The following is a 71,801-nucleotide window of genomic DNA, read 5'->3' as shown; positions in this document are numbered from 1 at the left end:
GCCTAAGCATGTTCAAGAAACAGGCTTAGGGTGGAAGAGTCAGGGCGGAAGATCATTCCTGTGACAATCATCCTCAATGCCTTGCGAAACCAAGGATAAAACATGCCATATATAATGGGATTGAAAGTGGAATTAAAATAACCCAGCCAGAGGAAGATATTATACAAATCTTCAGGAGTTGTAAAATTGATGAAAGGGTCTGTAATCGTCAAGAGAAAAAAGGGCAGCCAGCACAACACAAACACTCCCATGACAATACTTAAAGTCTTGGTGGCCTTGCATTCTTGTTTGGATGATGCTTTCACTTTGCTTTCTGACCCAACCTGTTTCATCATAGAACCCATGCCGATTTGCTTAGCGTGCTTCCTGGCCACCATGAAAATGTGTATGTAAATCCCCACCATTACCGTCCCAGGAAGAAAAAAGGCTATAAAAGAGGCCATGACCCCCCAAAATCTGTTAAATATCAACACACACAAACCTGTGCAGTCAATGGCTGCAACAAAATCTTCTGCACCAATTATGTTTAATTCTGAGAATACCAGGCCAAAGGCAAAAAAGATTGGAATAGACCAACTGATGAGCAGAAAGAGCTCTATGACAGGAATGGTAATTTTGGTAACATAACGCAAAGGGTCACAAACAGCATAGTAACGATCCACTGAGATGAAGCAGAGGTGGAAAATGGAGGTGGTGCAGAGCATGATGTCACAGCAGCTGTGAACTTTGCAAAAGAGATCTCCAAAGTACCAGCAGGATTCGATGGACCGGATCATACTGAAGGGCATGACCACGCAGCTCAGCAGGAAGTCAGTGGTGGCCATGGAGAGGATCAGGAAGTTGGTTGGGGTGTGAAGCTGCTTGAAGTGGGTGATGGCAACGATCACCACCAGGTTGCCCAGGATGGTCATCACTATAGCACCAATCATGACAAAGTACATGGCAGAGGCGCTCAGCACAGACCTCACATTTCTAGGGCATGAGTTGTTAATCAGAGCAAAACAAAACTGCACTTCTTTGGGGTTCCAAAGGTCAGGTGAATTCATTGTCTTGGTCCCTTGGGTACTATGAGTCTTTTGCAAAAGTACTGTGTGCCTCTCCTTTCTGTGAAAGACAGGAAAAACAATAAGAATCATAGGAAACTTTTCAGAGAGGCCCAGCTAGCTGCGTTTCCAATCCCTGGTTGAATTTCCTACTGTTCAGGAGCACTGCTTTGGATCCTGCCACTTAATACACACAATATATTCAATTAAGGAAACATTTCTCTATGCAATGTAAACAAGACAGAATTTAGAATTTAGAACAATATAAGGTAAACTAAAAATTTGCTAATGTCTACAAGAATATACATGAATAACCTCAAAATAAAGGGGAAACTATCTCAAATGATAAATTCTGTAAATCTCATTATTTATCTCCTTTCATTTAGCAGCAATTTCCTGAATTCAAATTCAGGTTGAGGTCATTTTGTCCACAGATTTCAAATTCTCATGTTGGAAACAAATTTGACATATATGCCTGCTCATTGTTGTGTGTGTGTGTGTGTGTGTGTGTGTGTGTGTTTTCTAAAAAATCTTAGTCATTTATTTAATTTTTTAACATCTTTATTTATTGAATTTATTGGGGTGACATTAGTTAATAAAATTAGGTATCAGGGATACAATTTGATAATACATCATTCTGTGCCCATTGTTTAAGCTGTTGCCTTATATAATTTAAGCTGTTGCTCTTAAAATGTGGAATTAATGGGACTGACTCACCCTAGAGTGTGACATAGGTTTGATTTGTTTTTCCAGTGCCGGGACTGGATGTGTAACTGATGACTGGTGACAAGCATTAGTGAGATATAGGGCCAGGTTAGAGAAGTGGACTTTGTCCTGAGAATAGATTAAAACTCCCTGGTCCATTGGGAAAACAAATCCATAAGCACATCCTACCAGATTTACTTGGAAAAAATCTTAATGAGAATAAAAGTACCCTTGAAAATAATATTTACAGTATTTGCTGCTGTAACTCAGCATGCTTTCTAATGTATATTAGTTGAAATCTTGACAGTATAGCACATTTCATTTGCTCTGAATGTAGTAATTTAATTTCTCAGCTAGCATTTTTGTTTAAAGATATTTTAATGGTAGCAATCAAACATTAGGCCAAGTTGAACTTGACAAATCAAAACATAGAGAAGTAAAATGTAAGAAGGACAACGACTTATTAACTTTTTTAATAAACTGTAGCTATCAATTTTGAAATACACAGAACAAATTATTTCATTACTTATCACTTTGGTTTCTAAGCCCTAAGATACTGAATATAATGGAATCTTAAAAACCTAATCACTGTCTTTACTTAATTAATTGATTAACTTTATTCTGCCTCTTATTGTCTTTAGGTTTGGAATTACATTTTTTATTTAATGTTCTTTTAAATGTTCTTTTAATGGTCTTTTAAAAATTATATTTAAAGACAGCTAACAATTACCACAACATTACTTAGGTATTTGTCACAGTATATACATAGATGTAGCATTTCTAATACAAAATAGTACACTCTTTAATATTTCATGGTTTCATTTTTGAGAACATAATTCCTAAAAGATCAACATTATTTAACTCCTATGTTTATAAGGGAAATTTTATTTGTTTTATTTTATTTTTTGGGATATACAATGTGAAACAGCTGCTAAAAATTAATTGTATTATCTCATATTTCTGATGTATGATTATATATTAGGGAATATTTAAACCTCTAGATATTAGATTAAGACAAAAAGAAGACACACATTGATTAAAAAAGTTATCACATGGTTGAATTGTTAAGATAATGTCAAAGGTAATAATAATTTTAAGCCCCTAGCTAAGCTTTTGACCAAAAATTATAAAAAACAAATAAGAAAATACAAATATGATTGCTGGTCTACTGCTCTGTTAAAAAAAAAAAAAAGATTGTCATGATATTAAATGCAGTTGGAGTTTGGTTTGTTATTTAAAAACTGAACAGAATAGAGATTATTTTTCTTTGAAGATTCATTTCCTCAAAAGAAACAGTAGTTTTTTAATAAAATGGAATGAAGTAAAACCCTCTTTGACATCTCACTTTTATCATGGAATGTAATATTATAGCAAAGAACCAAATTAACAGCAACACTGCAAACAATTACCTAATGAAAGCATAGAAAAGTGTTAATTCTCTTTGCTAGGAGGTAAAAATAAACATTTGTTAACAATCCTGGAACGGAGCAAAGATTGCATTGTTTTTCAGTTCAAATTTAGGTCTTTAAGGGAAAAGTTACAGAGTAAGGAACCAGACACAAAGACTCTGAAATAAAGATTTTGAAAATCTGAAAGTTCCTCAGAATTTCAAGGAAAAATGTGAGAAAGGAACTATGTAATAAGTTTCCCTTAAGTATTAAATACCTAACATTTTATTAAGGTCTATGTATTTCCCTTCAATAAGAAGGAATATATTCAGCAAGCTCAATAATATGCTGTAAATAAAGTGGAAAATTAAGAGAGGACACAGCATACCTGCTTTATCAGGCATGATTTTTCTTCCCTTACTGGTTGCATAGCTCAAACACCCCACCTCTGAGTCTTTCTCTGGAAATGCTCTTATCTCACTTATACAACAGTTTGTTTAGGTAAGGGAGGTTACTTATGAATTAGATTTAAGAAAGATCTGTAGTAGGTCTTTCTCTCATTGCCTCTTTAGAATTTCAGTGATTTAAAAGAATGATCCAGACTTACATTCATAGATCAGTATTTTAAATATGATTCTTTCACCATGTTAAAAAAAAAAAGATGAATCTATTTGATCTTTTCCCTCTTTTAATATATTCTGCTTTGGTTTAGCATAATTTGTTTGGCTAATTAGGTATTTTGGAGCTAAAAACCATTGAGAGGTGACTTATCTGTTGTGCCAAAGTTTCTTACCATGCAAATGAGCATTGTGCTCCGCTGCCCTCTTCCCTGCTGATTTCCCCCTAGAAAATGTACTTAGGCCTCAGATCTCATAGGTAGGCTCCTGGCAGGCTGTGCTGCCCTCAGTATTTATACACAGAATATGCCTCCTGCGGCTGTATTACCTGTGTCAACAGGGCACAGGTGTGTCCTTTAACAACCTGAAGTGTGCTGCCAGCAAAGAGATCACAGCAAGTCACTAGAGAATTGGCTCTGGGAGGATGAATCTGCTATGTGCTGTCATCCCTATGACTTCCAAGGCTAACGTGGACTAGCCTCACACAAGGCCAAAGTGGGAAAGAATGAAAATATGAAAGGGAGGGAGAGAGGAAGGAGAGTGGAAGGAAGGGAGGGAGGAAGCAAGGAAGAAATTTTAATTCAAATCCAACAAATGCTCACTTCACTTATTACCAAAGACTAGATGTTTTCAAACAGTGACTTCTTTACACCCTACTGAAAATTTGACTCATCTATATCTTTTCATTTGACTGCATGCAATTAGGGATAGTCATTCACATTGCAGTTCATTGTGTGCAATTTTCCAAATAAAGGTCTTAGTCCAAACAGAAAGCAGTAAGAGCCATGTTTCAAACCAACTGAATGAAAACTTCCATCAGGATGTGTAATGGAAAAATAGCATGCTGGCTCCAGAGGCCGATCCTGAAGCAAAGGAGTGAAGGGGAAAGGGTAAGATGGGGCCTGAGGCGGGGAACACGAGGCTTCAGAAAACAGTTTCTCTTGCATTAAAAGTTTGTTAGCTTCAGTTCATTTTAAAACCTTATTTCAGAAAGAGGCTACTTCAGGTTCCTGATAATGTTTGAAAGGCTCAAAATGCAATGTGAAATAGATGTCCCATTCTGTTTTGCAAATGTCAAAGTTATTATTGTCTAATTTGGTTTTAAGAAAAGTAAGGTTGGATAATTCAAAGGTTCCCCACAATGGCCATTGATGTTTTTAATGACTTTTGGAAAAATCAGTCCATTTAGTTAAAAATGCACATGAGGAGGGACTGATGTTTTAAACATAAATTTGGGTTTTATCCCTCACCCTGTCCTTTGGGTATAAATCCGCACTTGACCTTCTTGGAGTTGTTTGAGTCTAATCTTCCTCTCCTCCTACTACAAAAACCCCATTGTAGGAGCCTCCCTTGAATGAAGTCTGCCTATGGTCTCTAATAAGTGTAACAAATCATTTTTTCTTTCTAACACACACCCCATGAAGTTTTTATAGTAGATAAATTGTTCAAAAGTAAAGAAATAAATGAGACTTCTTAAAGCAGGAACTGAGAGAAAGATAAAAGTACTAAAAGGATCGGTAGCCATGAAATGTAAGTCACTGCTAAAGTAGGGCAAGTCAATTTTGTTTATATAACTTTATTTTTATTATTGACACTATTACAGATGTCTTCATTTCCCCCCTTTGTCCACTTCCATCCAGCCCCCGCCCTCCCCCTCTGGTCATCACCACACTGTTGTCTGTGTCTATGGGTTATATATGTCCTTTGGCTAATCTCTTCACCTTCTTTCATCCAGTCCCTCCCTTCCCCCCAACCTCTGACAGCTCTAAGTCTGTTCCATGTATCTATGCCTCTGTTTCTATTTTGTCGTCAGTTTATTTTGTTCATTAGATTCCATATATAAGTGAGATTATATGGTGCTAGAGGCCCGGTGCACAAAATTTGTGCACAGGTAGGGTCCCTAGGCCTGACTGGCAATCAGGGTCGTTCGGGGTCAGGCCAGGGCCTTCCTTCCCCGGCTGCCGGCTGCTGGCCATATTTGTCTTTCTCTGGCTTATTTCATTTAGCATGTTGTCATCTGTGAAGGAAGAGGCCCGATTGGGTGATGTCCAAGGTCTTTTGAGACTCTGGGGAAGAAAGAGCCTGACAGTGATTCTCATGCCCTCATGTCTCTTCCTGGCACAGCCTAAAGTGTTCCCCTCAAGGCCAGCAGTTAGATTGGATTAGTAAACATTAAAATATTTAAATTGTGCATTTATTATTCACATTTGCTTTTCTTTTTTAAAAAAAGTATATTTTATTGATTTCAGAGAGGGAGAGAGAGATAGAAACATCAATGATAAGAGAGAACCATTGATTGGCTGCCTCCTGCACATCCTCTACTGGGGATTGAGCCCACACCCCGGGCATGTGCCCCTGTCCGGAATTGAACCCAAGACCTTTCAGTCCTCAGGTCGATGTTCTATCCACTGAGCCACACCAGCTAGGCCCCACATTTACTTTACTACAGACAAGTACAGGAAATGAAACTGCCATGGTCCTGAAGAGGAGTAGTCCTTATGGGGTCATATTGTCCTTCAAGTCACAAGCTGAGCCTGGGTAATTTTCCATAGTTGGATCTAGGACAGAGGGTGTCAGGGTATGTGATAAGAAAGGCTTAGAAGAGAAATAGGGAAAAGCCAGATTAAGTTTTTCTATGCAAAGTTTGATCTAAAGCAGAACTTGTTTTTTCTTTATCTTCTCCACCTGGCCACTAAATGTGGAAAATCCTCAAGGCTAGTCTTAGGCCCCCATTTCCTTTCCTACATTCTCTCCCTAAGTGGGTTCAAACATGTCCTCTCTTTCAGATGTCATCTACATGCCAATACCTGCAGATCCATTTCTACCCCAGACTTCTCTGAGCTCTGACCATTAAATCCAATTAGTTATTTATTATTATTACTATGATGTGTCAAGTTCCCAACATGCCCCAGACAGAACTCAGGATCTTCCCTTCTCCCCCAAACTGGTTTCCTCCAGGATTTCCTATCTTCCACACCTCCAATTGCACAAGTCAGGATCTATAAATCATGCTTGGAATTCCTCTCTTTATCACCCTCTAAAGCCTACATATTACTAAGTCCCACTGGTTTTGTCTGGTGGTATTTGATGACTTTGGCAGCCTCCCTCCACTTCATCAGCATCTCCCCAGTCTAAGCTACCTTCCTCTCTCATCTGGGACTTGCAATATATAGTTTTCTACTTGTTCTCAAATTCACTCTTGTTCTTCTCTTATTCATTCTTTACACCAAAGGCATTTCACACCACTCATCCGGTACCACCGTGCCTCCCTGCACCACCCCTCATTCTCTATGGCCTAAAGCTGAACTTAGATTCAGGAACAGTTTGCTCTCCTCCTTTTCTCCCTCCCATAACTTAATTCCAGGTATGAGGAGATGTGGACATGATTGTTACATGTACTCATGTATGTCCTAATCTATCATATAAAGAAAGGTTCTGTTTGTCTCTTGATGTTTCACAGAAAAATTACTGGAAGTACTTTTACCTAGTGTTAGTGATCTGGCATAAATCATAGGCATTGTGGTGTGGATGGAATTTATTTGGTAGAACTCTAGGCAACTTTCAGAGAAAGTGGTTAAAACAAGTCCAAGCAGAGGCTTGTGATTGCTGGCCCATAGTGTAGACATACATGCGGGTTAAGAAGCTAGAGACAGAGGAAACAGAAGCCATTTCAAATATAAGCCACAAAGTAAAAGCTCAGAAGTATAAAAGCTCAAATTGTATATGATGATTTGTAATCAGCTTTCTCCTCTGAGCAGCTCCTTCTAGTGAGCTTCAGGGTGCCAGGATATAACTAAATAATTTATTTAATGATTGTGAATAATTCTCCCAAGCCAATTGATAAGTAGACTTCTAGTTGATAGTAAAGACCAGTCTTATGTTTCACTTCTATGGATTCACAAGTCATAATGATCTTCCCTTTTCTGAATTCCTAGAGTGGAAACAGAGAGGACCCAAAACCATTAGCACTTGTTAAAAATTCTTATATTGGTCTTTAATTGTTTCATGTGTATACTCAAGGCCAACCTATTCTCAACTATGTTTTATATTTCTTTTGTACATTTTCCTTACCAGTCAGAGGCGAGTGTTAACAATTAAATGATTGATTGATTGGCTGACCAGAGATACTGAATGTAGCTCTTATGCAGGTTACAGAACACGTATCTAGATCACTGAAAGTTGATAGAATAATATTTGCAGTGACCTAGGGATGTAAGGTATGTACCTCAGCTAAAAATAATAACAGCCTCATTTTCAACATTCTATTCGCTTTTCTAATGGCTTTTAAGTCAATGTGCTTCAGGAAAAAGATTTGCAGTTTCTGAATGGGAGCTAAATATTTTCCCTGACACTATGTACTTGAGAGCTCTCCGAAACCATGGATAAAAGAAACCGTGAATGAGCGGGTTGCAAGTGGAATTGAAGTACCCAAGCCACACTAAGAGATCAAGTATTATTATGGGAGTAGAATAGTCTAAATATGGGTCGATCAAAACAGCAAGAAAACAAGGCAACCAGCAAGCTAGAAACACCCCCATCACTATACCCAGGGTCTTAGCTGCTTTCCTGTCCTTTTTCTTAGATAGATTTTTTTTCACTTCCTCCTTTATGTTTTCAGGCATGTTACTGATAACTCGGGCATGTCGCTTGGAAACGATAAAAATTTTGCCATAAATACCAACCATGATGGAGCCAGGAGTAAAGAAACATGTAGTGAACAATATTGTCCCCCAAAATTTGTTAAAAGTAAGTGCACAGAAATTGAAGCAAGCAACAAGAATCTCATAGCTCTGCATCCCCGATACGTTGGCCTCGGATAGAACTAAACCAAAAGAAAAAAGGGCGGGGGCCGACCAGCAAAATGCCAGCAGTCGCTTTATCATGGAGGTGGTCATGGTGCTTGTGTAGTGTAAAGGGTAACACACAGCATAAAATCGATCGATAGCAATGGAACAGAGGTGGAAAATGGAGGTCAGGCTTAGCATCATGTCAAAGCTTGCATGGAATTTACAAAAGCCCTCCCCGAAGTACCAGCAGCTCTCCACGGACCGCACCATGCTGTATGGCATGATGACGGAACCCAGCAGGAAGTCCGTGGTTGCCATGGAGAGGATCAGAAAATTCGTGGGGGAGTGAAGCTGTTTGAAATGCGATATGGAAATCATGATGACCAAGTTTCCAAAGATGGTGATAACCATGGCTCCAGTCATAATCGAATACATGATCATCCGGACTTGAAAAGGGCGGTTGGTGGGAGGACAGGATTTATTTCCAAGTTTTGGACAACTGGATAAGTCTTCAGGAATATAAGTTAGATCCATGGTGCTTTACCTTTTCAAATTATTTTCTAGGAAGGTGAATCAGTGTTTCCTTAGGCTAGTGAGAAGAGAACTGAAGATGCCGATACCAGAAAGAGCTACAAAGGTAAAAGAAAAAAAAAAAAGCTGCACTTGGGAGGTGGTGGCTCATGAGCCCCCTTGGTGTTTTAAGAACATGTTAAGATGCATTTATAGGATTTTTTTCAGTTCCTGATTCAATGCTTAGCACCTTACCTACCACATATGGTAGTTGGTGGTTTTCTTCCAGCTGAAACTCAGATACTCTCAAAAGTGAAAGAAAATACTGTGGTGAAGATCACAGACTTACAATTAAATTTATACAGTATTTAGGTCCATGAAAATATATGCAGTTAAAGTATATTATAACCCAGGAAACTGCCACACCTCAATTGCCCATATGATCTTAATGATCACAGCCATGCCATTGAAACAACCTTACATGGCTGTTGCATACGAGTAACTACTCAATTTGTTTTTCAGGATCGGGAGGATCCTATGAGGTGTTTCAACCTGAGATCAAATTTTCCACCATTCACACTTATATTTATAGAAAGGAAACTTCATATATTTTCAGAACTGGAAAAACCTCAAGTAGAACGTTTACAAAGATTTATCATGTGATGTTTCCAGCCCAGTGACTAATATACATTGCACAGTATGGCTTTGAAATCAGGCAGACCTGTGTTTCATAATTGGTTCCACCACTTGGCAACCATATTAGTTTGAAAAAATGTCTCTAAGCCTCAGCTCTTTCCTTTATAAATTAAAGATAATATAGCCTACTTCTTGATTTAGAGATCAGAAAGAACATATGAAAGGCATCTCTCTGGTAAGCACTCAATGAAATCCACATTAACCAGGTTTTAAAACTATATTTTGATTTCCAAATGACTGATTTTCAAATAAACTTTGGCTTTATAACTTGTTTATAAGTTTGGAAGTTGTCTATGAAGATATTTAAAGCCATTCACACTATTTCTATCTTCCTCCCTGCTTTTTCTTGTAAGAATTCTCGCATTTCCTTTGATTTTGCCCTTTGTTGAGACTTCCATGTTATCTAGTACTGGAGGCCCGGTGCACGAAAATTCGTGCCCTTGTGGGGGTCCATCAGCTGGCCTGCGCCCTCCCACAGTACGGGACCTCTTGGGGGATGTCCACTTTCCGGCTTAGGCCCACTCCCCAGGGGATCGGGTCTAAGCTGGCAGTCAGACATCCCTCTGGCAGCCTGGGAGCCCTCGGGGGATGTCCGACTGTGGCTTAAGCCCGAGCTCCCGTGTGAGAGCACACTGACCACCAGAGGGCAGACACTCAGCACAGGAGCTGCCCCCTGGTGGTCAGCGCACATCATAGTGACTGGCCATTCCCGGTTGTTCCTCCATTAGGGTCAATTTGCATATTACTCTTTTATTATATAGGATGTTGAATTGCCATTTTTGTATGTCAAAAATGTTCAAATATTAATAATTACTCATTAGGGTCTTTTCCTTTCCCTCACATTTCAACTTCAAGCACTGACTAATACAAAGGTTGGCATATCTCTACTCATAAAAAATTATGAGTCAGATTTTCAATGCAAGATTTTCTATTATTTCAAAGAGCTGAACACATTTAGTTCCATAGGAGGAAGAGTTGACCCAACAGCAAACTCTAGGTTCAGAATCTAATCTTTATAGCTTTGAAATATGAATGGCATATACGATGTAGTAGATAATAGTAAGTTACAATCCATGGTTCTAACAGAAGGAGGCAAATACATTCACATGTTATCTTTAAGTTACCAACTAACACAAGTGTCACCATTTCTATAAAACATATTCCTCTCTTCTAGAACTGAGCTCTACAGTAAAGTTGTCTTTGCTCACTCTATATGTATGTATGGACAGATATGTAAATTAATCCAAATTATAATTTTTCTTATTTTTATTTTTTGAAAAACCATCAGATAAAATCAGCAAAGGAAAATATGAGCAATTAGCATAATATACTGATTCAAGTGAAATGTAATAAGAAACAAATTTTTAAATTTTTCTATTTAAGCACAAATGTGGATAATTTCCATAAATAATGTGCTTTCTTTTTCTCCTTAAATTCTTATTGCCCCATACTCCTGGAATTTAAGGCTAAAATCTAAAGAAATTTAGCTGATTACATAATTGCTTAAGAGAACCAGCCCCTCTGACCACTTCTGAAGGCCTGCTCAGGATGTGCTGTGTAGGAGGAAGAGTTTCTTACAAAACCAGCACTCATTTAAAGACCTGGAACTACCACTAACAGTGATTATTGCATCATTTCTCTTACCACAGGTCACAAGATAATGTCAAATTTTATTTTTTTTTATTTTTTTTTTAAATATATATATATTTTATTGATTTTTTACAGAGAGGAAGGGAGAGAGATAGAGAGTTAGAAACATCGATCAGCTGCCTCCTGCACATCTCCCACTGGGGATGTGCCCGCAACCAAGGTACATGCCCTTGACCGGAATCGAACCTGGGACCCTTCAGTCCGCAGCCGACGCTCTATCCACTGAGCCAAACCGGTTTCGGCAAATTTTATATAATCTATTTAAAAATTGATCTTAGGCTATAGTAAATTCTTAAATACAAATTCTATTTTTAAAGCTCCAAAATCATTCTTAGCCTAAAAGCAAATTCCACCCAAAGAGAAAATTTTTATTAATTTTTTATTAAACTTGTTAAATTAAAAACAGGGTGGCATTACAATTTCATAAGTAATTTCAAAATTTAGACTAGTATCTTATTACAAATCTGTAAGTGGTATATATAGTATAATAAAAAAGATAAGCAAAGGTTTGAAATTTATGAAAACTCATATTGTATCTTTTCTTGATTCTTCTCTAATATCTAATACAGATGATAATGAATATTTAAAGACTACAATTGCAAAGGCTACTCAAAGCCATTTGAGGGATGACAATAAGTTGACTTACATTCAAGTGTAGCACTAAAAACTAAAATAAACAGAAGAAAATGACTTCTTCTATAAATGTACTTTGTAACTATCTATATTAGTTTACACATCGTGACATCAAATGTAAAAATAGTATCTGGCATGTAAATGACATTTATTCCAAATACTTACAGTTCACAAGTGAGCCCTAAAAACCCACATGGCAGTTGGCAGCAGGCAGAGATGCCATCTTGAAACTGTTGCCTTCGTAAAAGCAGCTGGGAGAAAGGGACAGTGACTCCACTCACAGAGCAGGCAGAGCAACCTCCATTTCAGAGAGCAGAGCCTGAAAGAGAGGGAGACGTAAAACTGAAGCAAAGCATCATTGATGTAATTACCTGTAAACTAGCATCGCTGGAAAACGAGCAGAAGAGAAGATCTTTACTAAAACTAAATATCAGAGAATGTTAGTAGTAGGAAACCAGCAACAACAACAAAAAATTGATCTAAATAAATTTTTTCATTTTTTTCAAGACTTCATATACAGGGTAGGGCAAAAGTAGGCCTACAGTTATTCATATAAAAAATAATACAATCTATACTAATAATAGGGTCATATGCTAATTAGACCAGATGTCTTCCTGGCTACCATCCAGACATCCTTCCTGACAAAGCCAGGTCTGGGCAAAGCTACCTGTGCTGTGGACCTGGGTGTCAGCACCTGCAGCTGCGGCCCGGGAGACAGAGAAGCCACCTATCTCACGGTCCCAGGTGCCTGTGGCTGCGGCCAGCCCAGGCGAAACCAGCCGTGGTCCCGGGTGCCTGAGGCCAGCCAGAGGGATGGAAGCCCGGGTCCCTTGTGCCTTCGGCCAGCTGGAGGAGGGAATCCTGGGTCCTGGGTGTGGGGCCAAGGTAGAGGCAGTTAGGGGTGATCAGGCAGGCAGGCAGAGGTGTTTAGGGGCGATCAGGCAGACAGGCGAGCAGTTAGGAGCCAGCGGTCCTGGATTGCAAGAGGCAGTCGGACATCCCCTGATTGGAGAGGGTGCAGGCTGGGCTGAGGGACAACCCCCCTCCCCCCATGCACAAATTTCGTGCACCGGGCCTCTAGTAATTAATAAGTAACAATACAAAAATAAACTATGTTTCATGTACATACAACTGTAAACCTACTTTGCCCCAACCTGTACTTTTTTTTTAGTGGATACAGTGAAAAGGACATCAGAACACCATCTTGTTTATTATAATTGTGTCTTTGAGCATTTGTTTGCATGGAAACCCTGATTGTAGTCTTTCTTCCCTTCAGTTCACAACACTCCAGCCACTTTTGGCCACAGTGGCCTCTACATTGCCCTACAAATGTCCACTCGGTAATTCCCTTTCCTCCACCTTATTGCCAATCCTTTCATCTGTGACCACTTCAAGGCTCAGTTCACGTATCATTTTTTTTTCCGGAAATTCTTTTTGACTCTCCCAGTTGGAGTTAATCTCATAATATTATTATAGGCTATTGGGGTGGCCAAAGATCTCATAGATCTTTCATTTCCTCATCTTATACCTAGCATTAGTTTCAAATGCCTTTGTTTCTTTCGTCTGACACAACACTTTTTAAAACTGCCTTATCTTAATCAGAAATTTCTCAAGAAACTTATTGTTACTGAGATAATATATCACTAACCATCTAACCTTTGAAACATTTAACATAGAACAGTTGAAGCAAATGGAAAGAAATTAATTCCAACACACCATGTAACCTGGTTAATAGGTATCTAGTGTCATGGTATTAGAGACACCTGGTTAGGAAAGATAAAAATATTAGGAAAAGAGTAAATGCTACTTAGAAAGTAGCTAATAAATTTCCTTTCAAACATACAGCATTTTAAATGACACCTGGTCAATAATAAAAATTCTTTTAAGAAGAGAATAAATTAATATTTTTTTTAAAGAATAGTGCATTTTCAATTTTTTGTATTGACCCCAGTACCTTCCCTCTCCGGAAAAGCGCGTTGTGCATCATTGCGTCTGTTCTGGTGGCTTTGCAGGCACGAGTTCAGGAAATTCCAGAAGTGCAGTGTTGAGCAGTAAGACACCTGGTTCATATAAGTTTGCCTGTGCTCTCAAGAGGCCTGGAGTCAGGAACTCAGACCCAGAGCTCCAGCGAGGAACTAACTGCAGAGCCCCAGTGGAATTGCTCTTTTAACTCTCTTTCCTGGGGGATATTGAAATACTCCTTGTATTGTTAATGTCCCAGATAGTTTTCAGTTTCTTTTTTCCAAATGAAGGACAACAATTTATAGTGATTTCATAGTCTCTTGGGTTTCACTCTAGGATGATAAGGTGCTGAAACTTCTACATATTAAAAATACATAGAAATGTATTGGCTGAATTAAATGTTGGCTGACATCCAAATGAGGAATAAGAGATTTCTGTTTATACTTTGATTCCCAAATATAATGTGAATATTTTGTGATGGGAGGGGAGTATTTCTTTTTGCCTCAGTGATTTGTACCCGTTTGACTAAAATCCTTAGTTTAAAAAAAAAAAAGTGGAAACAAAAAGCCCAAGGGTCACAAATCTTAAAAATACTAGTTCAGTAAATGACACTGATTGAGACAAGAGAGCTGGGCTCTAGTCCTGCTTCCACAGTTAGCTGTATAATGCAGGACAACTCGCTGATTTCCCCAGGTTCATTTTCATCGTCGCTAACTTCCTGTACAATTCTGGGTGTGGAGTGGAGACAGGACTGACGCTGGGAGACAAAAGCAGGAGGAATGATGGAAAGCAGAGAGTCTATAGGCAGCGGGATCACTCTTTCACTAGCAAACAAGGCAGGACCACTACACTCTGAAACCAAAAAGTGGCATGAAAAGGTTCAGAGAAAATGAGCAGAACTTTACTGAGGGGCTGTTTGAATGAAGCTTTAAAGTACAAATAGAATTCTAATACAAGAAGAGGAAAAAAAAATAAGAAACGTTATGGTCTACATAGGACTGCCAATTTTTTATCTCATCTGTAAGCACCAGCTCAAACAATAGCCACCATCACAATCATCATCATTCTGTGAAAAGGACAGTCATAAACTCCTTTCCAATAAATGTCAGCAGGCAACCTTACACCAAGCTATTTAGCTTTATTTTCTAAAGTCATATATTAATGAATTGAGAGATAAATTTAATAAACATTGATTCAAAATAATTCTACTTTACAGTAAGGCTAAAATCTATTTTACTAATTTATTTTTTAAAATATATTTTTATTGACTTCAGACAGGAAGGGAGAGGGTGAGAGCGATAGAAACATCAATGATGATAGAGAATCATTAATCAACTACCTCCTGCATAGCCCCCTATCAGAGACTGAGCCTGAAATCTGGGCATGTGCCCTGACCAGGAATCAAACCATGACCTCCTAGTTCATTGGTCGATGCTCAAGCATTGAGCCACTCCAACAAAGCGATTTTACTCATTTCTTAGTAATTGGTCTCTTAAAATCAAAACAAAAAAGTCTTTATGTGTATGTGCATGTTTAAATTCCAAAGCATAACCATTTCATTAAGAAAATTACTTTAAAAAGTACTCAATAGTATCCAATAAACCATATTAAGTCTCATAAAAGTGTCTGGCTTTAATTTCTCTGTTCTTGAAAATTCTCTTTTTTCCATTTATTTTGCACTTGTAGTCTCTTTCACCATTTCAAAAAAGCTCTACTATTCCACCTCTACCCTACAAGCTGTAGGGAAGGGACTGATGGAAGGCAGTAGACAACATGTGCAGGCCCATGTGGGGGCAGCTAGGCAAGGCTAGCACTTAAACTGACAGCTGAGTGATCACTGTTTAATTGTGATCTGTGCAATGGACTAAGGTCAAAGCAAATTTGGGGGCAATTATGTAAAGTTTTCCACAAAAAGAAAAAATTAATTTGTTCATTGAAATGTTGTAAATGAAGAAATTAAACAAAAAGTATTTTGGTGAAACAGTTTACTTAGATATGCAAAAACACATACACAAAACATATCCTATATAATAAAAGCCTAATATGCTAAGTGTCTGGTTGTCCGTTCAACCAATCAAAGCATAATATGCTAATGATATGCTAAGGCTGCTCAACCGCTCGCTATGATGTGCACTGACCACCAGGAGGCAGACAGTCGGCCAGTTGACCAGTCACTATGACATGCACTGACCACCAGGGGGCAGATGCTCTGACCAGTAGGTTAGCTTGCTTCTGAGGTCTGGCCGATTGGGACTGTGCAAGATGGGCCAGACATGCCCTGGAGCCCGCCCTGGCTGGCCAACCTCCTGCGTCCCTCCCCAGCCCTGATCATGCACTGGTGGGGTCCCTCGGTTTGGCCTACACCCTCTCACAATATGGGTCCCCTTGGAGGATGTCGGAGAGCCGGTTTCAGCCTGAACCTGCATCTATAATAATAAAAGTGTAATATGCTAATTAGACTGGACATCCTTCCAGATGACCTTCCAGATGAAGCCGGGGCTGCAAGGGAAGCCCGGGTCCCAGGTGCTGAAGGGAAGCCGGTGCTGGCAGCTGGAGGATGGAAGGCCTACTCTTGCACGAATTTTGCCCATCAGACCTCTAGTCTATACTAATAAAAGGGTAATATGCTAATTAGACCGGGTCAACCGGCCATCTTCCAGATGTCCGACTTCCTTCTGGACAAAGCCATAGTGGTGGGGGCCGAGGCAGAGGCAGTTAGGGGTGATCAGGCCAGCAGGAGAGGGCAGTTGGGGATGACCAGGCCAGCAGGGGAGGACAGTTGAGGGCATTAGGCAGGCAGTTGGGGATGACCAGGCCAGCAGGGGAGGACAGTTGAGGGCATTGGGCAGGCAGGCAGGTGAGTGGTTAGGAGCCAGTGGTCCTGGATTGTGAGAGGGATGTTCTGGATTGGAGAGGGTGCAGGCCGGGCTGAGAGACAACTGTCCTGTGCACGAATTTCATGCACCAGGCCTCTAGTATATAAATTAAATTAAAAATTTATAAGGCAATATTTACCCTCAGTGCAAGTGATAAATTTAAGATTATCTATTTTCTTCTATTCTAGTTTGCTTTTCATTAAAAATGTTATCTGCAGTCAGTAATATGCTGGAACCACTCATGCCCACTTGTAAGAATAGGTTAACTTTTCAAAAATTTTGAGAGGCAGCTGACATTACATTCATAGCTTGAAATTAGCTAAATGAAGATTATTTTTAATATACACTAAGAAACCCATCAAACAGCACACCACTTGCTGCTGACCACTAAATCAATTTCACAAGTTATTAATGAGTTTCAATTTACAGTTAAAAAGACACTGAATAACAAATGCAATATAACTTGAGGCCTCCCCACCCTACAAATATTAATGTTCTTCTATGTTTTCGTCTCTCACTATTCTATTATTCAAACACATACACACATGTGTGCCCACACACACACAAATAGATAGCTAGATGATAGATAGATAGATAGATAGATAGATAGATAGATGATAGATAGATAGATAGACAGATAGATAATAAGCAAAAGGGAATAAAAGACAACTTTTATATTTACTTTTATATTAGTTATTTTAATTATTTCATGAAACAATTATGTTTTATGAAACAGAAAATGTAACTGCTAACCAATATGACACAATCATTTTAAAGAAAATGATACCATAAATTGCAACAAAAAGTCTTACATTCAGGAACTTGATAATATATTTGGAACAACTATATAATATTTATTAAAAATCAGGATACCAATTAGCAATGCAAAATGTGGATAAGCCTGAGGAAGAAAAGAAGGCCCTGAATAGAAGTCTCCTGCTAATAAAACAGAAATTGCTATAATTAGAATGATACATAAATGAAAACGTTGGTTGAATCTGTGGCCTCAGTTACACAGTTCCTGTTTCTTCTTTCATTTAAAAAGAACATTTAATCTCACAAAAGTAAAATCTAGTCAAGGCTTAACTTTCAGCTAACCAATGACTGATTTCTGACAGAGATGCGTTTTTGAAATTGTTAATTTGGTATTCATTTACCTATAATTTTCAGTTGTTAATATGTCACAATACATCTGCTCAGACACTGCAGAAGAAAAGGTAAATGGAAATACCACACAAAGTGTGTGTGGTGCTGAAAGAAGGCAGCAATCCTCAAGCTTAGCTTGTTTTTTGATCCCTTCCTCTTCATCCCATCCCTGGCTTTTCTGCAGCTTCTTCTCGCCTTTCTGACACTTTTTTTCCTCTACCTGGAAGTGGTGGGCATATAAATCATTCTGAAAAGGGAGGATTTTTAGTTAAGAGAAGATTCCTCTTTTTTTCTCTGCAAGCCTTAGGAGCTAAGAGCTTTCCACGATAGCCAAAATTACACACACACATACACATACACATACACATACACACACTTTAAGAGACATACACATACACATACACACACACACACTTTAAGAGACTTAATTCGTCTTAGTTTTATTTCTTTTTTTTTGAGTAAATAAGTTAGTGTTATAGAAATGTGAGCTGAAAACTTTACCCAGTAAAATGTATTTAAGTGCTCTGCGAAACCAGGGATAGAAGAAACCATATATTAAGGGATTACATGTAGAATTAAAATAGCCAAACCATGTCAAGGCATCAAACAAAACTACAGGAGTAGAGAAGTTCAAAAAGGGATCCAATAAAATTGTGAAGAAACAGGGAAACCAACATAATAAGAAAACACCCATCACTATGCCCAAAGTTTTGGCTGCTTTTTTATCTTTCCTCATTTGATTATTTTGATTTTCTGGTAAGTTATTGATTGCATGAGCATGTTTTCTGGATACTGCAAAGATTTTGCCATAAATCCCCACCATCACAGACCCAGGCGTGAAGAAACCTGCCACAAACATCGTGGTTCCCCATAACTTATTGAACATCACTGGGCAGGAACTGGAACAAGCCACCAAGATATCATAACCCTCTATTCCATCAGCATAGGCTTCTGAGAAGACCACCCCGAATGCAAATGCTCCTGGGACGGACCAGCAGAGAAGTAGCAACCGTTTAATGACGGGAATCGTCATTTTGGTGGAATACCGTAAAGGGTAACAGATGGCATAAAATCGATCAATGGCCACCGAGCAAAGATGGAAAATGGACATTATGCTAAGCATCAGGTCAAAACTATAATGAATCTTGCAAAATGTAAGCCCAAAATACCAGCAGTTCTCCACCGATCTGATCATACTGTAAGGCATGATGGTGAACCCCAGGAGGAAATCAGTGACCGCCATGGAGAGGATGAGGAAGTTGGTTGGAGTGTGAAGCTGCTTGAAGTAGGAAACGGAAATTATCATGGTAAGATTGCCAAACACTGTGATGAATATGGCTCCCACCATCAGCGAGTACATGGCGACTCGGACACCCAGTGGCCTTTTGTCTTCTAGGCAAGATCCATTTCCATATTCAGAGCAATTGAATGTTTCCTTCAGAAAAAGCAAGAACACATGGAGTCTTGTCAGATAATAGATAAAATATTCTAAATTTATATCGTTTTCATAGAAAAACTCAAGAAAGACATAAAAGACTCAAGGAAGATAATTTATGCTGAAATATTAGTTATGATCTTTCTCATTTATTTATCTTAATATTTATTTGCAATGTCATAGAATTCAAATAAGCTTAAATGATCATTGTGTATGCGGTCCTTTATTCAAATTATACTAGCAATCTTTAGTAAGCTCTTCATGCCAGGGCCTGAAATTAAAAAGAAAGAGGAGGAGGAGGAGGTAGAGAAGTAGAAGGAGGAAAAGGAGGAGGTAGAAAAAGAGGAAGAGGAGGAGATGGAACAAGTTTATTATTGAACTTATTATAATTGATCCTCCTTGTAAACTGAGGAAAAAATAGATATCTACTATCTCAGATGAGTTGGCAACATATCAGATTTAATTTGATTGGGGTCTATTGCTTTGCAGGACCAGGAGGTTATTATTTGAAAATAGTTTTATTCCTGTGTGCCATTATTTTCACTCTGCTTGTTAGAAGAGGAAGAATCATTTAAGGATGTCTAATGATCTGGTAGGATCATCCTCTTCAGCCAGTCATGAAGCCTTGCTAAGCATCTCACCAGCCAGAGCAGCTAAATCAGAGGTGGGCAAAGACCAAAGCTGGACTACACTTACTTCTCTGTGAAGAGCCAGTGCATCTCCAGACTGCCTCTCCCTGGAAGCCCGTGGACAGCAGGCAACAATGACAGCCTGACAAGTTCCTGCGTGTGGTCACACAGAGAGGTAGCAGCAGACAGTGGGGGAGCTTTAGGAAAGAAGCCATCGCCACTACAAGGAAACAAGTGGCGTGTGCTCTCCTTGTCTTGGCATTTTGCATATAAAACTCGGCATGTATAAAAACACTTTTATACACAAAGCATAACTATTTTTTAATATTTTTATTGATTTCAGAGGGAAAGGGAGAGGGAGAGATAGAAACATCAATGATGAGAGGGAAGCATTGATCGGCTGCCTCCTGAACGCCCCACACAGGGGATTGAGCCAGCAACCTGGGCATGTGCCCTGACCAGGAATTGAATTGTGAACTCCTGGTTCATAGGTTAACGCTCAATCACTGAGCCACTGGCTGAACCATAACTATTAATATTCCAGGAAGTGTCTGGCCATCAATGACGTCACACATATCAGACCTGACCAATTACTAATAGATAAACCAGTAAGTCCTGCTCAGCCTCTGTGATGTAAGAGCACCATCACACATAACTGTTTATTGAATGCCCACAATGCACAAGACACAGTGAAAGGAACGAGAAAGCATAAACTAGTCCATGGCTGCAAAAAGTCTACAAAACAACTGAAGAGACAAAACACATCAACCCATAAAAACAAAATGATCCTGTACCACAGGTTAAAAAAGAAAAAAAGTAACAGTGATGATTAACTGACCAAAAAGAGGTCTAGGCAAAATGTGAAATCAAACATCAGAAGTGCACAAGAAAATTTTAGGCTGGTGTAGACAAGCATGTTCCCAGTGAGGGTGGAACTTTTGACCTGGCTCTCAGTGGGTGTGGGGGACTTGAGCAGAAGGGGGAAAAGCCTATTCCAAGCTTAAAGAAAGATGAAGAAAAGGCACGAGGAGTTTTGGAGATCTTTGAAAGCCACTCTCAGGGTCTGTGAAACCCAACAGAAAAAAATGGGGGTGGGGGTTAAAGAGAGGACAGAGTGGGAGAAGAGAGGGTTTTTAGTTTTGTTGTTGTCCCCCAAGACTGTGCTTTTAGCCACAAACAGTCCAAGGAACTTTCCCACTTGGTTCTCAAATTTAAGCAGTGATTCTAAAAAGAAAGAAAGAAAGCAATTAAGTTAGCTACAGGAGAATGAATGCAGGTTGAAATTAAAAGCTGTCTCCAACTGATTCTAAGTGTTGAATTCCAGGCAATTTTACCTTTCTTCTCCTTCCTGCTCTAGAGTCACATCCCCACTTGGGCAGAACCAACGACCAAACTGTAAGACGGACCAATTTTAGCGTTGGAACTAAAGATGGAGAAGGAGGGAGAGGGTGATACAACCACATAAGAGGAATGCTACCAAGATGCACTTGGGGTCTGCCAACTAATGCCTTAACTGCTATTTATGGAAACAGCAGACTTATTTCTGAAAAACATAAATGCTTTTGCCAAAACATTTTATCCCAAAATTTCTAAAATGTGTACAACTGATTCTCAAATTATATTTCTTCTCAGCAGCTACCATAGGGATTTTTAATATGTATATAGCATTTCTCTCCTATTCCTCCTAGCATCCTCCCAGGAAAAAAAGGTGGGAGAAAATGAGAGGCAAGGAATCCCTCCCCACTCCCATCCCCCAGTCTTGGTACAATGTTCTTCAGCTGCTTGTCATTTTCTGTTAGTCACCTGCTGACCAGTAAAAAAATCACCACAGAAGAAAATACTGGGAGAAAATGCAGTGTTATGAAAGAGAAGGAAGATTCATATCCCCTTCAGTATGCTCTTTAAAAAGCATAGGAGAACCAAAGAAAATTGTGTTGATTTATTTTTAAATCAACTTCACTTCTTGGAAACAACAGCTAAGAGAAATAACAAGTAATTTTATTTTAATTAAAATGGTGCACACACACACAATAATTTTGTGCTAAAGGCAACTTCACAACGATAATACATTTTAATAGTTAATTACAAACTTCTTTGTGTGTCTGGCTTAGTGGCTGATGTTATTAATCACCCTGCCATTCCACTTCTGGAAAAGTCTTACCAGTCCTTCAAATCATAGAATGTGGAGCTGGATTCCCTTCCCTTTTAGCATTCGGGAACTTTAGTTAGCCAATCCACTCTAAGACCTATAATAAAATTCTTTGAAACATATGATACGATGCATACATTTGTATTCCTCATACTCTTGCTATGAAGCAGGTAGAAACACATTGATGACTATTTGGTGAGCTCATCAAACAGTGCTTTTAAGTAAATTCCATTCATCATTCTCCATAGTGCATTTGGCATGTTTCTTGCATGTGACATCCATCATCAGTTTAAACCTTTCAACAACCATCTCTTTCACACCTTTCAGATTGATTGTCTCTGAAAGCTAAATGCATAAAACAATAATTTCAGACTATATTCTTCAAGTATCATTTTCCTATTTTTTTAAACCTATGAATATAAATACATAGATACGTGTATTGCAACAAAATTAAATGGAATAATCTGGTCTTTTCTCCATTACTGTTATGTTTCTACAAAAAACACAAAAATTAAAGATTTGAGACATAACAAATTGCTTGTCCATTATGAATAAATACCATATCTAAACTTTATTCTACTAAATTATTAAAATAAAAGTGTCACCTTAGCTGGTTTGTCTCAGTCGATAGAATGTCAGCCTACAGACTGAAGGGTCCCTGGTTTGATTCCGGTCAAGGGCACATGCCTGGGTTGCGGGCTCAATCCCCAGTAGGGGGTGTGCAGGAGGCAGCTGATCAATGATTCTCATCATTGGTGTTTCTATCTCTGTCTCTCTTTCCCTCTCTCTTCCTCTCTGAAATCAATAAAAATATATTTAATAAATAAATAAAAGTGTCTTCTGCAATCCCTAAGAAAGTAATTAATTTTTAGGACCATGATCATGGTAATAAAGCATCTTCTAATTTTTCTAATATAATCTCATTTCTTTTTACCTTGTCATTAAATTTGGTAAGTGCTTCCATATTAAATAGTCCTCTGCTTTAGCAACCACTTTTTAAACTTCTAAGGGACTTTTAAAAGTCTTTTTTCTCCCTGCTAGTCATTCTTTCTATTTTCCTTGAGTTTTTTTTCTTACCCAAGCTGCTGATTTCTTTCAGTTGTTCAGTGTCTATTAAATATTGAAGGTTAATGAATCTTAATATATTAAATAATACATATGAACAGGCTTAGCACAATGCCTGATACATAATGAGCTCCTTCAAAGGTGATTTTCCTCTCATCCTTCCTCCCTTCCTTGTTAGGGTGGACACCACATTCAATAATACATTTGACGAGGAAAAGATTTCTCCTAAGAAAGTAAAGGCATGGGATTGTATGCAAAAAAGGCCCAGATAGCTAACTTACCCTCCTGCTTCACTTACATAAACACCAGCGATAAATACTTCGCTCAGCCCCTTGGGAAGAGGTAACCCGTTTCAGGAGCCTAACTCTTCTTCCCAGGAAACATGGTGCAGTGCCCAAAAGCAGCACATGGTCCCATTCACATATTTAGAAGACTCTGCCTTTTACTACAAATTCATATTAAATCCTGCACTCATAAACTTCCACACTCCTACACACTCTCTCTGCACATGAACCAAATGCAAAAAAAAAGGAAGAGAAATCAATGGACCAGTAATGCAACTGCATTATCAGGGTGACAATTTACTTAAGAAAACCTCAAGGAAGAGAAGACACAGATCTGTCTTGTTAATCCCTTCTCCACATACCTGTTGCATTGTGGGCGATGCCATTGTTAAACTCCTTCCTGATGGAACTTTCGAACTGCTCTGACTGCTTATATAGAACTAGAAAAGCTGAACTATGTGACGGGTACTATTCAATAACTTAACAATTAGCCTCAAGGGAATTGGGTCTGAAAGTGTCTGTTGTTGTTTATTTTAAAGCAAAAATAAACCCTGCCTTTCTAAATTTGAACAGCTTAATGAGCCTAAACCACTCCATCCTCTCAGGGGTCTCTGCTTACCTGAGATTACATCATCTGCAACACGGAAGGCTCTAAGTCTATTATATACCAACTGCAAAGCAACCCGGAACTGAAAGGACAGAACGGGACTGATAGCTGTGTCCCTAACCCCTCTTCCAAGAAACAAACCACAGAATGTGTCAGTTACCCAGCCCCCTTTTAAATCAGCCAATGGGAATGCAAGGGGAACTAACCCAAGGCCAAAAGTATGCTGACCACCCCCTGTCTTTGTGTAACCAGACCCTAGCCACACCCTGCCTTTGCGTCACTAGCCCCTAGCCCTCACCCAACCAAGTAGAAGTATGCCCCCACCTCCCGACCCCAAGCCCTATAAAACCTTTGTTCTCTTGAGACTAGGGGCTCTCTCGCATCCTGCCGCTGCGTCGGTAGAGGCAGAGGGACTGAGCTCGGGCTTGAATAAAGGCTCTTTGCTTTTGCATCGGACACGGCTCCCTGGTGTGGTCTTTGGGATCTTGAAATCTGGGCATAACAGAACCACTGAGCTACGGGTGGCCCCAAGGAGATGATCCCAACCACACTGAGTGGGATCAGAGGCTCAGGTAGAAAACTGGATATGTGCCTTCCACCTCTTAGGAAAATCGGAGACTGTCACAGCCCATGTTTTGTTTTGAATTCTAGTCACTGAAAAGAGGCCTTACCACAATTGGTTTTCTTTTTTCCTTTGTAAAATCTGACTAAAAGAATAAGTCGAACCATTCCTCTTAGACCAGGAAGAAGGGGGCATGATTATTATCTCTTTAAGGAGCTCACATGATGATGCCAAAATCTTCTCAGATGCTACTGGCTTAAATCCACTCGTGTGTTAAAGGCTCTACTTCTTGTTTGTTTTCTTTTAAAATATGAAGGTTTATTCTGCACTGATGAGACAGCCTTGGAAAGCAACATACCCCAGATGTAGATAAAATATAATCCTGGTCACTAGAAGACATCGGGGTCATGCTTGAATTATAATTATACCAACTCTGTGTGACCTCAATTGGCTTGGCTCAGGGCTGCACCTTGGGTGTGCAATGTTTGCAGTCACACGGGACCTGAACGCCAATGGGCCAGCGCTTGGTGTAATGCTTTGCAGCAACCTTCTTGAAATTCTTAATAATTTTTTAACAAACGACTCTGAATTTTCGTTTTGCAATGGGCCTCACAAATTATGTAGCTGGTCCTGGCTCAATCTTTCTTGGGAGCTCTTTTTGAAGTTCTGACAAAGAGTAACTAAAAAAAAAAGAAAAAAGAAGAAGCTCTTTTCATTTCAGGACATATTCATATTTGTGTTATGTTATGATGAGAAAATGAATGTGAACATATTTTCAAAGAAAGCTTTACAGCTCTAGCCGGTTTGGCTCAGTGGATAGAGCATCGGCCTTCGGGTCCCAGATTTGATTCAGGTCAAGGGCAAATGCCCGGGTTGTGAGCTCAATCCCCAGTAGGGGGCATGCCAATGAATGATTCTCTCTCATCATTGATATTTTAATCTCTCTCTCCCTCTCCCTTCCTCTCTAAAATCAATACAAATACATTTTTAAAAGTAAAATAAATAAAATACAGCTTTACAAATATTAGCGCAATTGTTTGCCAAGAGGTAGAACTTAATTTCTTTAAAAGCAGAAGATGTTACTACTCCAAAGTTGCCAGTAACTTCTATCTCTGCTAGAGGAGACAGTAAGTCATTTTGAATAAACCCTCTGAGTTCTAAGAACTACTTAACATTTCTCTTTTAATTATGTAGATGACAGATAAGTGTCAGGGGGAGGTTAGAACTTCAATTGTTTTTTTTAAAGAGTTAAGGAGCCAGCCTGGAGCAAAGCAATCAGTCTTGTCCTCTTCCTTTTGCGCTGCTATGTGAGTACATCTGGCAAACTAATACCATTTTAGGCCAGCTGGCCAGAAAAAGCATGAGGGCTTTCTTGACTGGGACTGACCCTGAGGGAAGGCAGAGGACTGGTGGTGCAGAGTCAAACCCAGATCCTGGAAACAATATGTGGCTGAGCCTTGAAAACCGGCTGAGCTGGTTCTTCTGAACGGGCCTCTCTAACCTGAGGGCAAGATCTGGAAGTGAGAGCTCTCAGGTGAGTGCAATGAGTGCGGCTCATCCTCTTCTTCCTAAGACCTTAGGATTGTAGCTTCCTCTCCCAGGCCACTACCCCCGCATATTGTGGATGGAATGACATCATCTTCTAGCTTGAACAGTGACACCTTATGGCAGTTTAAGATAAATGAATCTTTGGATTCAGTCCCCAGAGAATAAAAGACCCAAAGGCAAATGGGAAAGCTGGCTAACTAATTTAAATAATACAAAGAGATGTGATCTTATTTTGTATCTCAAGCTGGAGCAAAGGGATACATCACTACACAAGTTTTCACATTTTCTAACGGGACCCAGGTGTGTAGAACTTGAATTAATCACAATCATGCCCCACATGACTTGCTTGCTTTGCTTGTTTTAACATAATCAACACCCATGGCTGTGAACTAAGTTGACGACAGTTTATGCTAATAGTTGACAATAGTTAAATCTGGAAGTGGTAATGGAGGGGAGAAGGCCTCTTCTCCCCCAGTTAGTGGGGGTGGATTTCTTGTGTTATCCCAAGAAAAAGAATTTTCTGAGATTCACACGAGAGGATGAGATATGGTAGGAAGCTTTATTTCTGTGGAATTACACCCCTGGTTTCCAAAGTCTCATTTCCCTCCATCCAGTCATAGAAGATGTGTAGCTGGGGCTTCAGTAGGGCTCAAATCAGAGTCCGTGTTGAGAGTTTCCTTCCCATATTGGAGCCGCGCCCAATCCAGCATCCATCCAGCTTAACTTGTGTCCGCACTGCAGTCCATTAGCCCATTGCAAGTAGGGTCCACAGGGCCTCATGGCTATGAAGGAAACAAGGGTCCTTAGCCAAGAGTCATAAGCCAAGAGCAACAAAAGAGCAAACTCCTCTGCAAACTCCTCTGTTTAGAAGATGATGTATTCCCAAATTTTCACATGCTTGCAATGGCCATGCCCATTCTGGCCAATCAATGATCTCTCTCCCCAGGTTTGACTGACGGACAATTACCTTCCTTATGTCACCCCAACTTTACTGGGCATGTGGCTATCTTCCTTTTGTTGGATCCCTTCCCCCAGTGTTTTGCAGGGAACAGGCCAGTGGTTCCCTGGGGAGTGCAAGGTTGCAGCTTCCTGCTGACCCTGCCCTTGACATGCCTACAATATCTGGCCTTCCCTTTGCTCCTTTCCTATTATTAATAGCTAGCTAATCACATTGCTATCAATAGAACCATGTCTGGATTGCTTTTGGGGGTCAGAGAAGGAAGCACTACATGGCCCTGAGGAGGACAAGCTTCAGAAAAGAGTGATGCTGAGGGTAAGGCTCCAAGAACAACTACGTAAACAAATTGATGAAGGGCATTTTGAACAGCAGCCATCAGGTGTTCAAAGGCTGGGAGTTTTGAAAAGATGCAGAGTTTTCAGGAAATTTAGGTAACTTCATGTGGCTGAAAGAAAATCTATACTAAAAAGGGTAATATGCTAATTAGACCAGGTCGACCAGACATTTTCCAGTCGTCCTTCCAGACAAAGCCACAGTGGTGGGGGCAGAGGCAGAGACGGTTAGGGGCGATCAGGCCGGCAGGGGAGAGCAGTTAGGAGCAATCAGGCAGACAGGCAGAGTGGTTAGGGGTGATCAGTCAGGCAGGCAGGTGAGCGGTTAGGAGCCAGTTAGGCCTAAACCAGCAGTCGGACATCACCCAAGGGGTCCCAGATTGGAGAGGGTGCAGGCTGGGCTGAGGGGACCCCCACTCTCCCCATGCATGAATTTTGTGCACCAGGCCTCTAGTAAACTAATAAGAAAAAAGTAGGAGATATAGATAGAAAAGTAGGCAGGACAGATCACAGAATGTCTTTAATGCTAACTAATACAAAAGGTACTACGAAACCATGTAAGGCTATTCAACAGCAGAAAGACCTTTATTTACTTATATACAATTTACTTTCAATATTGTTTTGCATTGGTTTCAGGTATACAGCTTAGTGGTTAGACAATCATATACTTCTCATGGTTTTCCCAGTACCCAACTGGCACCATACATAGTTATCACAATATTATTGACTATATTCTCTGTGCTGTACTATCACTGTGGCTATTTTGTAACTACCAATTTGTGCTTCTTAAGTCCTCCAGCCAGTATATCTTTTTAATTCTATCTCTGCAATTGTGAGCAAGATTGACAATGACCAAGTGAATTGTAAAAAATAACAATAATAATAACTCTAACTTATTGACCATGTGCTATGAACTATCTACTGTACATTATGCAAACCCTTGACAAATATTATCTCATTTCACTTCCAAAAACTTCATTTCAGCCTTAGCCAGTTTTGCTCAGTGGCTAGAGCATTGGCCTTTGGACTGAAGGGTCCCGGGTTCAATTCTGGTCAAGGGCATATATAAGCCAAACCAATGGACATGGACAACAGGGGGATGAGAGCATGAGCGGGGGGAGGGGGGAGGTTGGGGGTTAATGGGAAATGAGGACACATTTGTAATACCTTAACCAATAAAGAAATTAAAATAATAATAATAATAAAAATAAAAAGAAACAAACCTCATTTCATTTCCATGAAAATTCCATGAAGGATGTAGAACATGTGGATCTTGTTCACATCTGTATCTTTAGCATCTAGTTAACACAATGATGATATATAATAGACATTCAATAAATATTTTATGTGAATAAATTACTTAATGAATAAATTTTCACCACAACCCTGAAAGTTACTCATTACCCATTGTACAAATAAGGAAACTGAACTTTAAAGAGGTTTAATAAACTGCTTTCAGCTTTTGAACATTGCTAAAGAGTTAATAATCACCAGCATTTGAATATGAACTTAGGCCAATATGTTTGCCAGTACATTGCAAGCAATGATTCTCTTTTCCTTTGTTTGTGGTCTTATTTGATCAAGGTAACAGTAGTGATGAAAAAGGGAATTTAAATGACTTAATTACCCAGGTAATGACCATTATTTTTCACTCTGCTTTTTTTACATAGAACTAGCCCAGCTATCTAGCTGTACTTATTCAAATTTAGTATTGTGGTAGTCTAGTCTACCATGTAGTAGAAAAATGTACTACGATGTTTTCTTTTTGTGTGCTTTATTTATTATTCCTTGTCCTATGAACCGCGGAAGGCAAACCAATGGATGATCTGTGTTTTAGTTTGTTCTCCAAACTTTTGTCATTTGCCTTTCTCAGGAGAATCTATCAATGAGCTAAAAACCCTTAGACATTTGAAAATAAAGTTATCAACACATTTGAAGTATATGATATCACTGTTTGCAAGCTCTTGTGTTTGTTAAAAGTAAAGTCTAGTGAGAATTGCTAATAACAGTAATTAAATGTGTTGATTGGATATTTACCAACACCCACCACACTTCATTTATAGTTTGACACTTTGAAGCTGCAATTTGAGCCACAGTCCAAAGAGACAAGTATAATCACCATTTCTCTCACTTTGCTTTCATTTGCCCAACTTCTGAGTAAATAGAGACCAGAGGGCATCATTAACACATCTGCTGTTCCTTTCCGTGCTGGTCATGATGGGAAATCATGTCACACTATAAGTCACTGGGGAAGCAGTTTTACTTAGTGGAGATAGGAAAACATTTATCACAAAACTTTATTTGAGGAACCAAATGTTTGGGGAATTCTTGGGCTATTAAGCAAAGGCAAAGTGTAAATCTAAGAAAGAAAACTTTAGCTGATGCAAGAGAAGCAAAACATCCTACATATGTACGTATTCATAAAAAATGCATGTTTATTGCCAAAATTCAGCCCATATAGGCACATCTGCTTCAACGTGGCTGGAGATGAAACTATAATCCCATAGTTGGCCCCACTTCCAGAAATAGGAAGGAGGGTAGAGTTTGTAGCCAGACAGACTTGGTCTCAAGTCTCGCTTCCCCTGGACACCTTATTATTCCTTATTGATTTATTTCCTTACAAAACATCCATCCAGTGGCTTCTCTGTGCCAGGGGTGTGCAAGCACGGGGTACGAGGAATAAAACACAGTGCCTAACCTCTGCCGTTTGCAGCCCAGGGGGACAGTGGGCACGTTAACATAACCAGAAGTGCAGTGACAAGAAGTGCAGGGATATTTTGGGAAGTCAGAGGAAGACACCTACCTGGTCTAAGGGGATTATAGAGAAATTCCTGGAGAGGTCATAACTGTCAAGATGAATCTAAAGTGAGTAAATGGCAGCCAGTTAAGGGAGGTAGAGTGGGAGAGGAGGCATTGCAGGGACTGGGGGCTGCGGAACAAAGGACAAAGGAGGGAAAACACAGGAACTACAGAATGCTGGGATGTGAACGGGGCTGTGTGTGAGGCTTGTGTGGCCGAAGCCTGAGGCCGTCCCTGGTGCCTCAGGTCTCTATGCTAACGTGCTTTAGGCCTTCCACAGAGTGTTCATCAAATTCATTAGACAGGCAGAGAAGTCACTTTGCAGATAAATAGCAATATTATATATGTGTATGTAAATATATAGTGATTTTATATAAATTATTTTTAAAGAAATAAAAATTCCCAGTCTCTTAAACACACTATATGCCAAACGCTGACACATGGCAGACTAACAGTGCAAAAATGTGTCATCAGGTTAACTCCCTTCTGCTTACTTATTTACTTTTTTAAATGTGTTTTTATAGATTTCAGAGAAAGGGAGAGAGGGAGAGAGGGGGGAGAGAGAGAGAGAAAGAGAGAGAGAGAGAGAGAGAGAGAGAGAGAGAGAGAGAGAGAAACAACAATAAGAGAATCATCGACCTGCTGCCTCCTGCACACCCCCTGCTGGGGATCAAGCCCCTGACAGGGAATGGAGCCTTGACCTCCTGGTTCATAAGTTGATGCTCAACCACTGAGCCAGACGGGCTAGACAGGTTAACTCTCTTCTGTGTAGACCTTGAGTAAATCTTCTGCTGTTCTTTTGCAAAATTGTAACTGTGAAACTTACTAGGAAAGAGGATGATGTAATTCTACCCTAACTTTTAAAAGAAAATGTAATGTTTGCCTATTTCAATTTCTTTGTGTATGCTACCTTAGCATATGCTGAGTGAGCATCAACATAGCACTTATCAATAAAATGACAGAAAACAGCGCTAATACTGTATGTGTGCTGAGTGCTTTATGTGCAAGGCCCCATACTAATAATCAACAGTCCAGTGAAGTAGGTGATATTATTGTCCTCATCTTGGAGGTAAGTAAATTAAGGTTTAGATTTTTTAAGTAACTGTGTTCAAATAAGAACTAATAAATATTGGAGTCAGAATTTAAACCCATTGGCATCTGGCTCCCAAGTTTGCTCTTTTCACCACAGATCATCTTCTTGACATAGGGCCTGAGTATCCACATTCTTTTTTTAATTTTTTTAAATATTGATTTCAGAGAGGAAGGGAGAGAGAGAGAGAGAGAAACATCAATGATGAGAGAGAATCATTGATTGGCTGCCTCCTGCATGCCCTCCACTGGGGATCGAGCCTGCAATCTGGGCATGTGCCTTTGACTGGAATTGAACTCAGGACCCTTTAGTCCACAGGCCAACGCTCTTTCCACTGAGCCAAACTGGCTAGGACCACATTATTTATACTAATACCATAGCTCCTCAGCAGTAGCCCAGAGTTGGGAAATGCTACTTTAACACATCACAGTGTGAAAATGTTGACCAATAAACAAATTTTACAACTTATCATCTCAGTGATTATTTATCTGACTTATAGGTTAACGAAAAGGAAAGTTTGCCATTGAGAACATTGTGAATGGCATAACTTTAAGCTTCCAAGTCACTTTAATTAATACATAGGCTAATAAATTTAATTTGTATGAGCCAATGATTTCTTTTTCCTGAAGAAAATCAAAGACAGAAACCAATTAGATGCTGAAGTTGATAAGACTTCACAGTAGAACCACCCCAATGAAACACTGTAACCAAATTAGAATGTTGGACCAGCATAAAGTCACTGGGAGCTTAGAAACTGGGCAAGGGGTTTTAGGAGGACGAGCTTTAGGACATGAGAAAAAAAGACCAGGGCCCATCAAAAACAAATTTGCTTCCTTTGAATACTTTTTTACAGTCGGCCATGTACTAATGTACTCAAGCACCTACATTGAAAGACTGTGGAAAATGCATACATGCTTTAGCTTAACCTGATTATTTTATTATGTAGATTATTTTAATGCAGCATTCAAAATATCTCTCAATAATAATTTTGTTGGTACACTTCATAGTCTACTAAATTTAAAAATACTAACCGTTCTCCGGGTATCTTTATACATTTAAGTTAAAGTTCAAGCTCTTGTTGATGATGTACAACTAAACAAACTGTGACTCACCAGAATCCACAATGAACTGGAGTTCATACGGTTTGCCCCACTTCCTTGACAAATATGACTACAAAGACTAGATTATTGCCTTCGAGAACCCAGTTTAAAATTAGGATGGAACTTCCAGGGTATTATTTTTATGAACAATAAGTCAGTTCTAACTTCCTTGCTAGGACTTTTATTTGTATCTCTTCCTGGAAAGTTTACATGAAGTTTATATGAATACTCCTCTTTGAGAGAAGAGTGGGAAATAATGAGGCTGTTTAGATGGGAAGTTGTCTGAACTTGGGGAAGGAATGTTACATTGTCGAATTTACTGTCTTTAACAGAATAAAGTATATCAAGCTAAGGTTCTTTCTGTGGATGCAATCAAAAGCTATTCTCAAAGGGTACTTCTGAGAAGACTATCTGGGCTTCATTAGAAACTGAAGAACTAAGTTTCGAAATGGACAGACAGGCAGCTCTGGAGTCTGAGAAGCAAGAACCATGACAACACCAAGAGCAGTCTGGTCATAGTCTTACACATGGATGGAATGGAAACCCACATATCTTCATTGTTTTCTGCTAACTATTCTGCTAAAGATCACTGTCTTTTCCCCTCTGCTAAATGTTTAAATTCTAAAGAAATTTTTAGCTTGTGTTATTCACCCATCTGTTTAGCTAAGGGGAAGAGCAGGGAGCCAGTCTTCTCATTACAGTTCCAACAGACTATATCTAGTTGAAATGAGAAATTTCTCAATAGACTATGTCTAGCTGAAAAGGATTACAGATAGGAAATGGACTCTAGACAATCAAAGGACAAAAATACCTCTGCATGAGCGAATGGAAGCTAGAGTAAAGCTGGGAATATGGTAACAAGGTAAGTCTTTCTTTTTGTTTTGCTGAAAGGGTGGGTTATGGGTTATCTCTTACTATAAGCATTAAAGAAAAACAGGCTACAAAAACAGGCTATAAGGGCTTTAGTGCTAAATAAAATAGGTAGAATTATCTGAGTCATGAATTTATCCAAAGAAAAATGAGGATTCAATATTAAAGCCTAGAGAGTAATTTAAAATAAATGTAACTCAGGATGACTGCTATCACTATTGCTCTAGAAATTTCTGGCTAATAAAGTACATCAAGAAATATAAATAAGAATCATAATTATTAGAAAGGAGATAAAGCTAAAGTTGCTTGAGGATAATATGACTAAGTCTCATGAAAACCCAAACAAGTCAACTGAAAAAGCAAAAATAAATTTTTACTGTATGCCAACGCTAATGGTTACATAGAAAATATAATGGCTTAAAAAGATTCATTCACCATAGACAGAACACACAACCCAAAGGTACAAAACACCTAGGAATAATCTTAAATGTGTGGATACAAATGAAGAACACCACAGAAACTTGCTGTAAGGTACAGAAAAAGTCTAAATGCTTTTATTCTCTTTTTTAAATTTGGCAAAATGGTCTCACAGGTAAACAAAAGTCAAGGGAGTTTTTGAAGCTGGGAATGATTAGAGGCAACTTGCCTTACTCTACACTAAATGAAAAGATGCCTCATAATGTTTTTTAAATGGACTAGAACAAAAATCTAGTCAGATCAACGGGAAAAAAAAATAGTCCTGAAACAGACTGTAATAGATGAAAGGATTTGACAGGTTCTCAGGTCATCAGGTTTGTGAACAGAAATTTACATGCAGGAACTTTCGTTTCATTCAAAATTAGCTGCCTTATTCGAACTTACTCAGCAGCATAAGTCACTATTAGTAAATAGCTAAATCCAAGCCGCTGGTGCTACCAGCAAGAAAGAGACCGTGAGACGTCTGAGTGAGAAACAGCTCAGTGGGGTCATTTAGAATGTTTGCTCACTTCCTTTCCGGGGATCTTATTTGAAACCACCACTGGTCCCTCTCTTTGTATAGCCCTCCTGATGGGCGTGGCCTGTCTGCTCTGATGATGCCTTTCGTTATCCCTCCGGCTTCACTGCTCTGATGGATGACAGCCTCTCTTTTGGTGCAGCCTCGAGCCCAGCAAGTGAATGTGTTTTACTTCATCTAGCGTACATTTTGAGTCCTACGTACCAAGAATAATCTTGAAATATGGTTAAAATCCTTCCAGATACTTTCATGAACTTCAATAGCAGGTAACAGGCAGAAACTAATTTAGTTTCTATTTTTTAATAAAAGGAATTTTAAAAAAACCTATGTGGTCAATAAAAGGGAAATAGTTAAAAGATATCATTGTACATTCATACAATGAAATATATAATCACTCAAAAATGATGTTTTTAAGAATTTTAAATGATATAGTTATTTCAGGAAGTGAGCTATAAGTGATATTTTTCTTCCTATGTTGCTTTATGATATTTTTTCTTCATTTTGCAAATTTCCTACAAGTATGAGAATTAGGAATACCTATATTCAAAAGATGAAAATGGAGATATTTAAAAATTATAATACAAACAGTAAAAAAATAAACGTAAAAAATAATTAGAATATATATAAATAAGGATTTGTGGTAAAAAGCAAAGTATATATAAATAATTATTTAATAAATAACATTTATGTGTAATTTTAGCTGATTACAAATCAGCTAAAATTAATTAATTTTACCAAAAAACAACAACAAAGTACATATAACAAGCAAAGCTATATAAATAATTATTTAAAGATAACATTTATGTGTAATTTTACCAAAAAACAACAATAACACCAACACAACCATACATATTCAAGCAAATATATGACAAAGTACTCTAATTTGCATTTCCAATGCAGCCTATGGTTTCTACCACTGAATAACTGAGTAGAGGACCACTTTCAAATCCATGGTGGTACCTGAAAAAAACAGGAAAAGTTTTTTTAAATGTAGTACCTTACATTCTGGACTTGCAAAGCTTCATATGTATGGTAAGAATGGCAAAGATCATATGTACTACATCCCAAGTAGGAAGCAAGATATAATCATCCTGTCTCATTATACATTCTTTAAATCAAGTAACTGACTTAAAGACCACGCAGTTGATGCATGTAGTTGATTACGCTGTGTTCATAAATATCACCACCAGCTGTTTTGCAAAACAGTAAGGTATTGTAATTCTATGGATTTGATTCTAAAAATAATTGACACCTAGATGAATCTTTTTGGAAAATTTTACCAAATAGAATCATCTTCAACGCTCTTCTGAACCAGGGATAGAAAAATGCATAAATCATTGGATTAAAAGTAGAGTTCAAGTAGCCAAACCAAATCAATGCATCATTCAAGGGGGGTGGGATAGTATAGTCCAGGAAAGGGTCCATGACTGTGCAGACAAAGAAAGGACACCAGCATATGAGGAAAACCCCCATCACAATCCCTAAAGTCTTTGCAGCTTTTCGTTCTTTGTTCCGTGAAATTCCGTTTTTCTCTTCCAATCCAATTTGAAGCTGCTGATTTGCATTGTTAATCGACCTTGCCTGCCCTCTAGCTATGAGATATATTCTATAATAGACATACAACATAATAGATGCAGGTATATAGAAAGAAGTCATAAAGGCCAGGACCCCGGGTGTCTTGCTAAAGAAGACAGAACAGGCCCCTGAACCATGAGCGTGTTTGTAATACATCTGCTCAGCGCCTTTGAAGTTCAGCCCCAGAAAGATCATTCCAAATGCGAAAAGAGCAGGGATGCCCCAGCTGATGGTGATCATCACAAAAATAACCAAGATACTGATCTTGGCTTTGTATCTCAACGGGTCACACACAGCATAGTATCGGTCAATGGAAATGAAGGACAAGTGGAAAATGGATGCTGAGCTGAGCATGATATCAGTGCTGGTGTGAATCTTACAGAAGACTTCTCCAAAAGGCCAGCAGTGCTCAACAGACCTCACCATGCTGTAAGGCATGACCAAGCACCCCAGCAGGAAGTCCACCGTGGCCATGGAATGAATGAGCCAATTAGTTGGGGTATGAAGTTGCTTGAAGTGTGAGATGGAAATAATAACTATCAGATTGCCAGCCACTGTGGTCAGAATGATGGGCACCATTAAACTATATAGGGAAGCACGGACATCATTTGACCAGCTGCTGTTCACACAGGAAATATTAACTACATTATGGCAAAAGGACATCGTTCCTGAAGGCTATCCACTAGTTTATTTTTTCCTCTGTGTGTTGAATCTTCCTTAGAAATCCACAGTCAGGTTACAGTTCCATCTTTTATTCCCATATATCTATCCCAAAAACCTGGAGGGGGAAAAAAAAGAGAGTGAATCATTGGTAATTTGATTTTTCTTACTTCTAACACGTTTACCTATTACTTCTTGCTGAAAAATAATTATTTGGAAAGAGCCTTTATTTCTAAATTTTGTTCAATAGTTGAGTTTAATAATTTTTAACATCTACTGGATGTCAGATACTGTGCTAGAAATGAAAAGGTGAATTATTAGGTTGAAATATATAAAACTGCCACTTTTATAAGTCAGAGACCAAATGATGAATTTTTCATATGCTTTAATCTATGGGAGTTTTGTAAGGGAAGCTCATATTCTAAAAGGTAGATACAAATTGCCCAAACGCTTACAATTGAAATGCCTTAGTAAAAAAAAGAAAAGTGAAATATTTTAAATGTGTCTCTTATACAGAAGTAATATCCACTAATGCCTGTTTTTGCATTTGATCACATTTAAAATTTTTATTTTATTTTATAATTGATTATAGTGGAAAGAAATATATATACCTTTACTTCCACTTTGCAAAGCACTTTCACATATATTCCATGCATTATTTCGTTTAACATTTTGACATCGATAATAGCAACATGATTCTTTATAAAGAAGACATGACAATTTTATTAGCAAGAAATTGAGGCTTAGTTCATAAAACCATTAAAGCTGGAACATAACCCGATGTCTCAATTACTAGTACAGTTTCTTTTTTACTAACCCAGGTTTTTTGTGTGTGTTTTTTTAACTGCAGAAAAGATCAACTCAGATAAATTATTTTCAAGAGCATTAAGCTTTGAACTTTCATATAAGAATACAGAATGTGTTGAGTAATGGCACCAACTGAAGTGTCGCTGTGGCCCAAATTATTAGGATTTTCAATGTGCGCCCCAAAGTGTGTGGTAAGCAGGCAGTGCACAGAGAGAAGAGCTGAGATAGAACCCAGGGAACAGAGCTCAGTGTGGGCTGTGGGCCTGGTGCTGGAGCTCGTTTGTCTTTTTTAAGCTCTAAAATCCATTACAATTTTTTCTCATACAATTTCAATTCATAAAACAGATAAAAGTAAACTCTTTTAAAAACAGAGATGCATCTTTCTACTAGCCTCCTCCTCATGCCTCACCGAAGAACCTCAAGCTTCATGGAACCCAGTTTAAAAATGTCCCTTTTGTTACTATATGATTCTGTAATTATCAGCTAAATTATGAAATTTGCAGTATATTTTACAATATATAGGTAGTATAATAGATATATTATATAATAGAGATAGATAGATGATAGATAGATAGATAGATAGATAGATAGATAGATAGATAGATAGATAGCAGTTTGGAGAAAGAATCTAAATTTATGGCAATCAATGAACAACCTGACACTATATTGTGAAACTGCTAAAAAATAAAACAAGCCTTAGAATTCCAGGAGTTTGCCTTCCTTTTCATCTCTTCCCGTTCACTCTGGGCCGACAGTACAGACCAAGGCCACATAGAAATCTAAATTTATCCAAAACTAAAACTGGATGAATAGAATATTTAGGAAGTAAAATGCATATTTTAATAAATTTAAAACACCTATTCCCAACCCCTTTTCTACCTTCTGTTCCCAGGAGGAAACATATTCATACGAAATGAATCATAAGATTTATTTCAATAGCTACCCAGGCCCAGCTGGCATGGCTCAGTGGTTGAGCATCAACCTATGAACCAGGAGGTCCCGGTTCGATTCCCTGTCACGGCACATGCCCAGGTTGTGGGCTTGATCCCCCATACGAGTTGTGCAGGAGGCAGCCAGTCAATGACTCTTATCACTGATATTTCTACTTCTCTCCCCCCTCCCTTCCTCTCTGACGTCAATAAAAATATATTAAAAAAAGAATAGACACCCAGACCCATTTCATGAAAGAACAAACAGTAGACTAAAACTAGGTTATTGAACTAAGCAACATTTTAATATAATTAAAATTTACCAAAAGAGTGCTTTTTTCACTATGAAGTTTAAGTATGCACTCAACTAAACTCTATTGGTTAAGTTACTAATCTTCTACTTAGACTTTTTTTTCTATTTCCTCCTTTTCCTTCTTTCTTTTACTTATATTATTGACATATTAAAGGAACAAAGCAGCACACCCTAATAACTATTTACAAGTGTTGCTAATTAATAACTGTCAGTTAAATAATCATTCCTACCTGATGTCATCTTGAGTAGGTTCACTCAATCAGGAGAAACTAGGGTCTAAAAAACAGTAAGAGAAAGTGGGGAGCCGGGGGAAGCATGTTCAATTTTGGAAGAATAAATTCATAGAAGATGAAAAAGTCATTTGCCAATTTTGTATGCCTTGTTCTTTGTGCATCTCAGATGTTAGGTTTCCAGATAAAAACTAAACAACTCAGAGGCTTCCTCACTCATATTTTTACAACCTGATTTCAGAGAAATAAAGCCTTAGGCATAGTATCTTGGAAATTGTTAATATTAATGACATTTCAATAGAATATTTTTTTCGGCCCAATTTAAGAATATTACACATCATTTTTGTGTGAGTTTTTAAAAGTGTTATAATTTGTTTTTAGATGTACTTGTTTAAATAAATGTTCTATGATGATATCATGACTTGAATGGTTACCTAAGAACATGACATAACAGTGGTTTTGTTTATTTTCTTTCAACTTTAAAAATTTAGATAGCTAGAAATGATTGTTATCTGTATATACAAATTATCCAAGTTGAACATACAATAGTAAGATGGAAAGTTAATAAATCTCTCGTTAATTATCTAGCTAAGCAAACACTTCTGTGCAAATGATCTAATCACCTGATGTTTGAAAATGACGTGTGAATTAAAAATATATTGGCAGGAGTTATCGTTTTCAATAGATCTGTCTAGCAGGACAGGAACTCGCTGGTAGAGTGCTCACAACGTCCCAATGAAGGGCCATCCACACTAATCCCACCATGCCCTTTGTGCCTGACTTCGTCAAACATCCATGTCTAATTGCTCAGTCTCTCATTTCCATACCGTTGTATACAACGACTGAGCCCATCTCTTAATGTACCATTACTCACAAAGCCCTTCCAAGTGTGCCCTTTGGAGCTCATGGTCATCACTCTACTTCCTCATCTCTTTTCTCTATTCTTTCCTCACTTGGTTCTAACGACAATTGTGTCTCCTCTGATAATACTTCAGTCCTTGTGCTCTGCCAAATACTTTATCCCCTGTGCTCTGCCAAAGGTAACAGATTTATCTCCTGCATCGCTAGAACCCCTTTACACTCCAGGGCCTGGAGGAAGAGTAAGTGTCCTCTGGTTCTCATTGTCATTGCAGATCATTGTTCTTCCTGCCTTTCTAAACTCCACCATCTGCAAGCTTTGAAGTTCTGTATTCAAACTATATCTCCTCCTGCTACAGACATCTATGGATTCCCACATCATTTCTCTTTATTTCTTGGAGATGTTAGCTTCTGAACACCTGTCACTTTCTCCAAGGCTACCCTTGACAAATTCTTAATGATTTTTTTTTGTCCACATAAATGATCCAATAATAAGGTAGCCAAGGAAGACTAAAAGAAGATGACTTTGAATTTGACCTAAAGAAAGTGAGGAGCTAACCACGTGGGTATCTGGAGGAAGTGCCATCCAGCTAGAGCAGTGGTTCCCAACGTGGGGCACATGCCCCACAGGGGGACAATTTAATTTTTAAGGGGGTCAATTCCAGAATGAGTTATTAACAGTGAATTTTTTGCATTTCTTATGTTTCTAGGGGCATCATATACAGTATATAAATATATATTGTGACATATTTATGCATTTCATTTCTCTATTATATGTTTTGAAACTTTATTTGCTTTTTTCATATTATTGTTATTATTTCAAACAATTTCTTAGTGATTTCTTCCTCAGTACTTCAACTGTTCTTTCATTCTTTTATTTTCTCTTTCATGGATGCCATGTTTTTGGAAGCTTGTTTAGACCAAGTTAATGGCCTTTTAGGCTTCCTTCACGTGAATAGTTCACTTTTTGAATAATAAGAATCATATGTCACAGGGAGCAGGCATCAGGATTTGAGAGATGTTTAGGTGGGGCATGGCCAAAAAAAAGGTTGGGAACCACTGAGCTAGAGGGTACAGAGAGCACCGGTTCTGAAGTGGGAGCATGCCTAGTGTGTTTGCAAAATAGCACAGTTAGTGTGGTTGGAGCAAAGCGAGCAACACAGAGAAAAATAGATGGGGACGCCAGAGACGCTGCACAAGGCTGCACTGAATAAGGCCTTAGAAGCCACAGTAAGAATTTTAGTTTTGCCTTTGTGTGAAAAGGGAAGGTACCAAAGCTCTTTGAATCCAGCCACATGATCTGACCCATTTTAACGGATTCATTGTGTCTGCTGTGTTGAGAACAGAGGCTGAAGGCAAGGACAAAAGTGAAGCGAAGATGAGGAAGCCAAGGCCTAGGGGTGAAGATGGTGGTTTGGGCCAGGGCAGCAGCTGTGACCGTGGAGCGTGGCGGTCAAGGTGGGATATGTTCTGATATACAGCAGGCTGGATTTTGACGATAGATTGAACGTGGGTTGGCAGAAAGTTGTCGAGGGAAATAGCAAGGCTTTTGGTTTGAACAGCTTGTACAGTGGCGGTCCCACTTACTGAGATGGGAAAGATGGTGGTTGGAGAAGGACAAGAAGCAGGAGGAAGTCAGGAGCTCAGTTTTGAACTTGGGAGGTTGGAGCTGTGTGCTGAGCAGTATGGCCTGTTGTGCCCAGCTGCCTCTGTTCAAGTCTGGGCTTGGTCATTCACTAATTCTGCAGCCTTGGACATGCTGCCCAACCTCTTGAGGCTGTAGTTTTCTCATGTGGAAAAATAATCTATTTCCTGGGCTTTTCTGAGGCTGGAATAAGTTAATATTTGTAAAATAGCACCTTATATGTGTGTTAATCAAATAAGTAAACATCCATTGGGAATGTTAAGGGCATATTAAAGGAATGTATAAGAAACATCACAAAGCTTTTTCAAGAATACACACATGTTTAAATTAATATAAAAAGATGCGTTCTTGAGTGTCACTATAGGCAGAGGGAAAGGAGAGGAGAAAGGGGAACAAGAAAAAAAACAATACGATAAAAATTAAACAGAGGTAGTAAGTTATAAGAAAATGAACTGTCTTTTATTCACTGCTATAGCCCCAGGGCCTGGAAAATGTCTAGAACATTCAAAACTGAATAAAAGATGGATTGAATGAACAAATGAACTGAGGAATTCATTAGCTCATTTCTGTTCTCCTTGGGGTCAATAAAAATGTGGGTACATACACTTTGCCTGGCTCTAAATTCCAAAGATAAAGGATAAATCCTCATAGGCATCTGGATATAAATTCCTTGATTGTGGTGGTGGTGGTGTTTGCATAGGTCCAACTCCTCACATTGTACACATTAAATAAGGGCAGTTCTTTGCATATCAATTATGCCTCAATATGGCAGTTTAAAAAGTAAAAAGGAAAGATGGTCAGGTTAGCATAGGACTTTGCATCTGTAATTATGGAAGCCAGGGGCTCTAAGGAGCTTAGAAACAATTAAGGAAATTGTATGGCAATTCAACAATCCTACATTTAGCCAAACAGTAACCAAATGAAGGTAAAAGAAAGGCAACAAATATATATTGATGACCATCTTCTGAGAAACGCTAGGAAATACTCTAACAATAAAAAAAATCAAACCAAAGTTTTTTAGATAGTAAGAGGTGAATAAAAGGAACATTAGTGAATTAAAATTTTAGTTTAAATTAAAAAATGATTATAATAATATGACACGATGCAATGCTTGCTAAATAAGGATTTTTGAAATAAAAATAATACATTTTTGACAAAACACTAAATTTTAACCTGGAATTTAAATTCTCGACTATCTCACTAAATCCCAGTTGTTATCAGGGTTGGTGAGGGGCTTGTGAGTTCAACTTCCCAACTAGATCGCATGATGCCTAGCAAAAATTTAATTTTGTAAAGTTCTCTAGCAACACACAAACACACATACACACATAGAAAATAGGTATGGAATGGCATGCTCCAAATTCCCAATATTGTTTACTCAGAGATGCTGAGATTAAAACAAAAAATTACAACAAAGATAATATCAAATTTTTGCAATAATTTTTCCTGGGTGGTGAAATAATGTGTGAGTTTTGCTTTCTTCTCTATCATTTCTACATTTTCCACATTTTCTACTATGAGAATGTTTCACTTTCATAATCAGAAAAAATATATTTAATAAAATCAATTGTATTGTATATGAATTAAGTTTCAAGTGAAACTTTTAAAAAGTATTGTTAAATAATTATTAATATACTTATATTATTTGTGCTTCTTTTGCTTATATAATTCTTTCTATGAGTTACTTTTACCTTCATATTAAAATCATACTTTTGCTAAATTTCTGAGCTAAACCCACACAAATTTGTTCTACCCTATAAATTTGGAAACAAATTAGGACTTGATAATAATTTTATTCCTAAAATATGTTTGTAGCTCTGAAATTTATCCAATAATTTTTATTAAAATACTAAGCATATTTTTAAAAAATACTTGTTTTAAGAGAAAGAAAGAGACAAGAAGCAGGGAAAACAGAATTTCCAAATGTTTAGGTCATGATTCTCGAGGTAAGACATCACTGGAAGCAAACTGCTTCCATCCTGAAGAAACAGGAAGCGTGGTAAAATCCACCTGTTTGCTTATTCATCACCATAGTCCCATAGATAAGAGGGAAACAATCTACAGCAATATTGAGGTCAATAGACTCTACCTGAACGTGTTTCTGCTATGTGTACATGTATAAGATAATACGTATCAGATTTCAATAATCGTAACTGAAAGATTCTTAAGTTAATTCATCTAATATGTGGCATGTATAGACACACGCACACTAACATGTGAAGTCATTCAGAAATGTGCCAAGATTATTACCAAATAATAGTTGTGCAAACCAGATTTTAGTTTTGTAATTTAGTATATAGGAACAACACGATACATTTTAATTTCAAAACCTACAAAAATCTCTAGGAAGACTCCTTTTATTATGTTAAAACTAGCCAAGTACACAACATGGAATTTCCTTTTTAATGTACAAGAAAAGGAGGTTTTAAAAATCATATTTCAAAAGGGGACATCTGCAATACTTTCAACAATAAAGATAATTTTTTTTTAAAAAATCATATTTCAGCTTACCAAATTTCCCAACTTTCCATAGGTAAAGTTTTCATAAAAGTCTGACATCTTAAAAAGCATGTGTAAAGCAAGCTATTTAAAATATTTAACTATTTTTTAGCTTCTCTTACTAAAGCAGGTATTAACTAACTAAACTTAAAGAACCTTTGTTAGTCTTCGCATTAAATAATCCTAAAATTAATATATGAATAAGTACCAAACCGGTGATAAGTCTTATTCTCCCTGTCTTTGCAGTTTGCGTGGCTGTCGGGTGAGTGCATTCAGACCTACCTGCTCAGGTGAGTGAACAGAGCAAGCGGATGAGCCGACAGCAGAAACGCTGCCTTTGGGAGGAGGCCGCACAGCTGCTGCTGGCCGGAGCCACTGCTGCTCTAAGATAGGCCACAGCGAACAGACAGCATGACGCAAACATTGAAATCTGAAAAAGATAAGCTGATAATAAATCTTTCTGACACAAGGTAACAGTATTATTGAGAAATATACCTGGGAGGTGCTTTTATTCTAAACCAGCATCAGGAAGCTAGCAGTGAGCAAGCTAAATGGAGAAGGTAAATACTTTAAAAATAATCTCAAGCATGAGCCACCGGTCACCACAGTCATGGGTGTTAACAGCATATAAATGGAAGCACCTGTCCATTAAAACTGCCTTAATTGCTGATGGATTTGAAAAGAAACTGCTCCTGTATTAGACACTGGTACAAAGGAAGCAACTAGCACTAGAAAAATTGTTCATTTTTCAAATCAGATGACTTGTACCATTTCTAAAAAGAAATATTTCTAAAAAGGAGCATGCCCTAGACTCAATGACATCTTATAGTTAGAAACTAATTTAAAACAGTGGCTTTCAAACTTTTTTAACCACCAGGAAGAAATGCCTTTTATAATATGACTCAATACACATGTAGGTGTGCATCCGTGACAGGAGCAAATGTTTTCATTTAAAAATACCCTTACCTCGTTCAATTAATTCACTCTGATATTTCCTATTTTTCATTAGTGGGATTCACACCCCATAATGTTGCTAAACACAATTAGGAAAGTACTGCCTTAGAGGTTATATGCTCACACATGTTTAGTCCATCCTCTTTTTAATTCCTATATATAAACTTCCCAAATGACCATCTTACACATGGAGCCAGGGCCTTCAATATAGCAAAATGGATAGCTGAACAAGTGCAGTTTCTGCTCTATTTCTATCTGTTTCTCATACTGACACAGGAAATCATAAGGTCATTATGATAGATTGATTATTGGTTTCAATTCTTCACGCTCCTAGCATCTTTACCTTTGTCTTTGCTTCATTGGGAGTGGGAGGTATTTCCCTGTTCTTTGAACTTGAGCTTTGCCATTTGACTTGTTTTGGCCAAAAGAATGTAGACAGAAAAAAGGGGTGTCAGTTCCAAGCCTAGGCATTAGGAGAACTCACATGTTTATGAGTGTCCTCTGTGCCATCCTTGTCCACGGAGGTTGAGAGGCATGTGAAACAGTCCAGGGCATACAGATACACAGTACATGCGAAGCTATGTTAGCTGCCTCTACAGATTCATGAGCAGAAGTTGCTGTTATTCTAAGCTACCGAGTTTTGGCAATAACTACCTGGATTAACTGTATTTCTGAAAGAAACCCTTGATATCTATTACCCTGTTCTCCTGCTTTGTTGTAACACTGCCACAAGGAAAACACAACAGGTCACCTATGGTCTAAATAGCCATTAACAGCCCAGCCAGTGTGGCTCAGTGGATGACTCTCTCTCATCATTGATGTTTCTATCCCTCTCTCCCTCTTCCTTCCTCTCTCTGAAAAAAAATATTTAAAAAAGAAAAATAAATGGCCATTAACAAAAGTTGCAATAGCAAAAACAAAACAAAAAAGGCATAAAATAAAAAGTACACTTTATTAAATGAAGCTGACCTTTTACTGGGTGAATATAACTCCTGCTTCAGAAATTGCTGGATGTTAAGGTTGGTTCTAAAAATAACTCCCAAGTTCACTTCTTAACAGTACATAGAAAATATCATTCATTTTTCTAAAAATGAGTTTCCTGTGTGCCTGAATCATATAAGTACTTTTTTATTAAAAATGTTTAATGTTGACACTACTGTAGGTATTCTCCCATTTTCTCCCCCCCCCCCCCCTTGGGCATCACCACACAACTGCCTGGGTCCGTGGGGTATGTATATATATTCTTTTTTTAAAAATATATATTTTATCGATTTTTTACAGAGAGGAAGGGAGAGGGATAGAGAGTTAGAAACATCGATCAGCTGCCTCCTGCACACTCCCCACTGGGGATGTGCCCACAACCAAGGTACATGCCCTTGACCGGAATCGAACCTGGGACCCTTGAGTCTGCAGGCTGACGCTCTATCCACTGAGCCAAACCAGTTAGGGCTGTATATATATATTCTTTAGCGAATCCCTTCACTTTCTTTATCTAGTCACCCTCTTCTTCCTCTCCTCGGGTACCTGCCAATCTGGTCTATGTTTCTGTGCTTCTGATTCCATTTTGTTGGCCACTTTATTTTGTTCATTAGATTCTACAAATACTTTTCATTTTGTGAATGAGTTTTCTTTGCAAGCAAGCATAATGCCTCATGTATTAGAGTTCTAGGAAATCAGAGTCCTTATCTAAAATAGTATCTGAAAACCATAAATGCTCAATATATATTTGTTGATTGAATAATGTTGAATTACCTTGTTGATTGAATAATGTTGAATTACTGATTAAATTAATTGCTCATTTTTTAAAGCTATATATATGTGTGTATATTGATTTATTTCAGAGAGGAAGGGAGAGGGAAAAGGAGATAGAAACATCAATGATGAGAGAGAATCATTGATTGGCTGCCTCCTGCATACCCCTTACTGGGGATCAAGCCTGCAACCCAGGTATGTGCCCTTGACTGGAATCGAACCCATGACCTTTCAGTCCTTAGGCCAGCGCTCTATCCACTAAGCCAAACCTAAAAACCTAAGGTTAAAGCTTTTTAAATCAAAGTATTACATTGATATGGAATTTTCATAGTTCCATTTGTGTAATTACAAAACTACAGTGCAAGTCAATTTTCCTTTCTCTTTATGATGTCATTTTTTTTTAACCTGAAAATTTATTTAACTAAGTGAATTTAGGATGAACTGTGTGTGACAAATGGTGTTGTCAGTCCTCTTACTTTAGGACTATTGTTTATCTTGAGAACACATACATGTATGAGTCAGTGTTCCACAGGAAAAACAGAACCCACAGGTTGTATATAGACACAGGAAGAGATTTACTATAGCAAAAATGACTCATGTGGTTATGGAGGCTGACAAGTCTCAGACGTGCAGGGCGAGCTAGGTCTCCAGGAAGCCAATGGCATAGTTCCAGTCCAAAGGACAGCAGATTCGGGACCCAAGAAGAGCCAATGTGTCAGATTGAATCCAAAGGCAGAACAAAGTCAATGTTCCAGTCCAAGAGCAGTCAGGCAGAAAGAATTCTCTCTTACTCGGGGATGGCTGGGGTTTTTTTCTGTTCAGTCCCTCAACAGATTGGATGAGGCCCACCCATATTAGTGAGGGCAATCTGCTTTATTCAGTCTATGAGTTTCAGTGTTAATCTCAACCAAAAATATTCTCACAGAAACCCCCAAAATAATGTTTGTCCAAAAATTTGACTACCACATGGCTCAGTCAAGTTGACACCTAAAACTAGTCATCACAATGTATGGAATGGGTTGCATCTGCTTGGTTATAGAAAAGAGTGAGGTTTCTTCTTGTCTTTGCAATATCTTAGATTACCCGTGATGCATCACTTTCTGGTTCAATGCTTATTCAATAATAAAATTGTCTTCTTCTTTCTCTACCTTCTTTCTCTTTCTCCACTAGCCATCCCTGAGTGGAGTGGTTTTCTGGGTTGGGAGGAGATTTTGTTTTTATTTATATTCCCCAACCAGAAGCATCTGTTAGTATGATTAGAATAATTGTGAAAGAACTTGTCAGCCACTGGGACAGACCAGTGGGAAAGTAAGAGTTAACACTATGGAGAGGTATTCATGGGGACACAGGCTCAGGGAGATTGAGGGTGATGGGATTAGACATTTTCTCTGACATCTTTTCACCTCTCCTTTTTCTCAGATTCTCTCCCACTTCATTCCATTGTCGGAATACTGAGTAAATGGTTGTCAATGGCTCCAAGATTTCAATTACAAAATAAATATGACCACATCCAGAAATATTTGCCATTAAAAGAACTTTAGTAAATCAGGTGTTCAATACATTAAAAAATGTCTCGGCTTGTGAAATTTAAGGTAGGTGGGAAAAAGGTCTTGGCAAAAAGGATATTGGTTTAAGTCCCTGAAATCATGGCTTAGCCCCTGGCATTGTGTGCAACTGAGTCTTTCCTGACATGGCACTTGCATATGGTCAGTTGGGCAGCACCATTCCTAGTGTGGAAAATGCTGATACAACTGTCATGGCCTCCTGAAAGGCACCCCTAAGGGGATAAATTATTTTATTCTCCTCCTTAAATGATTTTTAGCAAATAGAACTATATGTATTATTTTGATTTCCCAAACAAGCTTATGTCATGAAGCTATAGCTGTTCTGAAATGAATATCCAACTAGCTGAGTAATAAGCAATCAGTCACTTATGGAGCACCTCCAGTATCCCAGACACTATACTGTGCTGTCACATTTAATCTTCATGCCAACCCTGAGACTGTGGAAACACAGATTGATGCTCAAGGCAAGTAGCAAAGCCAGGAATCAAAGTCAGGCCTAACACTGAAGTTCCATCTCTCTGTTCTGCCATTTTATTTCTCCTGTTGTGTAAACTAGACTCACTCTGGTCTATAAACTGTCTCTGGCGAGTTTAGTTAAAGTGGCTCAATTTCCCAGAGCCTGGTGACTTCTGGTGAAATTGAGATGATTAAGTTTCTGAATTTGTGATATGCAGGGATTAGATCCCTTCAAAAAAGGTCAACTTTATATAACTATCCATTTCTTGACTAGAAAGAGTAGTGAATAATATTTTCCTTAAAAGCTTAATCTACAATACAGTTCATCACACATAACTATTATGATTAGCAGAGTATATTAGTACAGAACATGACAATGATGCCTTTTATTGTCAGCTTTGCAAAAGACAAGAAGCTGTGCATGGGCCTGGAATATTTATTTCTTATTGAACTTGAATCTCTGACCTAGGTACTATATTTACATGGACATAGAGAGGGCAGCATTCTGCAAACTTTTGTAGGATGTGAGTTTCTTTCTGGATTCCTTCTTCCTCCTCCCAAGTGCCCTAGAATGGAAAGACCCAGTAAGAAGTAACTTCCCTCTCACTATTCCCCACCATGGGAGGGAGTAGCAGGGATTTGTAATAGTGGATCTTCCACAGTGTGCTACTCAGAGCTTGTCTTGCATCTTAGGAACTCTTGAAGATAGAACCTGAATTTACTGCTCAAGTAAGCCAGGTTACTGTCAATAATAATAATAAAGGAGAATAATAAGGAAGAAAAGGAGGTGAAAGAGGAAAGATGGAGGAAAATAAGGAAGAGGGTCAAACATGAAAGGAAGAGGAGTAAGAGGAGAACAAGGAAGGTAAGAGAGAACAGGGAAGAGGAACAACTTTTAATAAATCTGTAACCAGTCACTGGGCTGAAGGCAATACATAAAATCTCTAGTTTATTCACATAAGGACTCTAAATAACAGATGCGATTTTCATCATTGCTTTACAAAGGAGAAAACTGAGAATTGGGCGTTAAGTTACTACTGAGGGCCAGCAGTAGAATTTGATTCTAGATTTGTCTGACCCTAGAGTTCCAAGCTTCTAATGACTAAAAAGAATTTTGGTGAAAAAAGTTAAATTGAAGTGTGTTCCTTCGTTATAGCTTATTTCTGCCATAGACCCTCCAAACAGCTGGTTAGGAAAAAATGAGGTAACTACATTATTGAGAACTTGACTTAATATCTATCTATGCATAGTTGACCAAGGGAACATTATTAATTACAAGCTAAGCAAATGAGATACATATTAACAGTAATTTAAAAACATTTAAAAATTAGTATTTGTATTGTCTTAATCACTAAAGATATTATAGTATATTTTATCAATAATCTCCAAAGATAAATTTTATTTATTTATTTTTAAAATATATTTTTATTGATTTCAGAAAGGGAGAGGGAGATAGAAACATCAATGATGAGAGAGAACCATTGATCGGCTGCCTCCTGCACACTCCACACTGGGGATCGAGCCTGCAACCTGAGTGTGTGCCCTGGCTGGGAATCAAACCATGACCTCCTGGTTCATAGGTCAATGCTCAACCACTGAGCCACACCGGCTGGGCTGAAGATAACTTTTACATTCAGTTAAAAATAAATTATATATGTACTTAGGGAAATTTTCAGGCCATCAGATTTTATTTTCTCACTACAATCCTTTTATAATCCATCTCTACAGCTAAAACTGAATACACACAATGACAGGCTTTTCAATTAATTTTCACTCATATTGTGATAGCAAATAAACCCTCAGTAAATCGTCTTTGATGGAGCAATATGAGATTTTGTCATAAAAGGAAAGAAAAAAATGAGCTGGTTCACAATCAATTTCAGTTAAATCAACATTGTAATCTGTAAAAACAGTATTTTGTGATACTCATATTTCCATAACTCAATTCAAAGTTTATCCATTCAACATGTCTACAAAGCACATTACCCAAACATTAACTATTTTTCAGATAATCTACCACCATATGGACAGGTGGGCCTTCCTTGCTTTGGCAGGAGTTCAAAGTTTCTAGGTTTGGTGGTGAAATAACTATTTACCCTGATAAGAGCTCTTGCTGTATTTCAGTGGCTGGACCACCATATGGAACTGATTTCAAAATAGAAAGATTAAAAGAGCTTACTCTTCTGTTGACACATTTTCATTGATTCATCTAAATTTACCTCCTAAGTCTGAAATTTTCCCATTTTTTATGGTGACAGTCTTCTCCCAACGTCTCAAGGGAAACTTTTATTCTCTATGCCACATCAACAGATATGACCAACTAACTTCAATCTTTGTTCCAGAATGATATATATTTTAATATTGATCATTTACTTACACCTTAGCCCTCACCCTGCATTCTATCAAAGACTGTGACTATTAAAGCTACAATCTATATTAATAAAAGGCCTGTGGTCGTCATGCTGTAATGCCGTCACCATCAGACGAGCAATGGCTCTAGCTGTGGGCGGAGCAGAGCGCAAGCTACTAGCAGCAGAGAGCTACTAGCGGAGGAGAGCTACCAGTGGCAGAGGGCAGGGCGGCCAGCTGAGGCAAGCTGAAGGAGCTTCTCACGCATGATTTCGTGTGCACTGGGCCTCTAGTATTGACTATAAGGAATGTGGCATATTGCTCTTACAAAGGCAAGGATGCAAATAAAATCTGGCTTTAATCATCACTGAGGGACTCAATTGCTCTGAGCTCCACACTGGGGCAGCAGCTTGAAAGGTACATACAGGGAAGAACTGAACTGTCTGATACCAGGCGGAGAGCTGGGGTGAAGCGTTCACCCATACAGAAGTGCTACCAGAGGCCACTGTTCCTTTTCTGAGCCCTTTCCCCATAGAGCAGGCAGGCGGGTGCCATGTCTGAGTCGTCCCCATCAACCTGGCTATCACTGTTTGCCCTCCCCTGGTGATTCCCTGAGACCCTGCCTCTCCCAACTTGCAGGCCCACCCAAGATGCTTCCAGTGGCTTTTCTATATGAGTGGCCTGTCTTGGCTCATGCTTCAGACTTTACTAAAATCTCTCAAACAGCATCTGGCCTTGGCGAGCCCATACCTCTCACTAAGTGACCCCAGGCCCGACACAAGCGCCAGCTGGCATTTGTTTGCAGCTTGGCCTCTGCTAGGCACCTACACTGGTAAGCCCAGCACAAGTAGCAGCCATCTGCAGATCACTTTGTAACTCATGCTGGGTAGCCCGAGGCAAGGCACAGGTGCTGACCTTGGTCTGCACCTACTAGGAAGCTCCAGATCCAGCTCACCAAGTGGACCATGTTTCAGACCGTGTCGAAGCACCACCCAAACACCTCCACAAGTGACACACTCAAAAGGCAAACTCAGCAGATACCAGAGCCCCTCTGAAGTAAGTCCTGCTCCCTGTGGTTGGTCCCTGCACAGCTGATCCTCCATGGTGGTCTCAGTCAGTTTTTGCAGCTGAGTGGCCTGGGGATAAATCCCTCCATTAACATGCCAACAGTAATCAAGTCTCAACCACAATAGGAGTATACACAGCCCATGCAGGGAGGGGGCACCTGAGGGCCCAGCTCAGGTGAATAGATGTCTTGGACTCTGACATCTACTACATTCGGCCACTTTACCAAGCTTGGGAGAGGCAGCAGGCCTGCATAATACATAAAACAAACACAGGGAGGCTGCCAAAATGAGGAGAAAGAGAAACATGTCCCAAATGAAAGAACAGAGCAAGACATTAAAAACCTATTTGAAAAAATAATGACAGAAGACTTTCCTAAACTGGTGAAGAAAATAAACATACAAGCCCAGAAAGTGCAGAGTCCCAAACAAGACAAATCATGATTAAAATGCAAAAGATTAAAGACAAAGAGAGAATCTTTTTTCATAAAGTGATGCATTTATTTTATTCAGCAAATCCCAGGGATTATAGGCAAACTATTTTATGTAAATTCATCAACCTAAATAAAATTCTAGACAAATTTAAAAATAAAATCTTGAAAGAAGAAAAAAAAATACACACGCCAAAAATTACAATATTAGCCCTGACCGGTTTGGCTCAGTGGATAGAGCGTCGGCCTGTGGACTGAGAGGTCCCAGGTTCGATTCTGGTCAAGGGCATGTACCTTGGTTGCGGGAGGTGTGCAGGAGGCAGCTGATCGATGTTTCTCTCTCAACAATGTTTCTAACTCTCTATCCCTCTCCCTTCCTCTCTGTAAAAAATCAATAAAATATATTAAAAAATTACAATATTAGGTAAAGAGCCAAGTGATTTGCAGATCTGGTGTTGCTCTATACAATTACTAGTCACCTAGGGGAGGTGGGCGGGCGCCATTTTCCATTTCCACCACTATACACAGTTCTCCACTTGCTGAATGCTCAGTTTTTCATACAGGGTCTCTTCCTTCAGTCTTTTGTATTTTGATTGTTATGTAAAACTTGCTTTTATTTTAATATTGAGATCAGGATTTCAACTGCTGTAAAATTATAAACTTTTATACTTCTATCAGTCCCTGAGGAGCTAGTTCCCTTTGCTCACGGGTGCAGGCATGCTTCCCACTGGCAGAGCTACACGTACCCTCCAGCTGGCTGTCTGAAAAAGAAACCAGCCTGTCCCCTTCCCTCACACCTCTGTCCTCTCCACAGAATCTGGGTTGTGTTGCTGTGATCCTCAGATCCAAAGTCAACCAGCCTCTTGTTTCCGCATCACTTCCTTTGTGTTTATATGGCATTTTGTCAGTGTTGCTGTTTAGAATAAATAAACTATTTACATAAAGGAAAAAAAAGAGCCAAGTGATTGTCTTACTAGAGGCCTGGTGCATGAATTCGTGTACAGGTGGGGTCTGGCCGGACCTCCCCGATCGGGGCCAATCAGGCCGGCCGGGGGGAAGGGCTGTGGGCAGTTGGCTGGCCAGCCCCGTCCCCTGGTCAAACTCCCTGTTGAACTCCCTGTAGAGGGGACAATTTGCATATTAGCCTTTTATTATATAGGATAACAGAGCAAACAAAATCACTGAAAACTTTTAAGCAGAACTGAGTTAGAGATATGTGTTGTAATAAAAGTGGTAATGAATTCAGACTTATTGTAAGTTACAAGGCTAATAGCAGAATATTTAAACATATTCTCGCCATGGAGCCTGGAGGTGGGGATAATTAGGGGTCACCTTGGAAGCTGGTTACCAATGCATATGCCTGTGTGTGTGTGTGTGTTGTGTGTGTGTGTGTGTGTGTGTGTGTGTGTGTGTGTGTTACATCAAGTGTTAAAATTGCTCTCTGGATGATTTGATTCATCAAAGTATAAAAAGATAGATTTAACAATTGTATTTGAGCATTGGTCTTTCTTCGAATTGTGTTCTTTGTATCAAATGAGCATCACAAATGATTTAAGCAGAAGAAATTAAAATTACAGTTAAAAAGCACATCAAAATTATCATAAAATACACATATATGCATTAAAAAATCCAGACTGAGAAAGTAATCAAGCTGGGTTTGAGTGTAGTAAGTGCCACTTTTTTTTAAATTTTTATTGATATGAGAGAGGAAGGGAGAGGGAGAGAGAGATAGAAACATCAATGATGAAAGAGAATCATTGATTGGCTGCTTCCTGCACACCCCCTACTGGGGATTGAGCCTGCAACCCAGGCATGTGCCCTTGACTGGAATGGAACCTGGGACCCTTCAGTCTGCAGGCCGACACTCTATCCACTGAGCCAAACCGACTAGAGCAGTGCCACTTTTAATAGTAAATTCACTGCTGCAATATTTAAGAAAATTCATTTGAAGAAGTGAATTTTAAGTAAATTCATTCTAAGGCAAGCTAATAAGTTTGTCACTGAAAAAATATCAGGTAGTATATTCAGATGAGCAGTTCTTAGTTGATCTCTAGGAAAAAATTGAAAATGAAAATAGTATGATTTCTCTCAAGAATTTTAGAACTCACCAAATGCAACAAAAGGCTTTATGAGATGACATCATGTAGGAAATAAATACAAATTATGCTTATAAAAATTATGTTCACTTGTTTGGGGTATTAGTTTATTTAGCATATTTGTTCATATGTTGATCAAGGTAATTTTTGTGATGGTAGTTTAATACAAAGCAAATAAAAATATTTTATTTCTCCTTGTATGAAAGAATTATAAGAAAGACACTCAAGGGCAATTTCCCACTGACTTGTATTACAGGTTTTTAATACTAAAATCCATTGTTATTTAATGCTTTAGAGCAGGAGGCAGCAAACTTTTTCTGTAAAGAACCAGGCAACAAATATTTTTAGCTTTTCTGGCTCTATGGCCTTTGTCACAACTATTCAATTCCACCATTGTAACATGAAAACAACCATCAACAACACCTAAACAAATGAACGAGACTCTCTATAATAATAAAATCGTAATATGCTAATTAGACCGGACAGCTGAATGACCTTCCGGATGACCTTCCAGACAAAGCCCGGGGCTGTGGCTGTGAGGGCCGAGCCCCTTGCACGAATTTCGTGTATGGGGCCTCTAGTATTCAATAAAAGTTTAGCTATGGAGAATAAAATTGGAATTTCACATAATAATCATGTGTCACAAAATAGTCTTCTTCTTTTGATTTTATTTTTCAACCATTTAGAAACATAAAAACCTTTCATAGCTCACAGGCCACACAAAAACAGGTAGCAGGTCAGATTTGGTAAATGTCTGCACTAGCACCACCCTATTAATATGCTTATGGGCTGACAAGATAAGCAGTAAATAAGCAGTAAGTCACCAATGAAAAACAAAAACATGAAGGCCCACTAGATGTAAGCTCAGCTGCCTTCTGGGATACTTCAGTGCTAGACACCAGGTCAAAGACAATTAGCTGATGTTGAATTCATTAATTTTCTCATTGAAATATGCAGGGTGGCTGAACCATTGAAAACTATATGCACTCAAAACAATCTCACCAAAAAAAACTAAAAGGTCGGTATAACTGTTATCCTCATTTTATAGAATTTACCTTTCTAAAATGCTGTCATTATATATCTGATCTATATGGTCTGGAATGGATTGGGGGGGGGGGCAGGTATCTAAATATATATATTTGGTATACCAGACCCATCTTTTTTCATCCATCCATGCATCCATCCATCATTTTTTAAATTATTCAAGATAAAATAAAGAAAATGTAAAAATTCTACCAACTTAATGAGTATAGTATAGGTGTTATAACTATGAGCATTATTGTTAGTGTGTATGCCATGAAGTCTGATGAAGCATTGGATTTGTGGTCCTTCTCATACACCCTCCCAAACAGAGTTACTGTTAAGACAGGTCCAGATGGTGGCTTCAGGCTCAGCAAGCGTCCATCACTCAACACCTAATTAAAACACAAAGAAGTTGACTGGGTCTAACTTTAAGTTATACAACCCACAACACACTTTTAAAATTCAGTACAACTGGACAAGGGAACAATAAATATAATGGCCAGATTCTGTTCTATCAGAAATATTTGAAATGATACAGAAGAAAAGTTGGAGCCATGGAACTGGCACTGATTCATTTATTATTGAAATGCCTGTAATTTATTTACCTCAGAAAACATCCCATAAGGTAGTAGACATAAAACAGTGGATTTGGGAATATATAAGAGAAATCTAGTTCTCTCAGACAAGATAAAGACTCTGTGAAGGATTAGAAGGGATTGACTGACTGAGGGATTTCAGCTGAATCTCTATCAAGCCTGTCAATCACTCACCACAACTCCCTAACCTGCCCATTTTCCCCAACTCCCCACAGTAGCTGTTTCTACCAGGAGAAAGGAGTGAGAACAGAACTTGCAGGAAAAGCCAGTAGAAAAATGGGGCTGGGCAGAGTGCTTGGGCAATATGGATTATTTCTAGCCTCTAAAAACACATTTAAAAAAAACGACTCTTTACTTTCTTACCAACATCAGCCACTGAAATTCTCTCTCCTTGGCTTTTCATTCTTTCCTTTTCTCCTATGATCACATGGAACCTTCACCCACATCATGAGAGGGATTCCTTTTAACGACCCTAGGCCATCGCTGCTCAGTGATGCCAAGGGGCTTTTTTCTGGTGGGATTAGTCCTGAAACTCTTCATATCTTCCTTCTACCTTACACAGCCCAGCCTTGTCCCTACAGTTCCCACAACAGTATGTTTCTTTAATCTTAAGAACACACTAATTATTATATTAAGGCTTTCCAGATGAAAAATGCAACCTGGCCGCTGTGGCTCAGTGGTTGAGCATCGACCTATGAACCATGAGGTCATGGATTGATTCCCAGTCAGGGCACATGCCCTGGTTGCGGGCTCAATCCCCAGTGTGAGGTGAGCCTATCAATGAATCTCTCTCACCATTGATGTTTTTATCTCTCTCTCCCTCTCCCTTCCTCTTTGAAATCAATAAAAAAAATTTTTTTTTAAATACAGCCTGCTCAGTGTCTTTCCTTAGCCCTAAGGACAATTTTACCCTTTTCAAATAGAGATTTTTATGATTGTAAGCACTTGGATAGATTTTGTACTCAAAAAGTGCTTCCTCTTACATGAAATGAGTTGTCAATATTAAGCAAAGATTCTTACCTGAAATTCTCCAGGTGCAAGCTGAATTTCACTCAGCAGCACCTCAGGAAAGACATACTGGGTTCCAAACGTGCCACTGAGGGAGAACATTTCAAACCTGGTGGAAGCAGTTTCAACTGCGTGACCACAAGTGTGTAAGCTCGTTGTTTTACACTTCAGCAGAGTGCAAATCTAGAAAGTAAAGGCAAACCATGAATTCCTAGGCAAGCCAATAGAAACACTCTCCTGACCCTGAAAAAAATGCCCGGGTTCCTTTGTTTGCAAAAATAATATTATTTCCTCAATTGATTAATCCAGTTCATTGCTGAATAGCTAATACAACTAGCAATGGAAAAAAAAAAGGGGGATGTCTTCTTTTGAAGTTAAACAGAAAGCATTTAGGGCAAGTGTGTTAAGATGGGATACAAATAACTTTCTGATAAAGGTAGAATACATGCTTCTTTTTGTTCCCTTGAAATCCTATTAAAACTAACATTAATGTTTTTAAGATATAAGTCTAGAAGGATAGGGGTCCAGGAGGATAGACCATGGCACAATTTTAGAAGCAGGGATGTTAATGCCAAAGTCATAACTGAGTTAGCTGATCTAAGAATGCCAAGTCCTAAATTGGTAGTGAGGAAAGCCAAGAATCAACCCTGACTACATGCAGAATACTGCGGAGATTCCACTCCTGCTGCCTCGGTACCTCAGGAGCTGTTAAAGATGTGGTGGCTGAAGTAAGGAAAATTGGTGGGAAGTTGTTAAAGGTACCACGGATGGGCCTGCCCCTCCCCTATTCCAGTGAAAGACGGGCATTTATTTTCAGAGCGGGTAACGCAGATGACCTTTAGATGGAGGTTTTAAATGACGTGGTTGAAAGGGATTGCATGAATTAACCATGCGAAATGTTGGGATCATCGGACTTTACCACAATCCCACCCTGTGAGGTCATTTCTCCCACTTGACTAAGTACTGCCAGCAAGGCATTTACCCTTCAGGAATACAGGCGCTAGACAGGAGTTCCAGTTAAATTAATTGCAGATAAGTTAAAAATAGTAAAAATAGTTTTTAACATGAGAATGTCCCAAATATCACAAGGGACATACTTACATTTTAAAAAACAGATTCCTGCCCTAACCGGTTTGGCTCAGTGGATAGAGCATTGGCCTGCGGGCTGAAGAGTCCCAGGTTCAATTCCAGTCAAGGGCACGTACCTTGGTTGCGGGCACATCCCCAGTAGGGAGTGTGCAGGAGGCAGCTGATCGATGTTTCTCTCTCATCGATGTTTCTGACTCTCTATCCCTCTCCCTTCCTCTCTGTAAAAAATCAATAAAATATCTTTAAAAAAACAACAACAGATTCCTTGCTTACCTGAACTTTACATTTACTTGGTCATCCTGCGTTAGAAGGGTTTTAAAGCTTGAAAAACCTGACCAACCCAGGAGGAAGTCTCTACAGATACTCAGCTGAGGGATTCCCCTCACCAAAGGCTGAGTTAAATCACCCTACTGTGCAGCTTGGAAAGGCAAGGATTACCCACGTGCTCAGAACTTTCAGTCAGTTTTCGGTAATCCTAACGTGTCACCCTATATCTGAAAAAACTACTAAATTGAGAATTTTAAATTCCAAAACCTGTCAGGCACCAGTGGTTTTGTCAAGGGCACACGGCCCAGCAAAATAACAGAGGCCTTTGTTTACTTGACAGTCCTCACACCGAGAAGGGACTTACCACTGCTCTCTCCAGTGGAGCCAAGACTCTGGGGGAGAGAGAAAGGCAGGACAAGATTGAGGGGGAAAGGAAGAGAGAGAGAGAGAGAGAGAGAGAGAGAAAGAAAGAGAGAGAGAAAGCCAATAGATGGCTATCTTGTTTTATAACCAACTTAAAAAATCTATCACAAAAAAGAAACAATTATATCTCATAAGTTTTGAACTTGAAAAATATGGCAATGTAATATCATATATGTCCCATATGCATAGTGCAATTAATGTCAAAATGTCACAGAATATATGGTAATATTTATATGTCAATAAATTTTCTACAAAATAACTTGTTTAATTTTTAATTGTTGGGCATTTTCTCAATACCATTTTCCCTCCTTTCTCCAGTACCTTGGAACACTGATGTCCTACATTTTCAAACTTTTTTGTTGCTCTTTCCTTTAGACCTAATAATAATCAAGGTTCTCTCATCTTATGGAGAAACAAAGACCAAAAACAGAATTTGTGGCCAGTGTCTGTCTAGTTCTTGTCTCATTTCTCTTCCTCCTGTCTCAGACAAGGGTTTTGAAAAGGGCCCCACCAGCGTGGCTCAGTGGTTGAGCGTCAACCTATGAACCAGGAGGTCATGGCACATGCCTGGATTGCAGGCTTGATCCCCAGTAGGGGGCATGTAGGAGGGAGCCAATCAATGTTTCTATCTCTTTCTCCCTTCCTCTCTGAAATCAATTAAAATATATGTATTTTAAAAAAGAGTTTTGAAGAGGAAACCAGTCACTCATTCTTGCAAAATTTTTACTTCCCTTCAACTATTCAACCTACTGTAATCTGTCTTTCACTGTGTCATTATAAGCCTAGGAAATTCTACCAAAATTGCACTTATTTATGTCAGTAATGTTAAACATATTGCATTAACACACTTCACAATTTTCTCCTCCTAGGTCTCTACTTCCTTCCTGTCCATGATTGTTCTCTTTTTAAGTTTCCTTTATTTTTAAATCCTATTTGCAGGTCCTAATTCTCTATCCATTTTCTGCTCAAACACTGGAGCTCTGAAGGTTCCACCCCTAGACCAGGGTTCTTTACAGTCTATGTAGTCACCTTTTCACACCATTCACCCTTGTGGGTTTAACCAAGACCTTCATCCTGCTGATTCTCAAAACAATAGTTCTAAATACAGTGTCTCCCATAAGGATCAAACCCATATATTCAACAACCTCTGGATGGCCCCAGCTGAATGTACCTTAAGGACTCCAAAACCAGCACGGCCCAAGCAAAACTGAGCAGCGCCCACTGCTACCCAATCTGCTCCTCCTCATGCATTCTGTTCTGTCAGAGCATCACACTCAACCAGCCACTCTTGCCAGAACCTGGCACATTCTAGACCAGTGGTTCTCAACCTTCCTAATGTTTTCTGATGGTCTTAGGCGACTCCTGTGAAAGGGTCGTTCGACCCACAGGTTGAGAACCACTGCTCTAGGTTCTTCTTCCATCGGTCCTGACTTGTTAGGTTATGCCTTAGTAACACCAAACTGCTTGCTCTTCCTTGCATACCTTGTTCTCTCACAAATTCACACCCTTGATCATGCTCTCCACTCCACCTAGAGTTCCCTCCCACACTTTTTTACCTAGACATGAACAGATAACTTCAGTACAGACTGGCATCTGATAGAACAGAGAATGCACATTTTGCTGTAGAAATACTAAGGAGCTGTACTTAGCCTGATTTGGGGGTCCGGGGAAGATTCCTCATGAGGAGGGTCTAGACCAGCGGTTCTCAACCTGTGGGTCGCAACCCCTTTGGGGGTCGAACGACCCTTTCACAGGGGTCGCCTAAGACCATCGGAAAACACATATATAATTACATATTGTTTTTGTGATTAATCACTATGCTTTAATTATGTTCAATTTGTAACAATGGAAATACATCCTGCATATCAGATAATTACATTACAATTCATAACAGTAGCAAAATTACAGTTATGAAGTAGCAATGAAAATAATTTTATGGTTGGGGGTCACCACAACATGAGGAACTGTATTAAAGGGTCACGGCATTAGGAAGGTTGAGAACCACTGGTCTAGACTTATTCATCCTATATAATAAAAGGCTAATATGCAAATTGTCCCCTCGGGAGTTCAACTGCTCACTATAATGTGCACTGACCACCAGAAGGCATCATGGAATGAAGGAAGGCCCAGGCTGGCAGCCGGGGTAAGAAAGGTCCCAATCGGCCCTGATCGCCGGCCAGGCCTAGGGACCCTACCTGTGCATGAATTTCATGCACGGGGCCTCTAGTTTTCATATAATAAACACAGAATATATACCTGGTATGTAGTAGGCACTTGATAATTTTTTGTCAAAATGAACAAACACTGTAGAGTGCCTATCACACAGCAAACAAAATGTTAGACCATGGGGGCAGTTCCATCACTCAAAGGGCTTTCAGTCTCAGGATATTGCAATAATCTGGGCGAAAAAGGATTGGAGACCAGATCACGAATGATAAGACCCGAATGGGAAGAACAAGAAGTCTGATTTTTTTAGGAGTCCCATCACGTAAGACTATTATAGTTCCTGCTTCATAGCTGAATCTTTTCAGCAATAAACTATTTCACTGTACATCTCAGAGATCAACTTCATATGTCTCCAGGACATACTTACTGTTAAGCTGTATTCAACAAAATAGGCATTAGTGAACATATTGGGAAAATGGCTAACTTTGTTTAGGTAAGAAATATCTGACATTAATTACCCATTAAAATTGTCTCTAATGTGCCAAACCTGGTTTGGCTCAGTGGATAGAGTGTCAGCCTGCGGACTGAAAGGTCCCAGGTTCGATTCCGGTCAAGGGCATGTACCTGGGTTGTGGGCACATCCCCAGTAGGAGATGTGCAGGAGGCAGCTGATCGATGTTTCTCTCTCATCGATGTTTCTAACTCTCTATCTCTCTCCCTTCCTCTCTGTAAAAAAATCAATAAAATATATTTTTTTAAAAATTGTCTCTAATGTGACTATTATATCATTTCAAACAATGGTACTGCAAAATAAATGTTCTGCCTTTTTCCAACCAGTTTAATATTAGACTGACACTGACAATTGCAAGTTGGCAATGCTTAACTAAATTTGAATTTCAGACAAACAACAAAATTTTTAGTATACATATCCCCCAAAGTTGGACACACTTATACCAAAACCAATTCATTGTTTACCTGAAATTCAAATTGAACTGGGTATCTTATATTTTATCTGGTAACTCCACTGCCACCCAAATAAACATTACCTGTAAATGGTAGCTCCCTTCAACAGTATGTAGTCCATCAAATGCCCCTAGGGCATACACTTCATCTGCTCTCTTCTCAGACATCTTGTAGCTTAGATGACAGCAGAGATCTTTCTGACAAACTGTATAATTTCCTGTGACTCCTCTGAGCTCCAAGAAGGTGTATTCATCAAAAAAGACAGTGCCCTTAAACTCCTTGTTTCTCGTTGAGAATGCTTCTATTCCACTAGCATAAGAAGTCCAATTCACCACGACTGGGTGCTTTGGGTGGGAATCCAATCGTGAGAGAAGGAGTTTTCCCTTCTCTGTCTTCATATCATAATGAAATGCTCTTGGAGAATCAGGTGCATAGATGCCACTTCCTGGAAGCGATAAGTTGGAAATGACATTTGAAACAGAAAAGTGAAAATAATAACAGTTGTTATTATTTTAAACTCACATTAACATTTTACTTCCTCTAAGGTATATACTAGTATTTTTATTAACTTCAATGAAATATGCCAAGGACAACAGATGATAAAAATCCAATAGAGTCTGACACCAAGAAGCCAAGAAGAGTTGTCACATAAGAAGTGGTGAATTTGGGGGAAAAATGAAAAAGGGTGTTATTCAAGTTGAATAAAACTAAATAAATCTGAAAACAATTTATATGAAGATTAATTCTACAGCATGTCACCAGCTAGATACACAAAAATTAAGAGTTGAAAAACATTGTGTTAAGGAGTACATATTAGTTAGAAAAGAATTTTTTTTTTTTGCTTTTTGGATTCCATCAAGCTTGTAAATCTTAATAATTATACATTACCTGTCATTTTCTTTGAGGGGTGATGTATATTTGATGCAAGGAAATTGACCTTCATGCCCATAGCCCAAGCTGAGTGGAATTCAATAGCTGACAGATGTGGCAAAACATTCATCCACGCTGTGGGAAACAGAATGGTGTCCACATGGAAGTCTTTCACCAGGGCCACAGCAGGGTCGTGGAAGAGTATATCGAAGCATGTGAAAATGCCAAACCTTCCAAAGGTGGTGTCGAAAGTCACAACCTCAGGCTCCTTGGGTACATTGAATTGATCTTCACCCAAGAAAAGGTTTTGCTGCAATGAACAGAAGACGAAGACAGGGTAAATCTCTTTTTAGAAGTTGCTTGGATGTCACTGTGTCTGAAAAAGTACAAGTGCACATTGATTTGGCAGTGCTAATTTCATCTATGACCATCGGCTTCATAGGGAAAGAGTGCAGAACTTGAGATTACTATGGCTAATGGGAGCCTCTGGTTCAATCTCCACATTTTTAGATATGTACAAGGGAATCCTTATCTCTTAAGACCTTGAATCTTAAAATAGGTAGGAGTGAAATAGATAACGCATATTTGCCAAGAATGCATCTATTTTCTGAGGATAAAGGACTTTCTTTGCTTCCTTCTTGTTAAAACCAAGTCTATGTAAGTGGTTTTTCATTCTAGCCTTGAGCCATTGCCAAAGTATGTCTTTAAAAGGAGAAAGTCCAAAAGATGACATATATTTCAATGCAGGTAGGTCCTACTGATTCTCACACACTCCCAACAACACACTCCTGTGTTCCTAAATGCACACACACCTAATCTTTACTTTATCTGCTTTGTCTCTACTCAGCTTCTAAAGTATGCTTCTTATCAATAATAAGGATTTCCCCCTATTGTCCACTTTAATTTGTTATGCATTTAGTAACTATTTGCATTAAATTCTACCTTATGGTAGCGTGCCACCAGTTTTCCTTGAGAGTCAAACACCACATCAGTGTTGTACTGGTAACGGCCATCAGAAGGACACTGGGGGTCGCTGGCATTGCACGGCTTCTTGTCCCCGATATTTGCCACAACATAGATAGAGTTTTCCTTGGCCAGGCAGCTGAGTCTTTCTTGCACTGGGGTGTGGCCAAATCTGGTATGTGTTATTGGAAGAGGAAAACAAAAATCAAGCTTAGCTTTTAATAAAACTCAGGATGATAGCGGCCTGAACCTACTATGCAATATATATACACACACAAAAAATAAATTCTAAATGACATAGGTAGAAGGGAAAGATTAAAACAAAAAGAGACTTCATGCCAGCACCGGTTTGGCTCAGTGGATAGAGCGTCAGCCTGCGGACTGAAGGGTCCCGGGTTCGATTCCGGTCAAGGGCATGTACCTTGGTTGCGGGCACATCCCCTGTGGGACATGTGCAGGAGGCAGCTGATCAGTGTTTCTCTCTCATCGATGTTTCTAACTCTCTATCCCTCTCCCTTCCTCTCTGTAAAAAATCAATAAAATATATTTAAAAAAAAAAACAACAAAAAAACAAAAAGAGACTTCAGAGGAAGTAGATGCTTGTGGGAATTCATTTGTAGAAAACGATGCTAGAGTAACACTCCAGGCCATGTATTTTTTTCTTCATAGCATTTATCATCATTCATAATCATATATTCATTCATGTGTTAATCATATATTGTATGTTACATCTTATAGCTATTATGGGGCAAATGCACACTGAACCCATGCCTGACAGAAAACAGGCATTAAAAAAATATTTTGAATGAAAGAAGGTCAACTTAGAGCGAGGATTCTAGGAAGATGGCAAAGTTGGAAGCACCAAGAATCTATTCCTCTACTTAGATAACAATTGCAGAATCGGTCTGACATAATACTTCAGAACTCTGCAGTTTATTTGAAGGCTTGAAACTTCCAGGGGAAGGCTTTTAGGATAAATTGCAGTTAATTTCAGTCTATTTTAACACTGGTTCAGCAGTGACTACCCATGACCCATCTTTCCCCCAGCCCCCAGGGCAGGCAGCCATGAGGGTGTTCCCAGAGCACCTTGCAGGCAGCTTGTGGGAGCAAGGTGAGCAATAAGGCCCCTTTCCTCCAAATATTGGGAATCTGTGTTCTGAGCATCGATAACTGCTTCTGATCTCAGAGATGCAGACTCGGGGGCAGGCAGCCTTTGTTGCACCCCTCACGCATTGTTGCAAGTGACTTCTAGGGTATTTATATGGTCTTCCCCCCCCCCCCCTTTTGGGCACAGGACATTTAAGGACTAGGACATAAAAAAGCAATCGCATGTATAGGAGAATTTAGAAAGTCACCGTACATGCCCAGGGAAAGGCACAGGCTAACAAAAGACCTCAGAAGACCTTAAGTTACACCTCAAGCTTAGGCCCAGCACAGAAACAGCTTGTAACAATAAAAACAAACAAACAAGAGATACAAAACCCCGGGGAAGGAAGAAGTTTTGATTTCCAGTTATCACATTGTAAGATTCAAATGTCCACTTATCAAAAAAAAATCATAAGGCATACAAATAACCAGGAAAAATAAAGCACCAGATACCACCTTGGAGAAAGACCAAATGCCATACTTACTGGACACAAATTCTTCAATATGAGGTGTAGCAACAAAACTAACACATATTTCTTTTTCCCTATTCACAATTTCAGGGCTAGAAGGTTGGTTTTTGCCGTAGATCTCAGCAACCTTAGCATATGATTTATCTTTTCTTATGAAGATGAGACCTTTCACTTTTTAACTTAAAGGATGTACTTGATAGCTTCTTTTTATCATGTCCAAATTGCCAGCATCACTACTCTTGTGCTTTGGGGCCGTTAAGTAAAATAAGGGCTACCGGCACACAAGCACTGTGATACCGCATCAGTTGATCTGATAACAGATGGCTACTAAATGACTAATGGGTGGGTGTCCTGTACAGTGTGGATACACTGGACTCAGGGATGAATCACGTCCCAGATGGGAGAGTGGGACAGTGATAGATTTTACCACATTACTCAGAATAGCGCACAATTTAAAGCTTATGAATTGTTTATTTCTGCGATTTTCCACTTTCTATTTTTGGGCCACAGTTGACCACAGGTAGGTAACTGAAAACAGGAAATCAAAACCACAGATAAGGGAGGACTACTCTGTATACCACATTTTCTTAATCCATTTATTCGTTGATAGACACTTAAATTGCTTCCATGTCCCAGCTGTTGTGAATAATACTGCAATGAACATGGGAGTGCAGATATCTTTTCCAGATATCTTGGAAACTTCCTTTGGAAACACCCAGAAGTGATATTGCTGGATCACATGGTAGTCTTATTTTTTAAGTTTTTGAGGAACTGTTATGCTGCTTTCCATAGTGGCTGCACCAATTTACATTCCCACAAGGGTTTTTTCCCCCCATATTCTCTTAAGCGTTTGTTATCTTGTCCTTTTTTACAATAGCCATTTTACTAGATGTGAAGTGATATCTCAGTGTGGTATTGATTTACATTTCCCTGATGATCAGTGATGTTGAGCATCTTTTCACATATCTCTTGGCCATTTGTGTGTTTTCTTTGGAAAAGTGTCTGTTCAGCAGACTGATGAACTTCAGAGGGAAGGCAGGTTGGGTGGGTGGCAAGAGATCAACCAAAGAACTTATATGCATATATGCATAACCCATTGACACAGACAATAGTCTGGTAAAGGCCTGGCATCGGGGGAAGGAGTGGGCTAGAAGGGTGAATGGGGGCAAAAAGGGTACATCTGTATAACTTTCAACAATAAAGATAATTTCTTTTTTTTAAAAAAAAACTGTCTGTTTAGACCCTTTGCCTATTTGGAGTCATAAGGGATAGAACTCTGCACAAGAGGCTAAGAAACTTGTTCCAAATTTAATAGACAAGGAGTTACCATTAAATGCTTTGAGGACAAAAGTAACAGGATCTGAATTTTCTTTAATAGGACATCACAGTATAAAATGTACAAGAATGGTTAGAGACTAAGTGTAGGGAAGCCATTAGGAAGTTATTTCAATGGTTGAGATTAGAGACAACACGAGTTGGGCTAGAATGGTGCCAGCCAGTATGGAAAGTTGGGAATACAAGAACATTTGTTAATGCTTAATTTGTTTACTTTTATCATATTACCAGTTGTCCCAGAAAAGGAATTAAAATGCAATTTTGAAAAGTGAGATCTCAGAATATGTAATATCTATCCATATTTATTTTGTATTGGCACCACACAAAAATAATTTAAAAATGGTTACTACTAGGTTATTGAAGAATAGCTAAGATTAGGAGAGCTGTTGAATGAATGACAATGTGGTGCCATCTGCTGGCAATAGTAATGAAAGCTTTCTTTGAGTATCAAATCTAGACCATTAAATTTATAAATTGGTACAAAACCATAGCAATCACCTGAAAATATATCCTTGTAAAAGATCACGGATACAAGAACACATTTAAAAACTTATTTTAATGTATTTATATAAGTGAACATTTGATAGTTTTTCCCATCATTTGCTTCAATTCTATAGGAAATGCACAGAAATAAATATAACACATTGAACCACTTGAAACATATTTATCAAATCTTTCCAGGTCAATATTTTTAATCTGTTTTGGTCATCCCATTTTCCAGAATAGTACCTGTACATGAAGCATGTCAAACTCAAGAGCTAACACGGGCCAAATAAACAAGGTTTAAGTTTATGTGGGCCGCAAAAAAACAAAAGCTTCAATTTTCATAGAAACATAGCTCTATTTCAATAGAGACATGCTGAAAACAAAGGGCTGAAATAAATGAGTAATCATTTACATAAAATAATAGAACATTTTAATAAAAATTAATATTTTTTCTTGAACATTAACTTACCAAACACTGAATAACTGCACAAATTAATAAGCATAACGCAAATAAATCTATTTTTCTTGTTCTCCACAAGTGAAATATTTCCTGTTGTGTGTACCAAACAAGTTAGTCCAAGACTAATGACATGGCCATCGGCTGCTGAAATATTCGCTGCTAGTATTAGTGGAGAGAAATGGTGTGCCTGCGCATAAGGCATGTAAGGGAAATGGATGCAACACGATTATAGTAATCAGTCATTAGTGAATGTTGTAGGTCATTATTTATAATTATGTGTAATAGGATAGTGTAAAAATTAAGTTATGAAATTTTTATTAAAACGTTTCTTACATACCGTTATATTGGCTGGGCCACAAAAATATTCGTTGTGGGCCGCATGCAGCCCTTGGGCCGTGAGTTTGACATGCTTGCTGTAAATAATAGGTTCTCAAAAAATTTGTCCAATAACTGAATGAAGGCAAGGAACGGAGATGTAATTGGTGAAAAATATAAATAGAAAACAAGACTCTTTGAACTGGGGATTTTCTGGAGGCTCTTAGAAATTTGGTTCTAGGGAAGAGCCATTAAAAACCAAGTGAAGCCCTTGCTGGTTTGGCTTAGCGGATAGAGCATCAGCCTGTGGACCGAAGGGTCCCGGGTTTGATTCTGGTCAAGGGCACGTATCTCAGTTGCAGGCTCCTCCCCAGCCTGAGCCCTGGTTGGGGCTTGTGCAGAAGACAACCAATCGATGTGTTTCTCTCACATCAATGTTTCTGTCTTTCCCTCTCTCTTCCACTCTCTCTAAAAATCAATGGAAAAAATATCCTGGGGTGAGGATTAAGAAAAAGAACCAAATAAAGTTACTTTATAATGGAAGTGATAACAGAGGGGCTTTAGAAACTGAATTTCTAGCATGAGAAATGGAAAAATATGAAATAGTTATGATACAATGAAATGTGAGTAGATAATTACGATAAATAATATTAAACTTGGTCAAAATCAAGGTGGCTCTATAAGCAGTTACAGTAGTTTGTGTAGTTTTGAGAGCAATTCCAAAAGAGAAATTCCTAGAATTTTAGCATTTGGAAATAAGTGAGTTAACTGACATGAATCTCTTAGGTGCATCAGATATTGTTTTGCTTATATTAAAAGGAACAGTGCTACTTTCATCACACTTCATATTTCTTTGGACTAGACTTGATTTAAACCACTTACACAGTTCTGCTACATCACCTCCTAGATTGACAATTAGCTTAGGCTTTAAGGATTCTGTATACATTAACCACATCAAATAACTATCTGATGGATGAGAAAGAAAATTTTGAAATTCTAAACTGACACATGACTATTTTGCTATTGACTCACACATTTTTCAAATTATAGACACAACAGGGAAACAATTTTTCTGTTCACTAGTAAGAAGTCAGAAGACTAGAGTTTGGATCTGATTCTCCCACTAACCAGCTACCTACCCCATGACCAGATCCAGCCCCTCAGTGGATTTGATGGTTTCTATGTTACCTTCCAGCACTGATTTCTGTGATTTTATAATACATAGTTACTTTTCTATTAAATATTTCCAAATGACATCAACAATAATAAAGCTGTCTTGAAACTTAGAATTGATAGTGGATCTTATGCAATGATCTTCTGCAAAATTTTCCCAAGTGAAGTAAGCTCATGTTCATGATTGAATTTGTTAAGTCTGTCTGTTTACCTGTTGGGATGATTACAAGGGATCCAGTTCACTTGAGGGTCTGGGATATCTTCCAGGTATGGGTAGATAGATTCTCTATTGAAGTTCCAGCCATAAAGACCATCTTCTGGAGTCACAATAATATGTGCACCCTGTTAAACATGCAGCTTAATTAAAATATTTCTCAAATAAGCAAACAACCAAAAAGGGGCCTGCCTGCAAGAGGACCTGAGGAATTGAGTGGCTGACAAACCACCTTCAGGTGTATGTTTTTCCCTTTCAATCTTATTCCTTTGTTTTCTATACTCTTATAATTTATTTTCTTTGCCCAACCACTTGCATTTTCCAATCCTGACATCATCCTTTATTTATAACTAGAGGCCCAATGCCCGAAATTCGTGCAAGAGTAGGCCTTCCTTCCCCCAGCTGCTGGCACCAGCTTTCCTCTGGCACCTGGGACCTGGGCCTCCCTCGCAGTCCCAACTTCTTCTGGAAGGATGTCCGGTCTAATTAGCATATTACGCTTTTATTATTATAGATGTTTTTATTTTTTTTTTCTAAGCATGAATAGCTTTCCAGGCTACTCACAAGTTGACACCCATTGCAGTTGTTAACTATAAACCTAGCTCTTCCCCAAATCACCCCCTCCCTGAACTTAGACCAACTCTTGTACCTGAGTGTATGGAATTGATTTATAATTCAAATTCTTTTCCTCTGCTCCAGCCTTCCCTGTTGTATACCCTGCAAACATGATTCCTGCTTCTTAGGAGGGTGCCTAGAGGTACAACCTGGGCACCTTCGGGTGGGAGAGTCATCCTGGAAGCTGATTTTTGTATGTATAAGAATGTGTATTGATAGATATGTTATATGTATATATCCTTGACTTCCATGACATTTCACATATCTGTCTATACCTGAGTTATGAATATCTTATTTAAACCACATACTTAACCTTAAACCTTTCATTTAACTCAAGGACTTACTATGCATCATATACTAGTATACTTTTTACAAATTGGTAGTTACAGAATAGTCTCAAAGATGCAAATTATAGCATAGAGAATATAGTCAATGATATCATAATAACATGTATGGGAACTTGAAATATTGGGGGAGGTCACTCTGTAAAGAACATGATTTCCTAACAACTCTGCTGTACACCTGAAACTAATACAGAATAAAAAATAAAATAATAAAAAAACACATATACTTTTATCTAATTAAAATGAAATATGAAGTATATAATAGATAGCTTTATATGGATTGTATACATATATAAAACATACATTAGCATGTGTTAGTATTATGAAGTATGAAGTACCTTGTAATTAGAATGAAGTTTGAAGTATATAATACATACAGTTAAGTAGTTTGCAACTTAAGCTTGTTTTGGTGCTATAAACTAACCTAAAACCCTGCACACTCTTAAGAGAACAAAGTGCACCAAGGCCACTAATACTCTAAAAATAGCACATGACCCCTGACCCATTTATCCTCCACCCTCCATCTGTAGCAGAAAAGAGCAACAAAGTTGTTGAACTTACAGCAAGTTTCTCAAAGGAGTGCTGCCCCTGAATGATAACCAAGCTGTTCTTTCCATAAGTTTGTCTCACTATTAGGGAACTAATAATGTCTTTTTTCTAATAATTTGCGGAAAACAAAAGTTCTTGGCTACCCTGACATATATGTCTTCACCTACCTTAATGTTAGGGCAGTAATATTAACCATGCCCTGTTCTCTGTGATTGTTCTGTTCGGACAGAGAAAGCACATTCTAACCAGGCTGAGAGTAGTAAACCTTGGGACATGGGAGTTAATTTAGAAATGGAGCCCATTCTCCTTTTACTGAGAACTGCCTATCATCATGGAAAGATTAACAGCCTTATTGTGAAACAATGGGATCCCGGAAGCACCCCACCCCCTAGTCCACATTGCCAGTAATCTGTAATCATTTTACCCATTTTTATTCTATTTGCCTACTTCCCCACGCCTGTAACACCCAATTTTATTCCTTTTGCATACCCATTCTTATTCCTTTTGCCCACTTCCCCATGTAATCTTTGTCCTTCTACCCCATATAAGCAGCTGTTTTATGGAAGGGTGCAAAGCAGACTTTCGTGGATGATCTGCTGTTCTCCCACACTGCCGGCTTATTGTGGAATAAATGCTCATATGACTCAACCTGTTAGGGGCAAGAAAGGAATATTGGGGACTGGCTATGGTTGTGGGAAATAGTGATCA

At 38.7% G+C, this 71,801-nt stretch overlaps 5 protein-coding genes and 1 long non-coding RNA gene across 11 annotated transcripts in view; all 6 read right to left on the bottom strand.

Moving 5' to 3' along the window:
* Positions 1-2: 2 nt before the first annotated feature.
* On the bottom strand, positions 3-1,108 carry LOC102441478 (trace amine-associated receptor 4-like). The gene has a single exon (XM_006084507.2). It carries the CDS (start codon positions 1,044-1,046, stop codon positions 3-5), a length of 1,044 nt encoding a protein of 347 aa, XP_006084569.1. The 5' UTR covers positions 1,047-1,108.
* A 6,917-nt stretch (positions 1,109-8,025) lies between these two features.
* LOC102425618 (trace amine-associated receptor 3) lies at positions 8,026-9,094 on the bottom strand. Its single transcript, XM_006084470.1, has one exon. The coding sequence runs from the start codon at positions 9,072-9,074 to the stop codon at positions 8,043-8,045; it is 1,032 nt and encodes a 343-aa protein (XP_006084532.1). The 5' UTR covers positions 9,075-9,094; the 3' UTR covers positions 8,026-8,042.
* A 9,343-nt stretch (positions 9,095-18,437) lies between these two features.
* Positions 18,438-25,079, bottom strand: LOC102441170 (trace amine-associated receptor 2). The gene is made up of 3 exons (XM_014451967.2): positions 25,031-25,079; positions 24,782-24,783; positions 18,438-19,448 (listed from the first exon to the last, which is right to left on the bottom strand). Exon 3 carries the CDS (start codon positions 19,371-19,373, stop codon positions 18,438-18,440), a length of 936 nt encoding a protein of 311 aa, XP_014307453.1. The 5' UTR covers positions 19,374-19,448; positions 24,782-24,783; positions 25,031-25,079.
* A 1,771-nt stretch (positions 25,080-26,850) lies between these two features.
* On the bottom strand, positions 26,851-30,550 carry LOC111825011. Its single transcript, XR_002828111.1, has 3 exons — positions 30,386-30,550; positions 28,806-28,880; positions 26,851-27,074 (listed from the first exon to the last, which is right to left on the bottom strand). It is a non-coding gene; the product is annotated as an uncharacterized LOC111825011 (long non-coding RNA).
* A 4,538-nt stretch (positions 30,551-35,088) lies between these two features.
* On the bottom strand, positions 35,089-44,674 carry LOC106696286 (trace amine-associated receptor 1). Of its 5 annotated transcripts, XM_023750257.1 has the most exons (4): positions 44,234-44,674; positions 38,950-38,995; positions 37,282-37,368; positions 35,089-36,788 (listed from the first exon to the last, which is right to left on the bottom strand). In XM_023750257.1, exon 4 carries the CDS (start codon positions 36,671-36,673, stop codon positions 35,657-35,659), a length of 1,017 nt encoding a protein of 338 aa, XP_023606025.1. In that variant the 5' UTR covers positions 36,674-36,788; positions 37,282-37,368; positions 38,950-38,995; positions 44,234-44,674; the 3' UTR covers positions 35,089-35,656. The 5 variants fall into 5 exon arrangements, with proteins under 5 accessions (XP_023606025.1, XP_014307401.1, XP_023606026.1 ...); XM_014451915.2 differs by lacking the exon at positions 44,234-44,674 and having other exon boundaries at positions 38,950-40,472; XM_023750258.1 differs by lacking the exons at positions 37,282-37,368; positions 38,950-38,995.
* Positions 44,675-54,698: 10,024 nt separating this feature from the next.
* Positions 54,699-71,801, bottom strand: part of LOC102425091 (pantetheinase) — a 20,765-nt gene continuing 3,662 nt past the window's right edge. For both annotated transcript variants that reach the window (XM_006084468.3, XM_006084469.3), the window contains 6 exons: positions 69,583-69,713; positions 63,966-64,158; positions 63,042-63,333; positions 62,237-62,598; positions 57,258-57,428; positions 54,699-56,033 (listed from right to left, as the gene is read on the bottom strand). In XM_006084468.3, coding sequence (XP_006084530.1) covers positions 55,851-56,033; positions 57,258-57,428; positions 62,237-62,598; positions 63,042-63,333; positions 63,966-64,158; positions 69,583-69,713 — 1,332 coding nt within the window. In that variant the 3' untranslated portion in view covers positions 54,699-55,850. The remainder of the gene's footprint in view (positions 56,034-57,257; positions 57,429-62,236; positions 62,599-63,041; positions 63,334-63,965; positions 64,159-69,582; positions 69,714-71,801) is intronic.

This window comes from Myotis lucifugus, unplaced genomic scaffold (genome assembly GCF_000147115.1).
Source record: "Myotis lucifugus unplaced genomic scaffold, Myoluc2.0 scaffold_11, whole genome shotgun sequence".
NCBI classification, from domain to species: Eukaryota; Metazoa; Chordata; class Mammalia; order Chiroptera; family Vespertilionidae; genus Myotis; species Myotis lucifugus.
The sequence above is the reverse complement of the archived record's forward strand: the minus strand, read 5'-3'. Positions and strand labels throughout refer to the sequence as shown.

Excerpts from the sequence above, each read along its gene's own strand:
- LOC102441478 (XM_006084507.2), bottom strand. The coding sequence starts at position 1,046 with ATGAATTCACCTGACCTTTGGAACCCCAAAGAAGTGCAGTTTTGTTTT.
- LOC102425618 (XM_006084470.1), bottom strand. The coding sequence starts at position 9,074 with ATGGATCTAACTTATATTCCTGAAGACTTATCCAGTTGTCCAAAACTT.
- LOC102441170 (XM_014451967.2), bottom strand. The coding sequence starts at position 19,373 with ATGTACTCGCTGATGGTGGGAGCCATATTCATCACAGTGTTTGGCAAT.
- LOC106696286 (XM_023750257.1), bottom strand. The coding sequence starts at position 36,673 with ATGTCCTTTTGCCATAATGTAGTTAATATTTCCTGTGTGAACAGCAGC.